At 39.7% G+C, this 70,507-nt stretch overlaps 6 protein-coding genes across 7 annotated transcripts; 1 reads left to right on the top strand and 5 right to left on the bottom strand.

Annotated features, from left to right (window-relative positions):
• Nucleotides 1-5,646: 5,646 nt before the first annotated feature.
• Nucleotides 5,647-8,103, bottom strand: LOC116181151 (scoloptoxin SSD14-like). Its single transcript, XM_031501430.1, has 11 exons — nt 7,921-8,103; nt 7,795-7,822; nt 7,627-7,746; nt 7,360-7,580; nt 7,118-7,310; nt 6,869-7,069; nt 6,584-6,821; nt 6,344-6,534; nt 6,059-6,299; nt 5,898-6,011; nt 5,647-5,854 (listed from the first exon to the last, which is right to left on the bottom strand). The coding sequence occupies exons 2-11, from the start codon at nt 7,797-7,799 to the stop codon at nt 5,705-5,707; spliced, it is 1,674 nt and encodes a 557-aa protein (XP_031357290.1). The 5' UTR covers nt 7,800-7,822; nt 7,921-8,103; the 3' UTR covers nt 5,647-5,704.
• A 4,936-nt stretch (nt 8,104-13,039) lies between these two features.
• Nucleotides 13,040-19,690, bottom strand: LOC116180584 (scoloptoxin SSD14-like). Its single transcript, XM_031500659.1, has 7 exons — nt 19,457-19,690; nt 14,906-15,049; nt 14,636-14,856; nt 14,397-14,589; nt 14,153-14,353; nt 13,328-14,111; nt 13,040-13,283 (listed from the first exon to the last, which is right to left on the bottom strand). Exons 1-7 carry the CDS (start codon nt 19,459-19,461, stop codon nt 13,092-13,094), a joined length of 1,740 nt encoding a protein of 579 aa, XP_031356519.1. The 5' UTR covers nt 19,462-19,690; the 3' UTR covers nt 13,040-13,091.
• Nucleotides 19,691-24,296: 4,606 nt separating this feature from the next.
• On the bottom strand, nt 24,297-32,150 carry LOC116181132 (short-chain dehydrogenase/reductase family 16C member 6-like). The gene is made up of 5 exons (XM_031501408.1): nt 31,759-32,150; nt 24,959-25,194; nt 24,749-24,910; nt 24,502-24,701; nt 24,297-24,456 (listed from the first exon to the last, which is right to left on the bottom strand). The coding sequence occupies exons 1-5, from the start codon at nt 32,009-32,011 to the stop codon at nt 24,354-24,356; spliced, it is 954 nt and encodes a 317-aa protein (XP_031357268.1). The 5' UTR covers nt 32,012-32,150; the 3' UTR covers nt 24,297-24,353.
• Nucleotides 32,151-33,566: 1,416 nt separating this feature from the next.
• On the top strand, nt 33,567-41,274 carry LOC116180948 (brefeldin A-inhibited guanine nucleotide-exchange protein 3). The gene is made up of 15 exons (XM_031501140.1): nt 33,567-33,915; nt 33,961-34,094; nt 34,140-34,259; nt 34,308-34,645; nt 34,692-34,898; nt 34,947-35,171; nt 35,220-35,679; nt 35,728-36,199; nt 36,281-36,576; nt 36,623-36,764; nt 37,010-37,229; nt 37,276-37,537; nt 37,583-37,948; nt 37,996-40,482; nt 40,530-41,274. Exons 1-15 carry the CDS (start codon nt 33,831-33,833, stop codon nt 40,749-40,751), a joined length of 6,036 nt encoding a protein of 2,011 aa, XP_031357000.1. The 5' UTR covers nt 33,567-33,830; the 3' UTR covers nt 40,752-41,274.
• A 6,361-nt stretch (nt 41,275-47,635) lies between these two features.
• On the bottom strand, nt 47,636-54,235 carry LOC116180506 (2-hydroxyacyl-CoA lyase 1). Of its 2 annotated transcripts, none has more exons than XM_031500519.1 (5): nt 53,634-54,235; nt 48,486-49,499; nt 48,253-48,438; nt 47,970-48,205; nt 47,636-47,921 (listed from the first exon to the last, which is right to left on the bottom strand). In XM_031500519.1, the coding sequence occupies exons 2-5, from the start codon at nt 49,446-49,448 to the stop codon at nt 47,702-47,704; spliced, it is 1,605 nt and encodes a 534-aa protein (XP_031356379.1). In that variant the 5' UTR covers nt 49,449-49,499; nt 53,634-54,235; the 3' UTR covers nt 47,636-47,701. The 2 variants fall into 2 exon arrangements, with proteins under 2 accessions (XP_031356379.1, XP_031356378.1); XM_031500518.1 differs by lacking the exon at nt 53,634-54,235 and adding an exon at nt 50,812-51,140.
• Nucleotides 54,236-57,744: 3,509 nt separating this feature from the next.
• Nucleotides 57,745-59,637, bottom strand: LOC116181186 (sialin-like). The gene is made up of 6 exons (XM_031501469.1): nt 59,411-59,637; nt 59,125-59,361; nt 58,769-59,074; nt 58,440-58,719; nt 58,149-58,390; nt 57,745-58,102 (listed from the first exon to the last, which is right to left on the bottom strand). The coding sequence occupies exons 1-6, from the start codon at nt 59,588-59,590 to the stop codon at nt 57,899-57,901; spliced, it is 1,449 nt and encodes a 482-aa protein (XP_031357329.1). The 5' UTR covers nt 59,591-59,637; the 3' UTR covers nt 57,745-57,898.
• Nucleotides 59,638-70,507: the final 10,870 nt, after the last annotated feature.

Raw genomic sequence — 70,507 nt, 5'->3', positions numbered from 1 at the left:
ATTCATCTGAATTTGTATACGAAATATGTCGTCATAATAAGATTTCGTTCAATTTAAACAAAAAGCTTCTCTTTTGTAAAACCTAGATGCGTGTGAGGTGCATCGCTACGTATTAATTAATATTATCGGGTGTTCGAACCTGGGCTGAGGTAAGAATTTTTCATCTGTGACAGAGATGGGAATTTCCTTAGATCAGTTTCGAGGATTTTGCCGGCTACTCCGAATTAGGTTTTCTTGCAGTTGCAGTTTTCCTAATTCGTAAGGTAAATTCCGGAGTAGTCTAGAACAACTTAAGACCTTCTGCAAGGGAGAATAAATAAATAAATATATTCAGTGACCATTTTAATAAGTCTATAATCGAAGAGCTCCTGGCGACCACACACAGAGTGAGCCAGAATGGTCAAAAATAGATGTTTCGAAATAGCCCATACGAACAGTTTACGTAAAAGAAAATCAATTAAAGATGAAACTAATCTTGGTGGCTTCACTCCAACAATGGGACAATGGTACGAAATTGATAGAAATGGATAGAAGACACCTTAATAACACGTTTTCAATTAAAAAATTTGCGGGAGAAGTCCTAAATTTTTGACAATCTTAATTAAAAGTTCAATTCATTTCGTAGAAAGTGAGCTTATATTACTCCAAATTTCATGATTGTTTTTCAGTTGATAGTGGTGTTGTTAACATCCCTGAATGTTATTTTTTCACGATTTAATAAACGTTAAACAAAGATATACAACTATTAACATATGGTTTTAATTATACCATAATAGCAATAAGTAGTGCTCTACATGAGATATTCCTTGCCCTCTCGACTGTATAAGGCGGTGGATGCTAAGCAGCGATTCATAAGGAAAAGGCGTTCCAGGTTAATCGATGATCGCTAACGTAGAGGCGATCCGTGGAAAATGCGAGAGATATTCCTTCCCTTCTCGACCGTATAAGGGGGTGGATCCTAATTGGTATATCAAACATGCAGGAAGTGCTCGGATTTCCCCTCTCAGTGATCGATACAGAGAAGTTGATCTTTGTCAAATGCTATATGTAACCGTCTCTACGACATTCCTCTCCCCTAATGCATTCAAGGGGTTACACTGTATAGGCTACAAAAAGTGGTGTTATTAAATTGTATCCACAAGTTATTTGGTGTCATCGAAGTCGAACAAAACCTACAATTGTATTGTATATTATACCTGTTATACTACTTTTATTGCATTAAGTGTTAGTATACACGTTAAACCAAGCATATTTCAATTTAGTAGACGAAGTTAACAAAACCTCCTACAAAAATTAATTGTCACCTTTGTATAAATTTAATAAAGAAAGCTGTCACATAACATTTTTCAGTTTCGCCAACTTACAAATGACGAAATAAACGTAAAATAACACCAGATTTCAAGAAAATGAAATGAACTTTTAATTAAGATTGTGGAAAATTTAGGGCTTCTTCCGCAAATTTTTTAGTTGAAAACGTGATATTAAGGTGCTCTTTATCCATTTCTATCAATTTCATGATACCATACCTGGGGGGCTTATTAGCGTCACTTATCAGGACAGATTTCATAGGCGCTAGGGAATGCTTAAACGAACTATGCAAATTAATCTTCTCTCAAGGATAATAATAATAATAATAATAATAATAATATATTTATCCAAAAGATCCTAAACGGATATAGGACAAGTCAAAGGCCAAACAAAATGATTATACATACAACTACAACAAAATTTAAGGTTCTAAATCAATATTAACATAAGACATAAATTCATTAACACTATAGAAACAATTTACAGTTAAAAATTTTTTGAGTGTTAAACTAAAACGCCTGAACGGAAAATTTCTAAGATTCAGCGGTAATTTGTTATATAAAACCACACCAGCATAATAGGGATTCATTTTAAATAGTTCTATTCGATGTTTCGTATACGACAATTCGATACCTCGTCTAGTATTATAGTTATGGTATGTATTTAAAGAGGGAAATTGGTTAATATTGCATTTAACAAATTTCAACAGTTCAAATATATAGATACACGGAAAAGTTAACAAAGCGTTAGATATAAAAGTACTACGGCATTATGTGTCCCTACTTAAATTAAACATGTATCTGATTGCTCTTTTCTGCATCACAAAGACTCGTTTGCTATGTATACTGTCACCCCAGAAAATGACACAGTAGCGCATGATAGACTCAACATTGGAGTGGTAAAAATTTTTAGCTACATTAACATTTGAAATATATGACAGACGTTTAAGAGCAAAGCAATTAGACGTTATTTTATTGCACACCATATCAACGTGCTCTCTCCAGCTTAGAGAACAATCAATGTTACAGCCTAGTAGTTTGTACAATGTTTCTTGCCTAATGGATCTTTGTTGTACTCTCATCAGAGTACTTGCAATATATTGCACTTTTTTAGGGTAGATTTGCATTACACGTGTTTTATCACTACTCAAGATTAGCTTGTTGGTAATTAAATATGACATTAACTTAGTAAGACAAGCATTTAGATTATTTAAAGCCACATTATGAGTATTGTCACAGGACAGTACCGTTAGATCATGGGCAAACAGACAAAAGTCACCGTTTATGTATTTTGTAATGTCATTAATATATAGAAGAAATAATAAGGGCCCCAACACGCTCCCTTGCGGTACCCCCATTTCTACATCTAAGCACTGCGAACTGCTATCTAAATAGTGAACATATTGTTTCCTATTACATAAGTAGGATTTAATTAAGTTAAAACAATTTCCCCTTAAACCTAACGTTAAAACTTTATTTAATAAAATCTGGTGATCGACTAAGTCGAAAGCTTTTTTTAAATCAACAAATAGAGCTAACACGATGTTACCCTTATCCAAGTTTGTGTACACTTTATTAAGTATGGATGCTACTGCTGTTGTCGTGGAGTGATTCCTTCTAAAGCCGTGTTGTTCATCAAGAAGTAACTTGTATCGCTCAAGAAAGGCAATTATTCGATCATATAATGATGCTGTCTGAAATGAACTATCAAACCGGAAATTCAGTAGAAATTGATACCGCCCTTGGCACCACGTATGGATGGGTTGTAGGAAGCAAACGTGCGATTTGTAAAAACCTACCGTACACAATCACTCACCAACTCAATTACTCTATTAGTCCAAATGTAATCGCCCTGTATGTGTTCTTAGTTCTGATCCGTCTGAACCCACCATTTTGACCCCAATGCATTTTTGAACCTTAGGCCATTGGACTCAATTTCCGGCACACGACTATAGTGTTATTAATATTAGTAGACTAGATCAGTTTCAACTCATCGATCGTATGAGATACGATTTTTGGAAAATATGGAAATTAGAATATATCTACAAGCACGATCGAATGAAATACCAATCGCAACCTCGTATAAATTGGAACCATTATTATTATTATCGGTGTTTCTTGTGAGAACTCAGGTCTAGCCTGGTTAACTAATCGCACGGATTAAAATCAAGTAACGATTAGTGTCTGTGTCTGTGTCTGGTGAAGTTATGTAGGGTTCTAAAGAAAAAAAAAAAAAATAAAATATATTCACACACTCGCATTGGAAATCTACGGATAGTATGTAATTCATACTTACCAACATAGCTATTAATGGCCACAATAGTCAACGCTATCAGGAAAGAAGAAAACAAAACAAAAATATCATTATAATAATTCCTGTAATTTTATTAAATAGAGTTTATTGTGTATTATTATGGTCGGTGTTTCTTGTGAGAACTCAGGTCTAGCCTGGTTAACTAATCGCACGGATTAAAATCAAGTAACGATCAGTTATTATTATTATTATTATTATTATGGTCGGTGTTTCTTGTGAGAACTCAGGTCTAGCCTGGTTAACTAATCGCACGGATTAAAATCAAGTAACGATTAGTGTCTGTGTCTGTGTCTGTTATGTAGGGTCCTTAAAAAAAAATCACACACGTACATTGGAAATCTAGGGATAGTATGTAATTCATACTTACCAACATACCTATTGATGGGCACAATAGCCAACGCTATCAGGAAAGAGGAAAACAAAACAAAAAAAAATCATTATAATAATTCCTGTAATTTTATTAAATGGAGTTTATTGTGTAAGTGTTTCTTTGGCTTTGCGTTTGGGTTGTATACGAGTGGGTTGTGATAACGTGGTGTGTTTATGTGAAGAAGGAGTTTTGTGTTTTTTAATTGTATTTATGGTGTTTCTTTGTTCTTGAGGTTGTATTTGTGTGGTTGCTTGGGTTTTTGGTGGAGATATTACATTATGTTGTGAGCATGTAGTTCTGTTAAGGTTTTCGCATTTCGGTTGAATACGAGTGGGTTGTGATAATGTGGTGTGTTTCTGTGAAGAAGGAGTTTTGTGTTTTTTTAACTGTGCTAGGACGTGTAACTTTATTGGGTGGACCTGTCTTTGTAGTGCAAGTTGCGTTACTTGTATTTATGGTGTTTCTTTGTTCTAGAGGTTGTGTTTGTGTTGTTGCTCGCATTATTGGTGGAGACATTACGGTATTTTGTGAGCCTCTAGTACTGTTAAGGTTGCTGCGTTTGCGTTGAGTACGAGTGGGTTGTGATAACGAGGTGTGTTTCTGAGAGGAAAGAGTATTGTGTTTTTTAGCTGTGCTAGGCCGTGTAACTTTATTATTATTATTATTACAACTGGGGCGTTCCTAACCGAGCTAGACTGCGTGCTCTGTAGAGCGTCGAAGAAGTTAGAAAATCTAAAGCGCCTGGGAGAACTTCTGACGTCGACCGTCCTGGAAAACCCTGGCTTTGCAAAAGGCTTAATAAAATCGAACACCTGGTCAAAGGCCTGCCCGACGTCTTCTGGCTCGAAGAACCGACGTCGCGATCCTTGAGTGCGGAGCTGGACGAGACTGGAAGTTCGTGGAAGATGAAGTGGTCGGGACTTTGTACGTGTCGTGTAATTAAGAACGGCTAGCCTCCCAGCCAAAGGTATCCCGCATATACCATCAGTGGGAGAATGTCGCTGCAGACGAGGATGCGTACGAGTTATAATGCAAATGTGCCATGTGACTCACTTGGAGTGCACGAAATGAGATGTCGAATTACACGAGAAGGTGGCGCGGCATTCCAGGAGGAATGGATGAGTTTGAATGATACAGATGAAGCTCCGGGGTTACCACGCAGACCGACCCGGCAAAGTCCTGATGGTTATCACCGACGCCCAGGTGTTCTGGAAGGGATCGGATTGTAAATATAGTTTGTTCCCACTTTCCATTTCGGCAACAATTTTATTTGTTCCTATTATTGTTGAAAAATATACCATTAGGCAGGTCAAAAATGTAGCCTTAAACACGGTGTACCATAAAGACTAATTGTGTCAAATAATTCATGCACTTTCGTGAAGAGTTTCCTTCTGTATCAAAAGAATGCATACGAGTAAACCAGAAGAGTCGTAGGTTAGTTGGATAAATTGTGGTAAAACCAAAGTTGTTCTTTGATTTCATTGGCAGATATTGCCTTTCTAAGAATGTAATGTTAATAAATTTCCCAAGAAAGGACATTGCAATGCAGCTAAGTGTTGACTTAGATTATTGGACTGTTAGGTAACTCAAGAATTACAACAAAATGTTATATTCCCCTTAACGTTTCAAAAGATTTCATCAATTAGACTACAATATTTGGTGATATACTAATATTTTTATTCGAAGCAACGTTTCATTTCACATCATGAGCATCTATATTAAGGAAACCTGTCCTCCACGTCTAGGATCAAAACTACCTTTCACTTTCCCGTTTCGTTTTCCAATTGCGGTTACCGCTGAGAACCCATCGGGTTTCGATTCTTTAATTATATGACCTAGAGCGGCTAGGCCTTCCAGAATGTCCTGAAAAAGAGCCTTAGATAGTATGAAATCACACAATCCCTACTTCATTGAATCCTGGTTCGGCCATTATGTGCATTGGGAAGAGTTGGTGTAGAAGACGTTTGGATGCAACGGCCTTAGGAACGGATTCTTTGAAAAATATATTTCTCAAGGTGACCTAAAGTGTTTCGTACAAAGATCCTGTGAAGATGATGTGCTACGTACAAGTGCTGTAGTAAGTGTGATCTTGGTACCGCCCGCAGCTCCGACAACCAGCGCGACTTCTCCATGTTTGTCTAATACAATTGAGGGAGCCATGGAAGATACCGGACGTTTACCTGGAGTAATGAAGTTTGCCTCGCAGGGAGGCATCCCGTAATAGTTTGTTACGTTAGGTGCAGAAAAATCGTCCATTTCGTCATTTAAGATTATTCCAGTACTTAGTGATACTCTTCCGGCTCCAAAGCTGCGTGGTACAAATATAAACCTGTTAGCGCGCTTGGTACTTACTTCTGGTTGATCGTACTCGTAACGGCTACCGCATCACCATTTGACCCCATGACGACCATATTCGCAGTACCGTGAATATTTACCTGCTGTACCTTTGCACCGTAATGAACCGGATTACCGAAGGTGGTATCATCGGAAATTTGACTTCGGAGAAACGCTGCGGTTTCCTTGGATGTTATATTGCTGATAAACTGAAAATGTAACCGGAAAATAGAGCAAAGTTATGAGTCGGATACTTACGCTCTTCATTGACGGCACAAAGTTAGGATCTCCCATTTCAGTACGCCTGCCGTACCCAAATTTGAAACTTTCGATAATTCTGTGCCAATTTTCTACGGTTTCGATGTTTTTTACGTCAAGCAAACCATTCAGCATATTGAGTATGAGAATTAAGATGGCCCCCGAACCAGGAGGCGCTACGCTGTACAATGTGTGCTGATTCGGTAAAGTAGTGGAGATGGGAGCGCCCCAAAGTGGTCTAAAATCATATAATTTCTCTGGGCTACCAGACAAAAGAGTGCGCACCTGTAACTCCTCATGTCTTCTTCTGTAATAATACCGCCTAAGTTCTGGATGTCTTCCACAAATGCTTTAGTAAGAACTCCGTCATACAAAGCACTTTCTCCCTGTTCGGCAACAATTTCTAGCGTTTCGGCCAATTTTTCGTTCCGTATAAATTGCCCAACCGTATACGGTTTGTTAGTTTTTGGGTTGATGAATATGTCTCTAAAATGTTGTTATGACAAAGCTGAAAAACTCGCGTTAATTGCTTACCGTAATCCAACGTCGCCTTGTAGTTGTGCCTCTTCCTGTTTAAAAACACTTGCCATGAAAGGAGTAACTTCATATCCGTGCCTCGCAAACTTAATTGATGGCTTAAATAATTCTGCCCATGGTAGTTTTCCATACCGTTGGTGAGCTTCCCAGTACCCACGAATTTCGCCGGGTACCGCAACGGACAAACCACCTATAAAGGAGACAACACAATCGAAGATAGTTTGTCGGCGTTTTACTACCCTTGGATGCCAACGCGGCGTTCCCTCCGAACATATTAACAGTTGCGGCTGCAGGTGCCGTCTCCCTGGCGTTTAGTGTATGCACCGTTTTCGTTTCGCGATCATAAACTGTCATCAAGAATCCTCCCCCGATTCCCATGCAATGCGGAATTGCGACTCCCTCGCACAGCAGCGTACCGATGGCTGCGTCGACGGCCGACCCACCCTGAGCCATTAGATCCCTAAGAATTTTTCATAAGATCTCGAAACCTATTAGCAGATTTTCACCTTCCAACTGCTCCACAGTGAGGAGCGTTACTCACGACACCGCCACATGGAAAACTGCATTCTCGCAAGCCGAAAGCTTCCGGGAGTGTTAGAAGAACAGGTAGCAACCACAGTTGAAAACTGAAAACAAGATTATAGCTACAGCGCAGTTCTACCCGCTTTACTTACCTCATCTTCACGTTCTTCGCGAATACGTCTACGGTCGGGGTATATAAATCCAAGCGTATCGATAGCGTGGGTTAAAGAAAGGTTAATTAATATTTAATAATCTAATCGGTATTTTGCTATACCTACCGTAATCATACCCCAGTCAATTTGCGGTTAATCGCAAATTGGACTGTCCACTCTGAGAAGCTTAATGATCCATCAGATAAGAGCCCGAACAGTCTGAAGGTGTGGGTGGAATTTCAATTTGCGGTTCAGAAATGTGAGAAGTTTAGCTCTGCTCCAATAGTATATTATGCAATGAGCATTTAATGACGGCTATTAAGATACTATGAGAATTACGAAACGAGCCTTGGCGATACGTTGCCATTAAATGCGAATTTCATACACTATGACTATCATGATCTATAAAGAGGTGATGCTACGATGACTTCAAAAGCGGTCCAAAATTTAAGATTTTTGGTAGCAGAGTTAGTGACCTCAAAGCATGCGCACTGGAATCGTATGATTAATTCATAACAAGACGAACCACCAAGAAGAAGAAGGAAAGTTATGGATTTTGGAAAATTTAAGTTCGCCCTGCGCACCAAGGCAAAAATAATTCTATTATAGAGTAGTCGCAGATAAAAATCTCACTCTGATTAGTAGATGTAAATTAAAAAATTGGCTGTGGCTAGCACAGATATCACCCACACACATGTGTATCGGCGATTCTGCCCTTGTATGTCTATGAATATGTGTACCAAAGTTTGTTCCAATCAGTTCAGCTCTTTAGTCGGAAATGAGATACACTTGCGAATGCGCGATTCTGTCCAAAAGCTTTTCAGCTCTTCCCTTTATGTCTAAGAATATGTTTACCAGATTTGGTTGCAATTGGTTCAGCCGTTAAGCCGGAAATGAGAGTACGGATGAACCGACAGAAGGACATCATCGATATTTTATTTGATTAGGACACCTGGTGCTTCAAAACGTGTATTTCCATCAAAAAGTGAGGGGGGGGGGTATTTTTGTTACCCTAATACCTCCCTTACTGACGTGCGGATCGTATAAACGTACGAAACTGCAGCTTTAGGCCAGTAGAATAAATAGGATTTAAATCTTACAAAAGGTTTTGTTGTTGCCCAATATATCTATCCTAGCCCCTCTCCCCCTTGCGACACTCACAACCACCTGCACACCCCTTGTTGCACTTGTGGAAAGAAGAAACTGTGGAGCTGGTTTCTTGAAGGTAGAAACGGGGTTAAGACCAAACTTTGAAGTCTGCCTTCCCCAGAGGAGTGGATCCATTTGATGTCCGAATCACATTTGTAGGTAAATTCTCAAGCAATGTTAGCGAGCTGCTTCGGATGTTGGTGGTAGGAATGGGGATTTTACGACGGCTTTGGAAAACAGGCCAAATCTCATTTTATCTAAATTATTTCCTGCCTTACCTCCGTAGACGGTTGTAAAAAACCGTAAGTCAGCTTCGATAATAGCTCATGCTCGGAAAAAGGTTTAATTTCATGACATTTACATTAATCAATACCTTGCCCACCTTTGTCTTACCCTGCCAGAATAGGGCTGAAGTAGTGTCGTATCCACTTATGGTGTAGATAAGTATGAGTGGCCTTCTGGTGTTGTCTCCCAGTTTGAAGCTGTTAGGATCAAATTTTGATGGCGTGGTTCCCTTTCCACCTCTTGGTGAGCAGGTCTTCTTGGTAACCATTAAACAACACTTTGGTTATATTGTCTTTTTTATTTGATTCTTCCACACAACTCGTGGAAAAGAAATCCGCCATCGATAACAAAAGCTGATCTTCCTAAGTTTACCTCATGCAGTCGTGTAAAGAAGCCATATAACACTGACTTGGTTATCTTCCTCATTCCGACTGCATCGGACAGCGAGAGAGAATAGGGTACCAATGGAAGAATTCTTGAAACTGTTCATCGGATTTCTTGAGGATGACATGCGCGAGAGCCAAAGTGCAAAGGAAATATGCACGAATTGCCCTTGAATAAGCACCACCAGCCTCTTCAACAAGATGGTGCACCCGCTCACAACGCCCTTATGGTGCGAAAATACGTATCGGACAAATTTTCCAGTTCCCCATAAATGAAAATACATGAAACTCAAATGCACCAAGAAAGAATAACAGTTCAGGGTATTTGAAGACAATTACAACCGATAGATATTTTCATCTGAAATCTCAGTTACCGTTTTGTAGGTACGCAATGCGTGGGATCCATTGTAATCGCGCAACGTAACCATTGTTCTCGTTGTCGATAGCCCACAATCGTGCGATAATAATTTAGATAACCAATTGGTTGAGTAAATAAGTATTAATTTTGCAATTCTGACACATATAAGGTAAAAATCGTCAGCAATTTTTTTCGAGGCCGTTTATAGTTTTGTCTGTCTGATCTCGAAGATCATTCGGTGTTCAGTAGTATCGGATTTTTTATTAACAAAATAGTCTAGTTCTAGTTTGACTAGAATTTTCGCCCCTACTAGCCTGGAAATTGCTACAATAAATTTAAGTTCAGAATAGTTCGACCCTAGCGGATGTACCTAAATTTTTAAGCATTCTGCTTCTAGATAAATTCACGATCAAGGTAGTCGCCTCCGGAATATATTCTCCATAAACCTACGCACTTGATAGTCGAGGAACTTGCTCCACGAAACTCATATATACAAGAATTTATGACCATGCCAAGAAGAAACGCGCCCTGGAAATAAGTGGTATGCCTCGGTAAATTCACCCTTAAAAGGTAAATTATCTTCGAGAAAATTTGCCGTCCAAAAATTCGCCCGCATATTTTTCGCCTCCACTGCACTACCCATTGACTAGGAACTTCCTACAAAGGGCATTCACGTTTAGAAGAGCTCTACACAAAAAAATGATGACAAATAACAAGAGGACAGATGAGGGATGCCTATGGCTGGACAGACTGGATGGTTGCTACAGCTCTATAGAGATGATTCTTGGTTTTCGGTATAATTTTCGTTCTTATAGGTGTCTCCGCGAAAACGATTCGCTTACAAATGCACAGTTCGCAAGATGTCTACCGCAGATTCGGGGTCTGATGTTACCCGTGGAATCATTTAACTTTTCATACGAATTCACTTATATTTATATCCCCTCTCTCAGTATCTCCTGTAATTATGTTTACCTTATCTCACTACAACGGAGCGTTTATAAGTTTGGCGTAGATCTTTTACCAGAATATATAATATATTTCAACCCCCATTTCGAGGAACGATGGATCCAACTCAAAAAAAAAATCATTTAATTACCTCCTTCCGAATATACATCTATACGTAAAGCAGTATTTATGATCCTATTCTATTTAGATTGCATTTCTAACCACGACCATTACTACAGATTGCTAATTCCCTTTTAGCTTCCTCAAGGTTAAATAATATACCAACTTGGGTAGCTTAATTTTATTGAAACAGATATTTCCTTGCAATGCAAAAACACACGATTACATTTATACCTAAATTTAGCTTACGTATCCTTATCAATTTAAAAATTCCCATACAAGTTTCCGTGCATACGGAAGTCTCGTTACAATTGGAACTATATTTTTGGTTAAGTTGGCACAGGAGAAATCGATTTCCTTTTCCCGAAAGCTAGCGTGACAGTCATCAAATCTTCATTTCCAAAAGAGTATTCTTCCCAGTGCTACGTTTCCCCCAAAATGTTGAAAGTACTCAGGATTCTCGTAATAGTTTTCCCTGGAAGGGTATTCGATCCCCCAAGACCTTCCTGTACTACGTTTTCTTCCAGAAAATTAAGCCCTTAGAATTCACGTGCATTGAATATATCCCAAGGAAGAAAAACTTGACGGGAGTCCACATCATAAGCATGATGAATGCGGGAACTATTTTAGGGGAACTTAGCACCGAGGGGTCTAGCACGGGAGAAACCTTTTCCCTAAAGGTAGTGTACTTATTTCCTAAGGACGATTCACCCTGGTGCTACGTCTGCTTCCAAAACGTTAGACCCTTGCCTGGAATATGTAACAAAAAAGAAAATTTGACGGCACTCTCCCGAAAATAATCATAAGCATGATCATTGCCGTAAATACTTTAGGGGTACGTACCACCTGGGGATATGGGGCGTATGAAATCCCCCTCCAACATCACCACAGGATAAATCGTTTACTTTTTCTCGGAAGTAAGTGTTACAGAGTCATCAAATCTTCATTTCCTGAGGAGTATTCCCCACAGTTTTCAAGATATTTAGTCCGTTCCTTTTGTATTCGGTACTCTGGCACCATAAGCAAGAAAAATCTTGGCGAGTGAGTAAGGCATGCGTACACTGCGCAAAGTCAATTTTCTTACTTTTAGATATTTTTTTCAAATTCGAACCAAAGATTCTTCTAGTAAAGGCAAACATATCGCTTATTTTAAACATACTTTGTATGTACATATAAATAGCCTGCTATATAACCTTTCGGCGAGTACTGATCAATTCAAGGAAAATTGGTTAAATATACGCACCTTAAGGTGCAGTTACTTTCTCTGTCCGTCTGTCTGCGCGTCCGTCCGTCCGAGGCCTTAACTACTCCCACAGTTTTTAAGATATTTAGTTCGTTCTTTTTGAATTCGGTACCTTATAGCTCGGGCACCTGAGTCAGGAAAAAACTCGACGCAAGCGGCGGCGCAATATCAACATTTAGTAAAAGAAAATATAGCCATAGCTTTTGGGAAGTACTGATAAATGCACGGAAAATGCGCTAAAGTTACTCGCTTTCATTTTTACCACCCGCACGTTAGTAAGGGAGATATTTCATTGGGACAAAGACCGACCCCCCACTTTTTTACGTAAATACACGTTTTAGAGCACCAGGAAACAGGATTAAACAAAGTTTCGATGATGTCGGTCGGTCTGTCGATCTGTCGATTAAAAAGCTGAGCCGATTGGAACCGAATTTGGTACACATATTCTTAGACATAAAAGGGCAGAATCGCCCATGCGCAGGTCTGCGGATGGAATCTATGCTGGCCACAACAAATACATGGTTGCCGTTATTTACAAACTACTTGTACTGCAGATACGTTTTGTTATTCTTTTTCTTGCTGCCCATCAGTTAAATGACCAATTGCTGTCATTTTAATTGGTATTCTTTTGCAATGCTTCTTTTGCAAATAAACCAAAAAATATTGTATATACCACGGAACGTCACAAGTTACTCTTTGATTCTAACAAATCTTTCCCTTCCCCACATGGCTGTTCTAAACACTAAAATAAAAGTCGAAGAGTGAAAGTGTTAAAATATTTTAATAAGACAAAACCGGCTAATGTTAAGAGTGACTAAATTTGGTTCGGAAAGGTAGATATTTTGGTTGTCGTACTCATCAAAGACACGCTGCCCCCTCGTCGCGGGTCTATGCTACCATTCAACACCTTACCGTTTGTTGAAATGGCGGTGACCGAAGCAAATCCCGATGCCGAGGGTACCTCATTAGTCTTATGGCCGATGTCTCTCAAACTGTGTAGCAAACCCTGCAGAGACATTAATGACTGCGTGTGGTGGTGCGTCTACTCACCTCGTCAAACGTCGATTCGTGATCGATGTGCATTGGCATCAGTTGGTGATGTAGCCTAGACGCCGCGATGGCGGGAGATAGAGCCTCTCCAAACCACAAATGGCGCATAATCGTCAACGCGACGGCTGTCGTAATTTTGGTTCCTCCAGCAGCACCAATCGCCAAAACAACATCGCCGTCTCTATTAACTATGATGCTAGGGCACATGGACGATAGTGGATGTTTCTTTGGGCGAATAAAGTTAGCTGGTGACGGAGGTACGCCAAATTGGTTTGTAATCCCGGGCGATGCGAAGTCGTCCATTTCATCGTTTAATATTATACCTGTACTTTTTGACAATATTCCAGCACCGAAGACTTGATTAATTGTTCCCGTGACCGATACGGCATCGCCGTTAGGTGCCAAAATTACCATATTAGCTGTACCATGATCCTCTTTTGAGGCCGTGAAGCTTGCGCCATAATGGTCTGGAGTATAGAAAGTTCTGTCGACGGTTATTTTCTCTCGGATAGCTTTCGCGTATTCCTGAGACGTTAGATTGCGCATCAGCTCCCTTACATCTACAAAATCGGTGTCTCCCATTTCCGATCTTTTCGCGTACGCGTATTTAAAGGTTTCAACTATCTTTTGCCAGTTTTCCACCTTGTTTATGTCCGTTTCGTCGAGATAGCCATTTAAAACATTTAATATAAAGGTCAAAATTGGTCCCGAGCCTGGTATTGGCGTTGTGTACAGCGTTTGCTCACCAGAAAGTTTCGAAACCAACGGCTCCATCCAAATGGGCCTGGAATGTTAATGAAATATTGAAAGTGTGAGTTAGGCTACCTGTAAGTCCTTAAATCTTCTTCGGTTATTATTCCGTTTGCTTCCCTGATATCTTCCAGGAGCGGTTGGGTTAAAACACCGTCATATAAAGCGTTAGCTCCATCTCTTGCGATAATTTCTAGAGTTTCAGCCAACTTCAAACGTTTGATATAGTCACCCTCCTTGTAGGTTGAGTTAGTTTCAGGATTTATGAAGACCGCCCTAGGATGATTCATTACGTGAGTAAATTTTCAAGTTGACTCACCTTAATCCTGGATCTTTTCGAATTTGCCATTCGTTATTCTTGTACGTCCTTTCCATATATGGAGTAACTCGATTTCCTTGCTTACACAAATCTATGACCGGTTCTAGGATCTCCTTCCACGGCAACACCCCAAATCGCTTATGGGCATACCAATATCCTCGTAGTTCTCCAGGAACCGCAACCGCCAGTCCTCCTACAAGCGAATCATTCGGATACCAAAACACTCCACTGGGTGTTACCTTTGTAAGATAATTCGGGGTTACTGTTATACATGTTTTCAGAAGCGTGCAATGGGGCGACTTCCCTTGCATTTAGGGTCACCGAACTCTGATTTTCCCTAATGTAAATCGTCATCAAGAATCCGCCGCCGATACCTGTACTTGCAGGCATAGCAACCCCCTCACACGCCATCGTCGCAATAGCCGAATCAACAGCTGAACCTCCTTTTTTAAGAATATTGCTGAAATTAAATGGTATGAAGATAAAGTGCGAATAAAGTGTACGGTTACCTTCCAATTTCCGCACACTCGAATCCATTACTCGCAACTCCTCCATAGGAATTATCATATTTCACCCTTCTGTACACGCTAAAGGTAAATGCCACATTTGCCCAAAAAATAGCAAGCAGGCTGATAAGGACCACGTCGTTTATTCTGTAATAAAACACTGTTAGTGACGATCTTTGTCTAAAGTTTTTATGATGGTGCAAATACGAATAAAAGGTTGATGCTCGATTGCCCTAATAGCCCTTCATCATTCATCATTTACCATTTTTGTAATACTTGACTTACAAGTGTAGAAGACAAAAGGTAAACTCAGATCAAACAATCTTCCAGCATGCCAAAAAATACGACCAAAGTTATTAGAGGTGGGCGCGCTGAGAAAAAGAGGCAAAGGTCGGATGACTCAACACCAACCCAACCGCGGACAAAGAAGAACAGACCAAAGCCCCAACTACATGAAACACTGCGCAATCGTAGCTTGGATACCAATGGATATCTCTGGGTAGGTTAATAGCTAACCAGTTATACATATATGGTACAAAAGCGCCGTGCCAAGATTCTTGACCAGCATCTGTTCGCCCTAAAAGGCGCTACACTAGCACCCACGTTTAGAGGTTGGAGGTACTCGGGCGAGATCCTAAGAATATCGTGCAAGAACAACCATTCGTTTGAGTGGGAAGCTGCACACCTAAAGGTATTGCAGGAAGACTGCCGCAAGGTTGCCATCTGGGTCCCGAGGGAACTTCACGGGAGGCTGATAGTTTTCGGCATTGAGGAAGAGGACCAGGCTAACCTAATCGCCAGGGGGTGAAGGCTTCTGACGTGGGTGAATGCGTCAGTACAACCATCACAAAAACATCACCAGATACTGCAAGAAGCGATGGAACCATCACCGTCCATTGTGCCAAGGCAACATGTGGTCAGTGCTTGCTTCAGCATTTGTAACACACCCGGGCCGATTTTGGGCTGGGATGAGTTTGTGAATATTGAGGCACTGCTTGAGTTGTTAGACCAAAGGTTTCTGGTCTTGGGGACATAAAGGAACCGTTTTCTTACACGGCAAGACAAACCTATAACATGTATTTGTGCTCCTAGTCACTTTACAGCTCTTCTGCTGCAACACTTGCGTGACTGTGATATCACGAAGCCAGACTGTAATTAATCTCAGCTTAGCACCATGGAGTATCTCTGACAGGGGCAGATCCAAGGAAGGGGCAAATGGAAATTTTCCCCCTCCAAGAGCCTAGATTGTAGTTCTCATAGAATCCGCCCGAAACAAATTGTCGTGCGATTGTTTTCAAGAATACGAAGTTCGCTGCATCTCATTCGGTTGAGAGGGAGCGGTATATGTACAATTGTACAGGGTGAGTCAACGATTGCGCGGAGTAACTTCATGTCTTGAAGATGAGATTTTTCGATAGAGTGCTTTTGTATTATGATATGGTTGAATATTCTCCACATTTTAAAAATATTTGGAATTATACAGAGTACGCCCACAAAGTAGGGCGCCAAAATGGTACATTTTTTAAATAGAACCCCCTGTATTTGAATGCATTTTTGAATTCTACGCGTAATTGTACGCCCTTTTTATTATATGGTTAATATTCGAAAAACGAGTAGTTTTAAAGATAATTCCATTTGTAAAAAAAATTGGGCATTTGCAAGCGTCAGTATATTGTCAAAATTATTACGTAAATGTTGATTCCAGGTTTTATATCTTTTATCCTGGTTTAAGTAAAAGTCAAATAAATACATCTACTATGAAACATTAAAAAAATAGCCCAAGATGTTATCCTGAAGCTCCCCTGATCTCTGACCACATAACGAACTGGTAAATCGCTCCAGAAGCGTATGTTAGATCAAAGAATAAATCAACTTGAAATTGGAGAAAAACTTGCCGACTTACAGGACAAAGTAAATCTTCTTACCAACTTCAAGTCATTTGAAGATATGAGGACTGCCAAGACGCCCCATAGGCTGTAACCATCTTTGGTGGGTTGCAGCGCGGCGCCCGAAAACTCAGTTTGACGAACTGTTCAATAAGGCAAAGCTATAGCCGGTTGGGAGGCTCAAAATGTACCTAAATCCTAAGGCGTTATACGAAGGGTATTAGGAGGCGTCAGAGAGGGTGAAGAGCTTTGGCAGCTCTATTGAATCCGCCTCCTTTGCATCCCGCCTAAATAAAACTCTAACAAACTTTCCCGGATCTACCACAACGCCACACACCAACTGATCAGAGGTAACCCGACTCTATTCCCACGGAGAATTGGGTGGTTGCCTGTCAGATGGTGGATATGACGAGGGTGACCTGGGCGGGAAGTCGTTCTCAGCATATAACTCACCAGGACTGGATGTTATTGTCATCTACCTTTGTCAAAGATATGTTGGCCGCAAAAAATACATATGGATCAATTTTTTGGGCAATAAGCAGTTGAGTTTTCCAAGAAAATTGATGCATAAATAACAATTTTGACCGATTACACGTGACGAATGCCAAAGTTAATTTTTGTTAGTTGCACACCTGGAATGCATAAGCTTTCATATAACAGAAACCCGAAGTCGACGAGGTCTGGGGACAGAGCTATAGCACGGAACGACAGAGAAACGGATGGAAATGTGAAGACATATGCGCTCCACTTTCGTTGGTCGCGCTAAAAACGAATTTCTTCAGTGGGACACAGCAAATTAGTAATATATTGCCCGCCCGCCCTGTAGAGAATGGTCTATCAGCCCGACAAAATCGGGACTAGTTCTTTTCACAAGAAAAAGAAAGGTAAATGGCCTTCGAACTACCCTGCTATTCTAAAACACCTCCAATTACACTTGACAAAAAACTGAATTGGAGCAAACATACTTATTATAGCTCAAAGTCGAAAATGCAAGTAGGGCTTTCTGCCAAAGTCGCCGCGCGATTGGGAGACTTTGGGGACTATCCCCGAAAGCTGTACACTGCCTTGATAAGACCTATGCTCTGCAATGGAGCAACTGTCTGGTGGCCCAGAACCACAACCGTACAATGACCCTCAATTAGGGAAAAACGATCACATCTTTCTTGATGGAGGATGTTGCATCCCAACGGGGCATATTCATCTTCACGGATAGATCTAAAAGCAATGGAAGGAACAGGCAATTCAGTAACTTCCATATCCTCCAACCACTAGGGAAACTTCCTACTGTATTTCAATCAGAGTTGGTTAACGCTTAGTGCAAAAATGCACAATTAAGAAAAAGGCTCAGTATCAGAATCTCCAGTGACAACAGGGTGCTCTGCAGGCACTGTAAAATGACCTCTAGGTAGGTACATGGCTACGTTTAGAGCCGCCTTCCTTGACAGCATCTTTAGGTTCGTCACAGGAGTGGGATTTACGTTGGGGGGTGAGATGACTCTATAGTCAGGGAGTGAGTACAAAGGGCCCGAATTTGAGGCCTAAGTACGCATAGAATCTTTCCACCCTTTTATCATAATCCAGAATCCAGTTATTCGCTGTGGATGTCGTATATGGTTTCTCCCAGGCTAATGGTAATTAGCGAATTTTAACATCCTGTGATAAGATTATGCGCTAGCGGATAATTATTTTTATTGGGTGCAGGGAGCTTGGGAAACAGATAACGTAAGTCTATAAACGTCAAGTATACACAGAGATAAAAAAAATAGACAAACAATATCTACAATTAAATCAACAGCCCCAACTATCGACATCGATTTTAGTCGAGAATCGAGGAGGAGGATTCTTAGGGCATATTAGGGATAACTTTCCTGTGTATTGGTGCGACACGTAAAGATTTAAGAATCCTATAGATTTAGAATATGATTTGTTGGCTAGATAAAAACTCATCCTAGGTTGTTAAGGCGCGCTTCCGGAAGGATGGCCGTTTCTTTAATTAGATCGGAACGAAGAACAACCCCAGCGAGTTCTGTGGGACTCACGCCAGATTGTTCGCAATATGCATGGAATATCAGCGTGGGGAAGTCTCAAAAATGGGGCAGTTGCTCAAAACACAAAAAGCATAACCCTCTAGTCATGAGTGTTTAGAAAGAACGCGTATGGTTGGCCACTTTAGTTAAGGAAGAAGTGGAAGCTATTGATTTTCATAGTGTCTGAAACGCTTTCACTCAGCAAAACGCTGGTTAGTGATACATAATTATCTGCACGGCTTGGATTATTATTAATAATATTATTATTAACTAAGTAGTTCTTCAAACCCTAATATATGTGTATGTATAATTTAAAAACTTCCAATTGCAACAATCTTCATTAAAATGAAAACAATTCAAAAATGCAAATCTCCCAAATTACCCTACTTTCATTAACATTGAAAGGATGCAATACTGCTCATTACTACCTGTACCATTTAACTTCATTTGAAGCAGCATGAACTAACGTAATTGGCCTTTTTAACATGAAACCTATTTCTCTTGTTCTGGTGAAGAAATGTAAAACCAAAAGTGTAGTAAGCGTAACGCTAATTAGTACAAATTCGTTCTACCCCCATCCCCGTAACATATCGAAAAAAACTAAAAAGCGTAAAAACACGCAAGTAAATAACTGAACTCACCTCATCTTGGAAGTTACAGCTTCCCGAAAATGGGCACTTGTGCAAACGACCAAATTCTTGAACAGTGAGCTGTTTTTGGGGGTCGCAGTCTATAGATATGCAGCTTATCACCGGAAGATTTCGTTACTGGGAGGTGCGTGGTTTACTTATATCAGCCTACTATTTATGTGAAAAATTATCCGGCACACACAGTAGATTGTTTGGTATCAAATTCTCACGCCTTTTCTTTGTTGCGCACCGTTAACCTCTGAGTGGCTAGTTTATATCGCCAAGTGCTCATAGATAAGGTTTTGCAATATAAAGGTATCTGAATAAATAATTTCAAAATCTTTGTTTACGTAAAAGCCGTATTTTTTTATCTCGTGCCATCTCAGAGTTCGCCCCAAAACGCCTATGGCCTGTTTTTGAAAAACTGATCATATTAGATCTATAGCCGCATCGCTACATGCCGGCAGCAGAACTCCTTTATTCCGCACATTCGTGACCACAAGGTTCCAATAAATCGTGAACTCCGTTGGTAACTTCTTATTCTTTGCTAATCCGAAGTTATCTTTTTGAGTCAGCAGTGTATCAATTTAAAAATAATCTCAAAAGATGTCAATTTAGGAGAGGGAGCAGGAAATGAACACTACACATTGGTACTATATATCCTCATCAGTCATCATTTTCCATTTATTTAATCTTAAATGGTAAAACGGCAGAGAAAATCGTCAGTTGCAGATTTTATAACTAAAACTTGAAGCAGTTGAAAAGTGTTGCCGTAAAAAAATGGTTTTCTGATAAAAATATTAGTTTTAACAGGTGTATAATAATTAATAAATTTAAATAGAGGTTGACGAAAAATCTATTTACCCAGGCAATATACATTTAATTACAACACTAGCGCGTTTTGGAGATAAAAAGATAATTATTACTCAAATTTACGTTTTTATTCCCAAAACGAAATTGCGTACACATTTCATATAGTTTATAACAGGGTGGTTACAAAACTGGACAAACACACGTGAGAAGGGGGACCAGCGTACTTTGTTTTTATTATATCTAGGCCGACCCCTTTTCTTCTCTGTCAGAGGGTCTGTCTGTGACAAATACCCTGAATTCTGTTTTTCCCTCCGAAGTGACAATATTGTCCACTACGTTCAGTACGTCTGTAACTCTGTACTCATAATATGCAAAGTAATAAGCAAAGATAGGTAACTAGCCTATGAGTTAGCTTTTCAAGACATAAACCTTAGTAGGGAAAGTACGTTTATGGGTGCGATTCTTGTTATGTAATTATATTAATGTGCCGCGGCTGTTCGTCGGTTAATAATCCTCTTCTGGCCTCGAGGGTGAATGAGAAGTCATAATATTTATTAAAATGTGAGATTGTCAACATAAAGTGGCAAAACTACAACGCGAAAGGACAAATGTTTATAAATACCTACCTTTATTGTTTATGTACTAGGAGATCTCAGGATTTTCATGTTGCTTTTTCGATCTAGAATGATCTGGTCCACCCCCAGGACTTGGATATGGTTTGGAACGCACAGACCGGTCTTCTGAGCGTGGCTTCCCGATGATTCGCTTTGGAATTGAAATTGGCCTCCTGTGTACCCTGAGAGTATCGCCGATGACCTATACCAAGAACAGACGCCAGGACCGATAAAATCCTCTGATATGCCAGTGCGAGTATCAACACTGCACAAATCCGGTACCACGTCAACGAAGAAGAGTGCCTCGCCGTAGTCTAGGTGGTCAAACGTTTTCGACTGTACCTGGACGACCGCCACTTTACGCTGACAGTTGAGCACTTCTATGACTTGACAAGGCGAAAGAACAGCGGAGTCAATTGACTCGCTGGGCACTCCGTTTGACGTGGTACACTGCCCGGAAAAAACCAAAGAGCTCCCCGACTACATTTCTCGCAACCCCTTCCGGCACCGCAGCCGAAGAACAAGGTTCTATGAGAAGTCGAATTGGGAATTGCAGTGTAAAACTATATTATTGGATTGTTGACACTTTAAAGAACTTTATTTATCCTGTTTAGATCGACCGGCTGCGTACGGGGTATATGTCTTGAGTGCCTTTCTTTACAGCCGTATTGTTTTTGTTTATTATTAAATAAATTTGTGTTTTGTGTAAGAGAACAGTTTCGTACTAGAATGAGCCCAAGTTACGACCCAGGATCATGTTAATTGTTTTTGAGAGTGAGTGTTTAATTGAGCTAGCTCGACAGGTATATGGTGGGTGGCTTGATGACCGTTTGTCAAATAAAACCCAGTTTCTTAGGAAGAGATTTTGTGTGCGAAATATTTAACAAGTGAACTCCAAACGGAAGACAATTAAACTGAAATAAGGTATCCCTAAAAGAGAATCTTAAATATGTAGGGGTCCGATTTAAAATGCTGAGTTTCTATAAACTGATTAAGCTCTTTCAAGTTTAGGATTCACCTGTAAACCATCAAGCTTTGGGACTAATATTGTAGCGAATATTCTAGAAGGGGCCATCAAGTCTGCTGACATTACTTACCAGTAATAAGGAACGCAAGCGGATGTGAAGTGTTTTTTTCGGGAAATGCAATCTACTTATTCAGGAACTTTCTAGAAATTATTAATTTACTATATAATCAAATTGAATCGTGTTTAACAGAAGTTCCAACATCGATGCCGAATTGATGAGTAGTGATAAATAATAATTATCTGTTATAAATCAATCTATTTAAGGACTGTTGCAAATTCTTTGTTAATAAATTGTAAATAAATAATCCACGTAGTTAACTTTACGTTTAAATATATTTAAAATGAATTTGCTCTTGGAAGACTTACATTTCGAAATACTCATCTTACTCATGTCTGTACGATAGTGTTTTTTTACCAAAAAATTCAGTCTGGAATACTTGAAGATGTCTCGGAAGATTAATTACCTTCAACGATGTCGTGTTTGGGCTGATTCTGTCGGGTTCTCTCGAGAAATGGTGTCTTGATTTTGTCAGTATATTCTTCGGTCGCTCCGCCCAGCCCTGTTAGATGGTCGAGACAGACCCCCCCCTCCCCCACGTTTTGCTACTTGTTGGGGACGTTTTTGGGATCAAAGTTCGGTTTAAATTATTCTGTAAATGAGCGCTCAAGAGTCTAATTATTAAGTCGTTGGCCACTTGCCGATCCAAGCCCGCCTCCAAAGTTTCCCAACCAGAGGCCAGGTCCTGGTTGATATCATTAGACGACTCGGTTTGCCCTAGTCTCGCCAAATATTATATATACTACAATCTCTGACGGTAAATATAATTGTAGCTACAAGACTAGTTTATTTATCTCCTTAAACTTTTGGGATATCGAAGAAGTCAGGGGTTTATCTCGAAATTCGTCGTTGATAAATTTCCCCCGCTTAGCTCATGGAGTTACCAGAGAACAAAAAGTAGCGTATGTACCACATTACTAGAGTGGGTTCTGGATTAAATCACACACTTTGTCCCTTGGTACACGAATACAATATACTAGACCTTCTTTAAACCGAAATCAACCACCATCCTCCAGTAATGGATATCTTGAGGCTGATTATCGTCCTCCTCTTCGATGATGATAAGAGCAGCGCTCTGGCAAGTGTCCCCAGAGCATGTAGGACACATCACAGAACATTTTAGCCCTGCTTTCAGGCAAGCCACCACTGTATTCCTTCTTTCATTTGCAAGAAAGGAGTTTTAAGAGCTCTGGGGGAGGGGGGGGCTTGCCAACTGGTAATGGGGATGAGTCCAGCGAAGTTCAATTTCTAACCCCAGTCGGCGACGTCTTTCTCCACTTCGAACCACTTTTGCACATGATGGAATGTGCAATAGTGATGATATGACACAGCCTCTGTGGTTGGGGGCAAATGAGCCAGATTCGCTTCGCCGTTGACTGCTGTCTCAACTACGGAAGCGTATATCTTTGCGGGTGTCTGTCGTCTCGTCTTCCTCTAGGTAGGGTACTTGTACCCGGCTGCTGCGACTTGTGTGTGGCATCTGGGTGGAGAAATACCCTTGCTTGGTTCACTAGGGCTTGATTCTGTCGGAAGCGACCCAACATTTTCATCTTCCCCTGCTAGAAAGGGACAAAGGCTGTGTCGCACCCAGTAAATGCGTGGATGAACAGTTCAAATCTTCTAGTTCTCCTTGGTTAAACGAGCTGGTGGAGAACTGGATGCAAACCGCCCTCGAAACCGCCTCATCTCTGCCACTCTACTGGAAGCCAATCCCCTCGGCGGAACAGAGATGCTCAATGAGAACATCTCTTGGGAGCTGATACTGGAGAATACCGCCGTGATCGCTCTGCAAATTTTGTGCTCTTTTGGGTGGCATCCTCAAGATACCCACCAAAAACTAAACACACATGTCTCCCACGACAACAAGAAGCTTGAACACAAACTTACAAAGTGAAATAGGAGTAACTCACAAGGGAGGAATAAACACTGTGAGCTCGGAGCTTGGAAAGAAGAAACCGGATGGTATGGGGCGGAACTAGAGATGGAGAAGACGAAGAACACCTGCCAATCCAACGGGACTACGTACAACGAAGAATCGCTACGATCCTCAAGGCCACTACCATTTCTGCACACATTAGCTCGTTGACTAATAACTAATAACCTACAATTTATTCAACTTCAACTTGGATTTCTGCCTTCAATTAAATCTATGAATTTGTTGCATGTTAATAATAACCACTTGCCTTCGTCGAAAAATCCATAGTTTAGGAGATATAGAGCAAAATCTGAAAAAAGTCGCGGTTTTTCGTGTAGGTACGCGTTTTCCACAACTTTAGAAAGTTGCAAACTCTTATACTGAATAAATGACGAGTGTTAAAGAACTTAATTAGAAACATCGCCAGGATTTGGGTTATATAAATTAAAACTATAGTAGGTACATGACTGTGCTCTAATTCTTCAAGCAGCTGTTGTATCTTGGCGACCGACCAAACCCATCATACTTTGCGGACCCTGTATAACACGGTACATAACCGCCCAACATAGTTTTGAAGGTACGTAACTAAAATGAGAATTGAAGTATAGTGCAAACTAGTCGAAAACTTACAATTTGATCGGTATGATAAACCTGTAACTTGCGGGCATCGTAAGAAATGTTTCTTCCCTTCTAATGGCTGTAATAATGCGAGTGGCGACGTTTTTAGGCTCCAGCATGGATAGCGTACGCGGTTTGCATCCTGCAAACATTCCAGTGTTGATGAAGAACGGACTGACTAATGTTAGGTGAATGTTGTCGTATCCATGAGTCTGAAACGGGACTTTTAATGGGAAATTTTTATAGGAAACGGCGAAACCTTCAATTCGGTTAGGAGACTCTCATGCAGACCGTGCAAGGCGTACTTGGTCGCGCTATAGTCTGTACATTTATAAGTACCGAGCATACCCGTTAGACTTCCGACAGACACGACATGGCCCTTGCCTCTCTTCAGCATATCGCTCAAAAACGCCTTGATGGTCTGAAATGGTCAATCGTAACTTTGGACTTGGAAAACTAAGGCTGTTACCCAGTAATGCGAAATGACGTTCACTTGGAAGGTTTTCTCAACCATGTCGTCCGGTATGTCTAGAAAGGTGCGTCCGGTTACAATGCCGGCATTGTTGATGAGAATGTCAACCGGGCCGAGATCGCTTTTCACCAAATTTGCGTGCTTGTAGACGCTATGTCGGTCGGTGACGTCCACAATATACGACTGGAGTTCCATTCCCTCATTGTAAAATCGCAATCGCAGTGCTTCAACCGCTGAAAATAAAAGTCAAAGATAAAATGAAAGGATGGCGGAATCTTCTACCAAAATTTCAGATCAGTAGTAAGTTCCTACTAAAAAATAGTTTGAGAAACAGAGTGTTTTTAGTAACTATTTTTAGATTTAAATTAGGTACAGGTCATTGTGAGGAATCTTTGTCTTCGACTTTTATGTCATTCTACTATTCATGTCCGATATAATTACTCTAATTAAGTACCATTTTCCATATAGTCATATAATCGTATAATGTTTATAGTGCACCTAATTATATTCGGTGATTGCGCCAAGAAATTCAAAGCCTAAACCAAACAAGTTAAAAAGTAATCGTAAACGATTTACATAAAGCGCATTTCCACTTGCATTCATTTCCCATTTGTAAGATGCAACTTCTGTTAAAATCGTAAAATCCGGCCACAAATATGAAAGATAGCGTTGCACATGGGCAATCCATTGTTGACGTGCTACTTCAATTTCAGTTTATGAGAAGAATTTCATTTCCATGCTTTTCTAAATAAGAAGGTTGGAACTGCGCATGCGCAAACCTAAATTGTAAAACTAATTTACTATAACTAACTAATAAACTAAGATTTTCCTTTGTTCCAAGCGCCTAAGTATCAAATTTCACTTAAATAGTTCCATAGATAAAAAGGTTGGCACGGCGCATGCGCAAAATAAAATTTTGAAACTGGCGCTAGATTTTCCTTTATTCCAAGTGCCTATGTATCACATTTCATTTAAATTCTTCCATAAATAAAAAAGGTGGCACTGCGCATGCGCAAAGCCAAATTTTGAAACTGGCGTTTGATTTTCCTTTATCCCAAGTGCCTATGTATCAAATTTCGTTTAAATTCTTCCATAAATAAAAAATTTGGCACTGCGCATGCGCAAAACCAAATTTTGAAATTGGCGTTTGATTTTCCTTTATCCCAAGTGCCTATGGATAAATTTCGTTTAAATTCTTCCATAAATAAAAAAAGTTGGCACTGCGCATGCGCAAAACCAAATTTTGAAATTGGCGTTTGATTTTCCTTTATCCCAAGTGCCTCTGTATCAAATTTCGTTTAAATTCTTCCATAAATAAAAAAGTTGGCACTGCGCATGCGCAAAACCAAATTTTGAAATTTGCGTTTGATTTTTCTTTATTCCAAGTGCCTATGTATCAAATTTCATTCAAATACTTTTATAAGTAAAAAAGTTTGCAATTCGGTTTATAAATGGTCGAGATGCAAAAAGGGCACTGTGAATTTTGAATCGATTCGATTCAACTTTTGGCATTGCGTATTATATGGCTAAAGCTATGCCCATATGGAATTTCATGCAATTCAGTTCATAACTAACGGAGATGTAAAAGCGATCGAACATTTCTAAACAAAGTTATCGTTCACACGGACAGATAGATGGACAGACAGACAAAGGAACAGACGGACAGACAAACCGGCAGGCGACAGATAGCAATGCAAAATTATAAACGATCTCTAGGATCGTTAATAAACGGCAAAAGTGTAAAATTATGGAACATGTAAAAAACGGTTTTTTGTGTTTTTTACAATAACTTTTTTTGTAAGCGGTACAGAAAAAATTCCTTCCTTGGTACAAGACTCGACACCATAACGAAATAACAAATAGCGAAAAAAGTAGAACAATAGCTCTTAAGATAAAAAACTAGTAGCGTCGCAAAGTTAGCGGACGGACGGACAAAGTGGCCACAATAGCGCATTTTTTTTTATTTTTGTGGAAATGCGCTAAAAACCACCAACTTCTTGGTGTTCCGTGTCTGTAGTTACCTTAGTAAATCATAATATATTGACATATATGATCTAAGCTAGTTACGGTCGCTAAGGACTTTATTAGTGCGCTACGAGTTGTTGAATCCCTATGGTAATTAAGCGGAAAGCTAAAACCTTGGATGCCATGCAAGAGACAAGTGGCAAAAGAAGAAAGCATTTTGGTGCAAGAGACCCGTTGAGAAAGATTGAATTTGATGTTTTATATGATTGGGTAAGTAAACAACTAGACGAGATAAACAGGCACTCGGAAACTTCAAGATCATCCCCTGAAATTTAAGGCAAGAGGTAAACGAGTTGTTGCTGTACCATTTTCAGTAGTTCCTAAAAATAGTTACCGTCTTTCACTGAAATTCTATGTAGATGCAAATGAGGACAAACGACATACTCCCCAATTACCTTTACCATCGGGGATTGTGCAAGCCGAGTTGTCCACTAATATCCACCAGGAGCTGACTTCTCGTTGGGGAGCTATTCTACGGTCAGGCTTGGATAGATAAGTGATCAACGACTTACTACCAACAGAAAAGAGTAAGGTCATTGGCGTACCAAAATTAAATCCGGATGTTGTGGCATAAATGACGGAACAGCACAAACGTTTAGTCGAAACGCACAGCTGCCATAGCCCGAGTGGAGGAAAGGACGGTCAATGTCCTCGTCTAAGTGCTGATGGTCGCTTTAGGACTTAATGAACACCTAGATATACTTTCAGATGACCAGTAAGGAAATGGCTATTTGGAAGAAATCTGTCGGAGAGGATGAACGATGCGAAGAGTCTTGGGCGGTCATCCACAGAATTTAAACCACGGAAATAAAGTTTGAATACAAAGAACATCTGAAACGAGCAAGGAAATGTGAGGGGCTGTCTCGGCCATAGAAGAAAGCTTTTTAGACAAACTAGCCGTGCAAACATTCAGCGATGCTGTACGAGGTACTGATGTCCAGCAAGCATTAAGGTTAGCAAGGCACGAGAGGATCGCGAAGGCCCCTTGCTCGCGCGTTGGAATTCGAAACAGAAAAGAAGGTGTCACACGGTACTGGGCAATCCGTGGAATCCAGCACCAAAGAAGAGAAATCCAGTGAACTGGTTCGAAAATTAGTAGATAGAGTAGACCATCTTGATGAGCGTTTATCCAAGATGAAGAAATTACGTTGCTGGCCACGTAACAAGGCTGGGCATCTAAGAATAAATTGCCCTCAGACAGACGGGCAGTTTATATGTGGATGGAGCGAGCCGTCATGGGAGAAAGTTATTCATTGTTGGTAGATACTGGTGCGACCTGATCTTGTGAAGAATAAAAAACTGATGCCATCCATCCTTAAACTCAAGACTGCAACCGATCTTGGAGAGATCGTGGTGGACGTTATTATTGGATACCGGTAAGCAGCAAGTGCTGGTGGCTGATACCGGGGATGAGATGATCTTTGGATTTTCTATGGACTTGAAGAATAGAGTGCGTCACGTCGGTAATGAAGAGCTAGTTCACCAAGAAGCTGATGAAAAGGTCTTTCTTTAGAAAAAGGGCTAATCGGTAAAAGCTATCATCGCCAAGAATCGATGACACTTAGAGGCGTAGCTAGGGCACAAAAGGGGGCGCTAAAATCGCCAATTATTAAATTTAAAAATCAAAATAAACCACAATAAACATCATATCAAGCATCCCATGGAATGAGGGGTGCCGATGACCGATGCACTTACGCGGTGTAGTTCATTTTTGCGGGATTAAAGTCGCCTACACAACGGCCCTGTAGTCAGGGTTGTTGAAGGAATTAAACACGATGACCATAAAAATTCAGTCGACTTCTTTTCTTCATAGTTAAGAAGACTCTGTCTGGTTCTACTGTTCTCCATAGCGTAAGTGCACCAGATGCTATTGTTCACCCATAGCGTAGGACTACAACCAAAGAGTAAATTATGGTTACTCTTTGCTACAACACCTATTGTTAACCCATAGCGTAGGTTCCTCCGGTCCTATTGGTACTCATAGTGTAGGATTACTCACAGTGAATTGAATAACTATAGTTTGGATGTTTTGTTTTTATTGTATTTTCCCATTATTTTCTTTTTGGACGAGTGTAAGTACATTGTTTACATTTCCATGAAATATACATTAATATTATGGTCGGTGTTTCTTGTGAGAACTCAGGTCTAGCCTGGTTAACTAATCGCACGGATTAAAATCAAGTAACGATTAGTGTCTGTGTCTGTGTCTGGTGAAGTTATGTAGGGTTAAAATATATATATATATATAAATATAATTATTATTATTATTATTATTACTCCCCAGCCATGTTACAGCTGCATTTGACATCTAGGGCTGTCACTGACTAAATAAGCCCCTTAAGAGCATCTAAAAAAGGGACAGCGCACCTCGGTGTGACCCTACGGGACCATTGATTTGACCCATTTTCAATTGGTTTGTTACATGTGGTATATATGTTAACTGTGCAAAGTTTGAACCGAATAGGTTCAAGCGTTTGCTAAAGACCGAGAGGCGTGATCCTACGGGGTCATTGGATTTGACCCATTTTCAATGTTGTTACATGTGGCATATGAGTCTACTGTGCAAAGTTTCAACCGAATAGGTTCAAGCGTTTGGCAGGGACAGAGAAGCGTGACCCCACGGGGTCATTGGATTTGACCCATTTTCAATAGGCTTATTACATGTGGCATATATGTCAACTGTGCAAAGTTTGAACCAAATCGGTCCAAGCGTTTGACAGTTATCATGTTCACGGACAGACGGACACCTCGCTTTGCTCTGCCGCTTAATAACGTGACAGTTCTATCATTAAAGTCGCTCACCGGCGGCGTTACCAGAAACGTCGGAGCGTCATCTCATAGTTAATACAAGCTCCAAAAGTGTATCTGCTTTTTAGGGGAAATCCCTTTATGTGATGGTTTTGTCCGTCCATCCGTCGGTTCCTTGTCTAATTCAAGAAGGAAAAGAGACGGCAATATCAAACCTTCGTTAATCGATTTGTACGAGTTCAAGGATCGTTGCTATTAAACATGAGCCGAATTAAAAGTTGTGTTTCCGCATGCGAGCCGATTTAATTAGGTACAAGCAGTGCACGAAAAACTCCCCTACTGAAAATTGTATGCGATTCTTCGATTCGTTTTATATCAGGCGCTGGAACCAGAACCGAAAAGAACCGGTACTGGAACCGGCATCGATTTCATTTATAAGCTTCTGACTTGGAACCGGAACCGTTATTTCAAAAGTTATGATAATCGGAACCGATACCGGTACCGTTATTATTAGTGCCAAGGAACCGGTATTTTTCGGTTCCCTCTCTTTTGTAGGTAGAGTTGCGGTTTGCGAGAGGGAAATGCGTGTTATATTGTTGCTCTTAAAATTTGTTTTTTATATAGGAACAAACGAAAAGTATCTAGAGAATCCTAGAGTCAGCATATCACACTTTCTGGAAACTACACATCATATCCGATTTCATTTCTTATCACCAATGACTGATCCTTTATCGACTGGATGGCCAAGAATAAAATCTTGCCTTCTGAACTACGTTTTGTGTTGTAGAATTTGCAAGAAATTTCAAAATCCAAAAATCCAAATTCTCACTTTTATTCAGAACTGCTCACTAACTTCTACCAACTTAACCTTAATACTAAACAAATATAAAATATTTTAGAGTGACTAATACCTATAAAATGAATCAAAAACAGTAAGAATGTTGAAGAATGTATAAGGAAAGCAATAGTTGAAACTACTGCTCCAGAAAAGCAAAGTAGAAAAAAACAGGCAGTTGAGGTGAAACGAGCGCGGAAGCCAAAAATATAAGTGTCAATCAAATTTTAAAAAATTTGTTTATATAAAAGAACAATGTACTTTAATTGTGTGTAGGTATTATTTATGATATATAATTATTAATCATTTATATTTTTTAATAATAATTTTATTTATTTATGTTGCAACCCTTAAAAACCGAAAAAAACTGGAACCGGAACCGGTACCGGAACCCTTAAAAATGGTTTTACCTAAATAACGCGCAACCGATACCTATATTTCATATGGGTTCCAACCCCTGTTTTATATTAAGGTAATTTACAAAGGGGCGCAATTTTAAAGCTTGCCCTAGGCGCCGTTTGGTCATGCTACGCTACCGATGGCACTTTAGATACTCTTACGAGAACTAAATGATTTCCAACGTCGGACATGCAGGGTGATTACTGGCAGGTTGGACTCGGCCCTTAATATCGAGAAAAGATTGCGTTCAGCGTTGGTTCTGGTTTATGGAAGTTGCTAAAAAGAGCCCGTTAGAAGTTCGTTGGTTTCGTTTATTTAATTTATTTAATTAATTTAATTAATTTAATTAATTTAATTAATTTAATTAATTTAATTAATTTAATTAATTTAATTAATTTAATTAATTTAATTAATTTAATTAATTTAATTTAATTTATTTATTTTATTTATTTTATTTATTTTATTTATTTTATTTATTTTATTTATTTGATTTATTTTATTTATTTGATTTATTTTATTTATTTTATTTATTTCATTTTATTGAGGGGGAATTTCAGTCTTGGCTGTTCTACCAACCTAACCCACTATACATTTATAAATATCCATGGCCGAACCCGGATTCGAACCATCAAGGACCCTTTGTACCGCAGGCCAGCTTAAACTGAACTGCGCCACATGGCATTAACGTGATGGGTATCATCAAGAGACTACACTGGATGAGGAAAAATTGTTTGGAGCTGAAGTAATTTGCAATGGGATATTGTACAGTTCCCTAAGTACATAACCATACCTCTTTCATTGGTGTCCCATACAACCACCTTCGCCTGCAGTCGGCCTAATTGAAGCGCCAACTCCTGACCAACACCTCCAGCTCCTCCAGTAATCACAATTCTCTTCCCTTTCAAACTTTTTTGCCATCTCAAAAATGACGGTGTTATCGTCAACAGGACCGTTTCCATACAGTAATAGACGCAGAGTGCACATATTACTAAAAACTCCCAAGTCCCACCAACAACTCGAAGTACCAATTCTTTAAACCACATCACATACGCTAATTATGTCACCCCGCTTCAAACGTAACTAGAATACAAAACTGGATCTTTCCGCTTTTGGTCTAAGAGTATTTTTGTGACAATTCGGTCGGCGAAAGTATTACGCCGAAATCCCTCCTATAACTCGTATTTTTAGTGAAAGTGTTTAGATTCTGTTAATTTCTTACGTTTATTGCAGGTATATGTATGTAATTCAATGTACATCTACAGGTTGTTGGATGGAAAGTCAAGATGCAGTATGTCATCGGTTTCAAGTGCACAAAGAAAGTTTCCGTGCGTTTAATTACCGTTTTTGACGTATTTAAAGAGCCACGGACAATGCATAAAATTTCATTCTTTATGCTAAAATTAATAGCTTTAAGAAAGTCTTCTAGGATGCGCATTGGTTTGGATAACTGGAGAAAGTGCATTGACTTATTCATATAGGTCTCACTCTTTTTACCTTTAGAAACTTTCTTCATTAAGAGGTTTAGTTAGATCCTAATTATTATTGGCTTAAATTGGCAAAGAAAAAAAAAGCCGAAGGAGCAAGTCAACGATTTTCGCAAGTATATTTTTGGGAATGATCTGAGCCGTTAGAAAGTTGTAAACAATTTGTTTAAAAACAAGTTGTAAATCAGCATAATGAATGATGAAAGCACATTTTTGGTGTTATAGATCAGTATTTTATTAGCAAAGGTTAAAATAAATCGATCTCACGAGTAACCTAACTCAAAATAGACTAGAGCTTGCACATCTACACTATAGCAGAAAGTGAAAATTTGAAGTCTCCGTCTATTGTAACTGCTGAAATCTCAGCCAAACAGCCAGACAGCCAGCCATAACGAATATAATAGCTCCTAACGATACTTCATTGCCAGTGTAATTACATACACAGTGCTATTTATTGAGAAGTAGACATAGGGATTTAGGTACATTTATATTGTTTTTCCCTATGTCTACTTTTAAATGACAAAATCTTTTCTGAAGGGTGCTTAATTTTATGGACTTCTGTATTTTTCATTTTGTTCGTGTGCGATGTATTCAGCTGAAGAAAAGGTTGATATTTTCCTTTGGTCTAGTGCCGCTAACAGTTTAAGGAACGTAAGAGATTTATTTTCCGTGAAGTATGTTAAAACAATATTCCAATTAAATATGACAGTCAGATCTTTATTTCTTTGAAGAAGTTATTATTGTGGATGCATATGATTAGCCTACCTTCAGAAGAGATTTTGTCATTTAAAAGTACACATAGGGAAAAGCAATACACGTAAATCCCTATGTCCACTTTTAAATAAATAGCACTGTAGAACCAGACTGACAAAGCCACCCTACCCATTATTGTAGCCTTTAGTTATATTTAGCTGTGTCTGATTAGTCAACCTTTATTTTTTTATGTCGTGATTACATTATTATAATCAACTTACAATTCCGGTAACAGTTTTTATCAACTTTGGTGGTTAAACAATGTTATTGTGAACATACTTTCCAGTTTAGTGAACGTGGTTCAATTTAAAACCAATCGAAAAAGTGCACAAATATTTCACGACTAATATCTTAGGGTCATTATGCAGATAGTGGACATCAAACCAATCGGAATCCGATCCAATCCATCATCTAGCAAACTATGTGCTTGAAAGCATAGCTTAACAAATGTTTAAGCAACAGCAAACAGAGCAATCTCGAATAAATTCAAAATTAAAGCGGCAAATGACCGCGCATTTCGGTATTGATTATTCTGGGGCATGCCTATGAGTAATTCAGAAAGCGGCATAATACGTATCGCGTATGGTGTGGGTCATTAGTAAATTTTAAACTGCATCAATAACAAATGGAGGATTTGTTATTAAATTTGATAAAGGAAGCAACTGGACCAAAACTTTCGTCATTAAGGCAGAGCGCACAAGAAGCCCATGGTAAGTTAGTATCTTACTAACATATTTTCTCAAGAGAACTTTCAGATTTATTATGCTCTCAAAATAATTTACTAAGGAATTCTTCCCATGAATTAAGAACTTCGACTTTTACACCGTTAAAGTTGGCTTTGGACACCAAAAAAAGTAAACTAGTCACCTTGGCCCTCTCAGGCTTGAACGTAAGTTGGCAAATTGCTATCGGTCCTTTCAGCCTTGCCTTTCAGAAAATCGTACGGGATGAAAGATTTCAAGCAGGATCCGAGCCAGAGGATGACTCCTTGTGGCTACCGGCGCAGCTGCTCCATGCGACCTCCTCGATGCTATCGCAGTGCGAAGATACGCAGGTGGGATACTTTTTGGAGACTGAGTAGCTTAATTGACTGTTCGAATAGGTACACATTTTAAGGGTGGTCTTAAATCTAGCCTGCAGCGCCAGTTGGACCTTAAATGGCCGATTGGTAATGTTGCTAATTAGCAGATGCGGCGAAGCTTATGAAACCGGCACGCAGCCGATCAGAGCGGCAGCACAGGCGGCTGCAAGTCAAACACTAACGGCTTTTTGCACATTTTTGGACGAAGAGCATCATGAGATACTACAGCAGCAGCAAAAACACAAAAATTCGGGCACAACCGCTGAAATGGTTTATAACAAAACTTCCGCTGTCGCTTGCTTCAATGAGGCCATTCCCGTTATGCAATACATTTGTAGTAGACTTGAAGAAACCAAAACGTATGCCACTAATTGAATGCCAAAATAATTTACCATGGGATTTTAGGTTTACCAAATCAAGCGATATCACTGTGTTTCTTTTGGAGTGCTTGTTGACGTTAGTGAATACTTTACCGAATACAGTCCATTCCAACGCGCATTTTGCCACCTTCTTATGGCAAAAATTCTGCCCGGCCCTTTTGGCATTGTTAGGCACACCGGGTGATCCGGAGCGACAAGGGCTGACAACGCACCAGTCAAAAATCGTTTACAGGTATTGGAACTGTAGTCTAGTCAGTTAGTGAGATTCTCACTTTTGTAGCATTGGAATTCAAGTGGTACGCTTGGTAGGGAGAGAGCGTGCCTTGCGACCGGTCCTTGAGGCGTTATTCCATAGAATGTTGCTTTTGCCGTGCCCGGGTAAAAGACTGGAGCCGCTGCGCGTCGCGAAGGAACTGTTGAGATCTCCTGCTCGTTTGGCCGATTTGCTCTTGCTGAGTGGACCCTTGCATCGGCATGCCGGCGACGACATGGCGATCATTCGTTTGTAAGTGGCTCCGACCATTCGACTACCATATTAGTGAGTTTCGTTCAGAATTGTAGATTCCATCGAGGAATCCTCCCAATGCAACGATCCCAGTATCATACTTGCAAGCGTCGAATGTGTTGGAGCACTTCTAGGTTCATTGGAGGCGTTATGCAATGGGGAAGGCCTCGACCAAGAAGGTTCCGAAATTGCAAACGTCCGCTATCCGACATTAGAGCAAGCCGATTACACAGGGCCGCTTACTTACCAGTCTTTAGCCAGGTTACCCAAACCGTACAGAGATGTAGTCGCCAATTTGAGGTACCAAAGCGATTCTGATAGCAGCGGCATCGACGGTGGCGGACAGAATGTTGAAGGTGAATCCGATTCGGAATGCTCAGGAGCGACCGAAGGCCCCGAAGAGTTTGTTGAACCCGACCCATCGGATGATAGCATTATGGACGATGAAAGCTTTTTAACAAGCCAACAACTGCAGCAGTTACACAATTTGCCAAAGTCGTTGCAATTGGTGCGTGTGTTCTTGAGCAAAGTAAATAAATAATACTGTTTGTCTTAGGGACGCACGGGCATCGATGAATGCAACGTCGATTTAGAACGCCACAACGCGCGCCACTTTGTAAAAACCCTGCACAATATTTTATTGCCCAACTTGCTTACGCTCAGATCTTCCATACAGATTGACGAATACCTCCAAGAGTTTGCCTCAAAGTGTTGCCAACACAATGCCGCCCAAAACTACGAAATCACTACTATAATGAACGCCGACGGTATTTATTTAGCCACGTACTCCGCCCTTTTGCTCAATTTAAAGCTAATCCAATCGTCACACTATGAAGGAGGTACTTCAGAGGTGTGCATTACAGAAGCTCAATTTGTAGAGGAAATACATGGTAGCGGGATATTGGTTTACGTCTCGGCTACTTGGTTGTGTGAATTGTACCAAAACGTCTTGGCCAAGTCGCTGTTGCAGTTAGCCGGATATGATCCTAAAGGGTTGCAACAACCGGCCCTAATCAATTTGTTAGTTGGTAGGTTTCGTCCTGTAAAAAATGCGTTCGCCCCTCTCTCAAATTCGTGTACCCTTTTGAATGTATTGTCACTCTTTACAGACGTCGGAGGTCTTTGTCCCACGCAGCTACTGACCGATTGGCAAAAATTACAAAGAGTTCGGGGAGTACCCGATATCAGTGCAGAAGTGGAAGCGGGCATTAAGCTGTCGCGCCGAGTGTTAACTTGCTGCTGGACGTCGGTGGTGTCGGTCTTGGGTTTGGCGTTAGGTGAAAAATCTTTGAGTAGCGGAGGCGCTTCTGCACTTAGTAGGCTAGTGGCACGAAGATCAAAGCAGAAATTTCGGCAACGAATTAAAGACGATGTAATCACTGCATGTCTGGAAGGATTGCATAAGGTATATTCTCTGTTGTATCAGATGTATTTTTCATGTTTCGTTACAGGCAGCGAGTTTGAGCAACACTCTGAAACTGCAAGCCAGAAGTAGTAGCATTTTGGGGTTGCTGTCTGCGTCTTCTTGCAAGATTCAGGGACCCAAACTTCCAGCTTCACACGCCCTTTCTTTAGATGTTATTTTGTCAAAAGGTAAACACCCACGGAAATGTACTACCTACCCATCAAAGCACTTTCACTATCTAACTCCTTAATTTACTGTGAAATGCTACTTTCCATTTCTCTAATGCCATGTTGTGTGGTGGTTTCGACAGAGGGTTTGAAAACCATAATTTTTCACGTTCATTTTTAAATTAGTTTCTAATTCCGTTTGGTTTCCAAAAATATAAAAAATTGTGATCAAAATGTTGAATTTCATTTCCAATGTAATATTGTAGGTTTGTCCCTTGGATCCCACAGCGCCGCTTGCTGGCCGCACGTATTCAATGCGTGTATTGCCATATCAAGTCTTGAACATGCGCTCTTCAGCAAAGCAGGTTCAACACAGCTGCTGATGGTCGCTCAGAACCAAAACAACGCCGTTACATCGACAACTGCAGTCAACACGTCTGATCGACTAAGTTTAAGCTTCAATTCGAGCAGCGACGATGAAACTTGGTAATAATTTTCCAAGTACAGTCTCGTACTGACTTTTGCCTTGCAGTGTGGACGTTTACAGTTTTTTGCAAAATTCGTCTTACTCCTCAAATTCCAATTCTCACGACGGGAACATTGCCGAAATTGTCGAAAGAAGCGGTGTCCACAACGGACAAGGACAAGGTATCCTGACAGGTGTATATGCCGCGAAAGTCTGTTGCGTTCTGTCAGTGAGAGTGGATGAATTATTCCACTCGGCCGCTCTCAGATTGCCTTTGCCTGGTTTTTGCAGTTTTCTAACGGAACTGTGTAAAGCATCATATGCTCAGGTGAGCTCTTCCAATTGAAAGTAACATTTAACAACTCCATTCCAGCTTTTTGCCAAAACCGATGAGTTGCCCAGCACTAAGAAATGGTGGAAAAAGGAATTGGAGGCAAGACAAAAACCACCAGCTACATTACTCCTACACAGAATTGGAGAAGTTACATTAAAATGCATACGATCTGGTAGACCCTTAATTCACACCATGAAAGTGTGGTCAATCGTCGGTCCACACTTCATGCAGGCGGCATGTCACAAGGACCCCAGCGTATCAAAAAAAGCAATTACGTGTATACACGACTCTGTAACCGCTTTACTCAATGAGCAGACGGAATTACCGCACTTCCACTTTAACGAGGCCCTATTTAAGCCATTCGAAAATCTGCTTTGCCTAGAAATGTGCGACGCGGACGTTCAGGTTGGTAAAATGTCGCTCGAATTCCAACAGTCTTGGTGTATTTCTAGGACCAAATCGTTTCCTGCCTGTGCGAATTTGTGGAAGGCAATCGAATCGAAATTTGTTCGGGGTGGCGTCCTCTGTTTGGTACTTTACGTGTTGCTAACGGCAGAAACAATTCGGCAGCTATCCTGGAGGTTTTTAAGGTGTTCCTATCCACGGACAACACCTTGGTGTTTGCAAACGCCGCTCTCGACTACATCATGTGCCTACTTTCGCATATCAGACACGCAGAGGGAGAAAAGTTCTCTGAATGCATATCAAATGTAAGTGATAAGAATGTACAAAAGAACATATTTTTGGACACTGTGGATGAAAGGAAGAAAAAAGAAGGGTCACGTGAAATTTTATGCGAGCAAGTTAATTTATGCTTGGAGTCCCTTAAGCTATTAGAAAATTGCGCGACCATTCTCTCAATGATGTACTACATGCCGAAATGCCCCACCTTCAACCTGAATCACAGAGTGAAGACGGACACGTCCCCACAGCTCGTCGATTCTGCTATACCCAACCCAGAAGTTGTAAGTCTTCCCACTTATTTCGAACAAGGCGACAACATGTCGTACGAGATACTCTCACCCAAAATCGACCTAGACAACTGCATGCGAAATAACATGATGCTACCCCAAATGGACAAGCCTAGCGGCGTAGTGAAAATATGGTTCGCGTTACTAGAAGGTTTGGCAACAACGGCCGTACTTGCCGAAGAGAGGAACCAGCCTTACGTCCTGGAAACCCTGTTCAAGCTGCTGAGAGATTTAATCGTAAATCCGGGAATAAATTTCGGCTTATATTGTATTAATCACCTACTTTTGCCTATGGTTCAAAGTTGGTTGAGGCAAAATATGAAAATCCCAAAAGTGGGCGACAATGGGCAACATTTTAAGCACTATTGCGGTATGGCCACTGAGTTAGTCGTTGAATACCTTCACACGTTGCAAGAGGGAGAGGAAGATGACAACAAACCTAACAACGTTGAAAATCCAGGTGCATCACTCGCATTGAAGCAGTTGCTTTTAATTTTGAATGAATGCGTAGCCCAACCACTGGAGAGTATAGCTAGACTGGGCGCATCATGCATGAGGCATCTAATAATAAACGTAGGACAAATCCTTACCACGAATCAGTGGGAGATATTGATAACAGCTATCCATAGATCATGCGCAATTAGTCTAAATCCGCTTCAACAGATTACATCCGCTTTTAAACCAAACTCGGATAGCTTTTATGGAGATTTAGCAACGGTGAAGGTTGCAGCTCGACGTGACAGTACTCCCGAAGAGAACGAACGCTTATACGAACTTGCTCAACAAGTCCTACTAATGCATTCCCAAAAGAACTGCAACAAGTGTTTCGGCAAACAGTGCGACTGTGAGAAACTCTCCACTAACATTACCGTTGACGATCGCAGCTACGTTTTTTTGCTCTTCCCACTAGAGGCAGCCAGCTCGTTCAACCCCGATCTGTTTACCATTCGAGTACCGTTCCGGAACTTAGTTCTGGGAATTTTGGCGCATCAAATGCTCATTCAGACCATTTCCAGCGCGTTACTGCAAAATTTAAATCACGTAACTCCAATTTTAAAGATTCTACAAATTAACTCCTGCAGCTTGCGCGGAATACTAACGCATGTGAACGCAAAACATGTTAATATACTCTTAAGATGTCTCGAGATGTCCAACGAGCGCGCCAAGGAGTTTGATAGCAGGCCTGGTTTGAAATTCTTAATGCAGAAAGTGGGTAATTTGAGTAAATCTGCTAATCTGTACACGCAAGCCAACACCTCGGAGGTGGTTGAAATAATCGTTTTGATCGAGCTCTGTTTGGACGGAATAGATAAATATTCGATAACTCCTAATCAGCTTAAAGAAATTTTGAGCAGGGAAGACAAGGAGAAATGCTGTAATGATGTTGACTACGTCGAACAGTTTTTGCGTAAGTTGCAGGCCAAATGGGAATTTATGTGCGACTCGTATGTCAACCTTTCAATTAACATACCGAATGCCAAAGAGGAATATGCTGAACAGTTTCATCCCAGTGAGCAAGTGAAGGTGATCGAACTTAAACGGAGCGAGAGTTTCTGTTCGTCCGACTCGGAGAGTTACCTTGATAAAAACTTTTTACCAAATTTAAACAATGAAGAAATTCTTCACGATACCAAGCGAAAGGAGAAGGAAAGGGACAGAGATAGCAGCAACGGAACTGATGACGAGGCGAGCGAGGATAACTCCCAAGTCCACTACAAGGTGAAGTATGACACTAACACGCTTATACAGATTCAGTCGTCGACCTCGTCCGAAAGCCTAAATCAGAAGTTAATGAGAACAAACAAGGAAATTGAGGAGAAAGTGGGTGCCTTAATGGAACAATACAGAAAACACAAAACGAGCCACGTCTTGGAGCCGAATCTTTCCAAAATTCATCCCAACCTTATTCCGCCCCCGCAGCCGATACCTCCCGAAATTCAGCAGCAAAGGGCCATAAGCATTTTTAAGGTAAGTAGACGTTCGACGTTCTGATCTTCAATTCGAACACCTTATAGGATTCGGAAGCCTATAAAAGTGCGAGAATTGAAACCGTTGAGGCGTGCATGGAATTGTTAAGTAGCCTATCATCAGAAAAACTATCACCTTTAGCGACAATACTAAAGGAAGGTGCTGTGATGCTGGTTGGGGCCCAAGATGAAAAAGTTAAACTTTCTGCAGAGAAACTCCTACACAGAATGAACATCTCGTATGTGGAAGATGACAATATTGACGTTTAAATTTTCAGTTTCCTAGTTTTTTGTTCAAATTGTGCGTAATTGATCAATGTTTACTTTTCTCTGACCATGTGTAAAAGCGGACGAGATTTCCAGGGGGAGGTTGTTTACGTATTAATTTGAGGGTTTCCATTGTTTTAATTTGTTCGTTTTCTGACAAGTGGTAATACGTTTCTTTAGACTAGAACGAATTAGTAGTTACTGATGGTGCCTCCAGAAATCGAAACTAAAGAAACATTTTGAAAGAACCATTGATGATAAACCTGAAGTCCAATTTTCGTGGATCAAACTGTGATATTTGGAATGTGTGTGGCAAGAGTATAGAATGTCCCAATTATTGATGAACTTGAACGATTTGTTAACTTTCTCAATTACGCAAAATTTGAACTTTTTCCTGTAAGCTATTTTCTGTGACGATTTTTAAATGTGAAAACTAGGCATAGAGTATAATGTACGATATGTATTTTGTGATTCGATGTACAAAAATATGCTATCACTATATTATTATACAAGAAAGAAAAGCAAAGGTCGTTTCGCTTAACTTTTCTCTGGAAAAGGTCTCACTGCTTCATGTTTGGTTTTAGATTCACTATCTGTAACTGAAACAAGTATTTACCTACATTCTAGTCATAAAATGGCGACGATAAACCTTGCCAAAGTAGTCGCTCTTCATATTCAATTGGATACAACTTCGCTCCTAGTGAGGGTATCGGGGGTGCCATCATATTCTTCTCCCTCTGCACATCTTCACCCATGGGTTTTGCTTATTAGGACTACTTTAACGTTAAAGTCCACTTAAGATCCATGGCACCTACGGTCTATGTTGTACTGTTTGAAGTTACAGGAGCATAGACCGTGCCGTGCCTATTCGATATTGACCTACAATAGTGCGGGAGTTATAGGTTTCAACCTTGCATTTTGTGATAACTTTATGAAACTTTCAGAGGATGTTCTAGACACCCTAAGGTTCAATTTCAGCTATGCCGCCACCCCCGCAACCCCGGACGGCCCTTGCTATAGCGGGTTTCTTAAGTGCAAGGTAGCATTTCAGTACCCGCACATAAAATGAGTCAAAAATGTATATCCAGAGTTTGTTTTGTACTTTCTTACATCTAGGAAGGTTGAAGATTATTGTCAAATACCCAGGGAGAATTTATGTAGGGTATTTTACGTGGTTTACCTATTTTTAAGGCGCTTTTAACAGTGCGGGCAGTAAAATCGTGACGGAGACCTCTTTTGGCTGCTCTATCGAATATTATATATTTAACTATGCTCTAAAGTATTTATTGAGACTTTACAATGCTGAAAGGAAAGTTAACGATAACTACGGCACTAAAATTATTGAACCCTATCTTGAGAACACTCGCCTCCGCAGTCGCACAATTCGGTGCAGGGCATGTCGGACTTGGCACAGCTGCATCTTTGTGTGCAACCTTTCTTAAGAGAGGCGGTAAGTAGGCGAATAGATGAATTTACAATTGAATCCATATTCAACAAACAAACTTAATCTACATACATTCGCAGGACATGTATGGGGACATTGCCTCCTGGCGCAACAGCAACTTCCGGATCCATGTGATTGGGGTTGGAGAAACTCGAGTGAAGATCAAGAATGGGAGCCTGTCTGGACTTTAAAACCTCCAGTTCCAGAAGCTTTTGTAATCTTAGTAAAATGTGGATGTAAGAAAGGTTGCACACAAAGATGCAGCTTTGTCAAGTCCGATGTGACCTGCACCGAATTGTGCGACTGCGGAGGCGAGTGTTCTCAAGATAGGGCTCAATAATTTTAGTGCCGTAGATATTGTTAACTTTCCTTTCAGCATTGTAATGTCTCAATAAATACTTTAGAGCATAGTATAATATTCAATAGAGCAGCCAAAAGAGTTCCCCGTCACTCCGCACTAGGGAACGCAATACCGGGATTGCAGGATCCCGAAATACCGGGATCCCGCAGCATTTTTGCAAGATTAATCCCGCACATAAATGGAGTGGGATCCCGCGGGATTTGCGGGACTGAGGAATTTGTTGACCAAGGGGACGACTCTGTTTACTTTGTTAATGAAACTGATAACGGCGAATTATTTTTTAAATAATTGTTAAACTTTTTTTGTTAAAAATGTACTATGATTTTTGAGGCACTTTAGAAGAATTTTTGTGCTTTACAGGTAAGGTTTTTTTGAGTTCTAAGTTAGGCCGAAGGTACTTTTTTGTTAAATATTGTGATAATTAGCGATTTATTTTAATAGAGAAGTTAACCGCACAGAATTGCTTATTTGCCAATTTATTTAAAGTTTTGCAAGATCCCGCAAATTCCGGGATCCCGTGGGATTAACATCTAACAATCCCGCAAATACCGGGATTGAGATTTTGCTGCGGGATTGCATTCCCTAGTCCGCACTGTTAAAAGCGCCTTAAAAATAGGCAAACCACGTAAAATACCCTAAATAAATTCTCCCTGGGTATTTGACAATTCCCTTCAACCTTCCTAGATGTAAGAAAATACAAAACAAACCCTGGACATACATTTTTGACCCCTTTTATGGGCGGGTATTGAAATGCTACCTTGCGCTTAGAAACCCGCTATAGCAAGTGCCGTCCGGGGATGCGGGGGTGGCGGCATAGCTGAAAGTTTCATAAAGTTATCACAAAATGCAAGGTTGAAACCTATTTTGGCTTTTAACCCCTGCGCTACAAAGGCGATTCTGGAATGTAGAACCCAAATCGCCCAGAAAATTGAAAATCGGACTAGTTGATCAAATGTTATAGAGCTTTCTTAGTTACAGGCGGATTTTTCCAAAATTTTAACAATCAGGTGCTTGGCTTGTCGTCATTTGGGTTAACTATCTGAAAACGAATTTATCCGGAGTAACTAATTTTTTCGGGAAAGGTCTGGAGTTGAGTTATGTAGGCTGTTGCACCGTATCATGTCAAGGCTACGATACGGAGACACGATACGAAGATACGATGATCTTGTTACTCCATGGGGGTTAGAAGGGTATGCGTTTGCTCTTGGAGCGATGCGCTTTCCGATTCCAGACACTCCGGTCACAGGTTGAGTTTTTTAAGCAAGGAATCCAACCGACGGCGTCACCCAGGATAACGCGGTTGGTGAAACTGAAGTGGATGCATTTACGGAGTTGTCAAGCTTCTCTGACACCTTCTCAGCCAGCGAGCGGATGTGGTCGGCTATTGTGAATGTTTTCAGGAGCTGCCGGATGTCTTCGTTCCTTACGAACCTATCTGCCCTGAAAATAGTTCGTAAAGCGATGGACTGCATCGTTTCCATCTTTTGGGCGTCGGTTTCACCGACGTCCGACTTCCAGCCTGCGGAAGCGTACGTCATGAGTGTTCGGACGCGACGTCCTGTAGGGAGGGAGATTCGGTTTGTTGACCCGCGACACTTAACTGCTGGTAGAATTATTATTAAGCGGCAGAGCAGAGCGATGCAAGCTTTATAGGGGAGTAGATGGTGTTCGTCTGTCCATGAACACAATAATTGTCAAACGCTTGGACCGATTTGGTTTAAACTTTGCACAGCTGACCTAATTGCCACAAGTAATAAGCCTATTGAAAATGGCTCAAATCTAATGACCCCTTGGGGTCACGCCTCTCTGTTTCTGCCAAACGCTTGAACTTATTTAGTTCAAACTTTGCACAGTTGACCTATATGCCACATGTAATAAGCCTATTCAAAATGGGTCAAATCCAATGACCTCGTGGGGTCACGCTTCTCTGTTCCTGCCAAACGCTTGAACCTATTCGGTTGAAACTTTTCACAGTAGACTTATATGCCACATGTAACTAGTCCATTGAAAATGGGTCAAATGCAATGACCCCGTAGGGTCACACCGAGGTGCTCTGCCGCTTTTTTAAACGCTCTTTATGGGTTTATTTGTCTGTAAATATCACCACAGCCTTTGGCTTTATGTGGGTTGCGGCTAGCCCATTTGAATATGTTATCGATGGATGCCTGCATCCTTCGTATGTCAATGTTTGAAAGCCTGTCATTGCCTTGGATCAGGAGGTCGTCGGCGTACAACACTATTTTGAAGTCAGGTTCGGCTGGAACATCGTTGATAAAGATGTTGGAAAGTGATCGGGGACAGGCAGTTATCCTGCGTTACTCCTCTCTCTGGATGGTCTGATAGCTTCGTACTTACTCTGTCTTTGAAGGTACGGTCAGTTGGGTAGTGGTCGATCAGTTGAATTAAATCCCAATGATATGTTGGGTCGTGGAGTGATTTTTCGAAACTCAAACTGCTCAAGTCGGATGTTAAGTTGAGGCTGCAGCGAACTAGAAGTAGGTATCCTCTCGATTATTTTGTCCAGGACAGAAAGCAGGGAGGTGGGGTGGTAGTTGCTTGGATGGATGAGGATATTCTTTGGATTTTGCTTCTATACGAACGGAAAATGCTTCAGTATGATGACGGAGTCGAATAAGCGGGTCATGCAGGCTAGATATTTTGCAGAGCCTTGTAGGTGATATCATCGTGTCCCGGGACCTTACACGGGTTCTGTCCGGGAATTATATCCCTAATTTCGGCCGGAGATGTTAACCGTATAGGCAGCGTTATGATTCTACGGCGTTCTGTTTTTACCGATCGAATGTGGTGGACGTCCGTCCCTGGATGCGGTGTAAAGTTTTTGTGTAGCGCGTTAGCTAATATTCCGGCGTTTCCTGGTTGTCGTATTTTCGGCCGTCGCGCCTTGAGCGGACTTTGAACTCATCAAGAAGATAGGTCGAAAGTTTTCTTCTGCTTCTGTCAGAGAGTTCTCTGGTAGCTGTGGTGATGGCGTTCTGGAGAGCATTAGTTATGAGTTGGACGCAGTCGTCCAGCTCTGCAATATTGCGTATGCTGGGGTTCTTCCAGTTTACAGGGCGATTATGTTTGTCGTGTTGCCGCCTAGTTTAATTTGTACGCCGGTGGCTTCGATCTAGGTAGTGGGAGATAGGTTAACTTGTGCTGGCACTATTCAGCAGTGCACTAATAGCCCCGTCCCTCCAGACGGCGGCGGGCGCTCAACTTGCAGATCAGTACGGTAAGTGTGGTGGTTTAGGAGCGTCAACTCTTTGGGACCGACTGGATGGGTTTCGCCAATATCCGCGGTGTTGATGACGTGTTGTGCTAACAGATGTTTGAGGGTGACTAGCTTATTACATACACCATCGGCATTCCAATGCAAGACGGTGAAGTTGGGTCTTGGGTGCTGTACGTGGGTCTATTGTCCATCGAAGGTTACAATGTCTCCGTATGCCACTATCAGTAGCGGGATAATGATCCTTCCGGCCTGGAAGGCTTCTTAAATCTTCACAATCAACCCAACCACACGATCTAGGTGGATTTGGTAGGCCGAGACGTTCAAGACGTGCTGCTCATTGTCGTACATCTGCGATAAGGGTGCTTGTAGAGGCTGCGGCGGGTGGATAACGGGACGATACGTCTTCTGTTTCCAACTCTGGGTGGAGGGACACTTCTCGGAGCATATCCACAGTTGAGGCTGGAGTGACCGAATCGTTGGCAGTCGAAACACTGCACTACCGGATGGCTGCTACGGAATTCTGTTACTTTAGCTGATGGTATAGATGGCTGAGATGTTGCAGGCGAAGCTGATGAGTACGGATAAAGATAAGAGGTAGTGAATGCGATTCGGTCATATCGAGTTTGGCTGGCATTTGGTGGATGGATGAAGGGAGTGATTTTATGGTGTCGGAGGCTTCCATCGGTGTGGCGCCTGCGGTGGCCACGAGGGTGCCTGCTCTTCCTGCTATGAAACCGCCGGGGGTACGTCTCCTCTTAATGGCTGCGTTGCGATCAAGCACCGTACACATCGCTCCGGCGCGACGGGGCTAACCTAATTACGATCTGGGGTGGAAAATGGAAGTGGTTTTTGAAGTTGCTGTGCCCAGAAAGGCTGCTCGAAGCACGATTCGCTCGATTTAGCGCTGAGTTACGTATTTATACCATTCAGCACACTATAGAAAGTGTTTATAGTCTAAACATCCAATAAGATGTTTCCGGAAGAACGAAAATTAATCTTAGAGAGAATATCATCTCCAACCAGCTATGTACCTCCGGGTCGCAGACGCAATTTTCAATGATATTTTTCAATAGTACGACTTGATTCACAAGCTCAACAAAGACAACTTCCGTGTTATCGGAGAACCCTCTAACAAATAGCGCATCTATCCCCCAACTGGAATTACACCGGAATTCCTCAGCGAAGCCGAAAAGGCATTCTAAGTTCGAGTCAAACACCAGGAGCAGACAGATAGGGGCCTACTGCAACTATACGCCTCGAGTTCTTGCACGTTCTGCGATTAAGCACGTGAGTGAAACCTTCGCCAAGGTACGAAGAATCTACCCATTTTGACCATGTTTAAAAAAACGCGAAGATATCTCCAATCCGGCTGGGATTAAATTTAAATTTAAATGAAATATGAATAATTATTTTGTTGTAGAGTTGTGCTTCTTTTTTCTTTTTATAAAATTAATAAGGCAACATCAACCCCTCAGGCGGTCATAATGACCATGAGTACGTCTCATACATTAATTTTCATTTCTATTGTATACTTATGTTGTAGTTTATTTTAATAAAGACTATTATTATTATTATCCATCTCCATCCTACCTTTGTGAAATGTCAAGGTTTTTCCATTCGTACTTGCCCTGGGGAGTTCTTCTCCCATAGTATGGAATGCTTTGCTCCGTTTAAATAGTAACTAAATCGACCTGAGCTTCCAGAATAAATCAACTAGCGGCAAGTTGGTAGTCAGTTTTCCGACTCTAGACAATCTAACCAAATTCAAGACGCCCTTCAGGCAAACGAAATCATGAAACTAGTAGATACGCTAACGCGATAAGGTTGTAACTTGATTCTTGACTCACTCCGTTCACAGAATACATATTAAGTCATAATAATAATTACAAAAATAGTTTACAAAGCTTTGGAAATTACAATTTTGAGCTCGTAAGCCAATTAAATTGCTGCGGTTTGCGATCAGCTGAAGGGCTAATAATAACATTTACAATGCTAGGGCCATCGGTAACATTGAAAGACTCCTTAACGGCGTTTTGCATCTCGGGAATCGTTTGACAGAAATAACCGTTCCTGCCAAAAAGGCACATCATATTTTCATATTTGGTAGCAAAAGAGAGGCTGGTAGGTGGAAGCCTGGAAGAATAAGTTTAGATTAAGTGTTCGCGACCGGGAAGAATTTACGATTGCGTAGCGGGGTTAACATCTCGCAGGTCCTTGTACGTGTCCTGATCGAGACCGCTATAAATTCCGGAATTGTTAACGATGACTATAAGAACAGGCAGTCGGTATCTGACCATCGTTTCAATTTCCATTCCTGAAAAGCCGAAAGCAGAGTCGCCTTCTACGCAAACTACTCGCTTGTCAGGTGCGTGCTGGCGACACCACAAAGCGGCAGCAATTGCAAACCCAGGTCCTACCTAAAAATTACTGCGTCAAACGGTGCAAACTGCGAAAAATAACAAACCCCCATAGTTCCAAAAGTTCCCGCATCAAGCCTATGGCGTGGTAGTGCATTTGGAAGCATGGATCGACCAATATCCATAGTATTGGCACCTTCACTTACGATTATACAGTCTGGTGGTAAGATCTCTTGCAAGTGGTGAAAGACAGTGTAGTAATTTAATGGAGCTGACGTGTCTTGTACAAGTGCCTAAATAACAACTTGACAATAAAGTCGTAAATGTCAATAACACTTACTTTTACACCTGTTTCGTTCTGCAAACATTTCTTTTTTAATGTCGCCCACCACTCAGATGTATTGTGAAACTGATAACCGTTCTGCCTTAACGCGGCAGTTAATTGGCGTACTGCTGGTTTTAAGTCGCTTTGTATTGCTACCGCCGATTTAACGCTATTGTGCAACTCTTCAGCGCACACGTCGATTTGAATAACTTTAACGTTGGACGCATACCGTGGGGATCTTCCGAAGTGTAATATCCAGTTAAGTCGTGCACCCAACAACAGTACAACGTCTGCTTGCGATAGTGCCAAAGAGCGAGCGGGTGCCACGCTGTTGGGTGAAAGATCTGATACGACGCCCTTTCCCATTGGAGTTGCCAAAATCGGAAGGTTAGTGACGGAGATTAACTCTTGAACGTCACCTTCAGCTCTAGCATACGCAGCTCCTTTACCGATTATTACTAGCGGCCTTTTCGCATTTGAAATTAATTTAGCGGCGTCGTGAATGTCTTTCGGATCGGGAAACGTAAGCGGATAGTTGTCGACCACGTATTGCTTCGGAATTGTCTCTTCCAAAACTGTTTTTTGAAGTAAATTTGCTGGAAAATCTAAGTAGGAAACACCGGGTCGGCCACATTTTGCCAAACGTACGGCGCTCTCTACGTGCTGGGGAATTAAGTCAACGCTGGCCGGCTGAGCGGAATATTTACAATAAGGGCGTGATAGTTCGACCTGGTTGCACTCTTGAAAACCTCCAATTCCGACATGGTCTTGCGCCGTTGAACCGCCGATTACCAAGAGAGGCCAGCAGTTAATTTGCGCATTTGCCATTCCGGCCGTGCAGTGTAAGAGGCCCGGTCCAGAAACGACCATACAGGCAGCAGGTTTGCCCGTTAGATAGCCCATTGCTTGTGCGGCGTAGCACGCCGCTTGTTCGTTGCGCATGCCGATATAATGAATTCCATGCACTTGAAATGCCATACTCAGTTCGATTACTGGAAAACCGGTAATGCCAAAAACGTACTCCACTCCCTGTCAGGATAAAAATTGAAATTATCATAGATTGAGTATTGTCAACCCGAAGATCTACCGCGTGCTAAATTATTGTATAAATCGAGGTATAAATGAAGGGTGGAGCATTGGAAACGAACAGATCTATCTTTTTTATTATACCTGAATCACAATCTCCGTTTTAAACACTCAAATGCGTGCGAAAAAGGGCCTTTAAAACACACGTGCTTTAAAGTTGCTAAGTAACGATACTTCAAGTATGACTTTTGAAACTGTCATCTGGATGAAATAAAAAATCCTCTTAGGTCGCTTTCTGTAAATGCAGAACATTTCTTTGGCTTTTGTACCTATCCTTTGGTTGAAACTTTCACAACCGTTCGTAATTTAGGGTATGCTTCCAAATCTGTTCCACTTTTTAATCGCAGCATTGCTTTAAAGTTTTGAGTGAATGCACCAAAATATAGGAGATTTAAATACCTTTGACATTTCCTTCATATATGCCAGCATTATGGATGCATTTAAGACTGTATTCGTAAGTAACTTCCTATTCATCCATGGAAACAACTATTCATATTCTTTATAATAGGCTTTACTGTAGTTGGATTTTACACCTACCAACGTTTGTTTAGATTTTACAACAATCGATTTAATGGACGGTGTATTATCTTTTTCAACGGAAATCGTTTAATTCACAAAGACGATGATTTTTATAGCAAACGTCAAGTGACATTTCCATGGCAATCGTGAAATTACGAACACCCAGCCCACTTAATTAGACATGTATTCGAGTATAACGTCAATATTACTTCATTGTATTTCCTATTTTTAAATTATACTGCAGGTATAATAAAAAATACTATAAGATACACGTGTATAATTGGTCTTTAAAGCACTTGCAACGTTAAAGGCACTCCGCTTTGCGTCGTGTCCTTAAACTCGTTGCGCGTGCTTTAAAGACTTGATTATACACTTGTATCTTAATATACTATTTAAAATTGTTAAATATTTATTTGAAAATATTTTTGCAACAATTTAAATAATAACACTGAATAATAAATAACATTAGTTATTGAGTAAGTCTTCTTCGCAATTTGCACACAATATACTATTTTAAATGAACACTCAGTACGGTTCTGTCTCAAGTGTTTGAGTTTAGATAAAACAGAGATCTACTAAAGTACTTAAAAAAACATGGCAACAGAATTGTAACCTTTAGACTGCCACTTTAAATACTCGAATAGTCGTATGTGATAATCCTATTCACTTATAAATAAGTGTGCAAAATGAGAAAGAGAAAAAAATATTATTAAAAATAAGTGTAAATTATGCTTACTTGTTCTTTTAGGCTTCGCACCAATACATTATTCCCATCAATTTCAGCCATTTTGCTTTTATTTTCACACTAATCGTCAATTGTCTAAATCAATGAATAAGTCTAAATTGATGTAGGTACTTGTGTAATTGTTACACTGAATTGAAAAATAACATAACAGGATCGGCTTTACCGCTATAAACTCGCAACGTTCATGGGGTTATCAGTGATTAATAATGATTAAGATTAAAGGGCATAATTCAAATTCATTAGTACTATTACCATAGAGTAAACACCTCCTTTGCTCTATGCTATTACATACAGAGACGAATTAAGTGCTTAAAATGATCGAAATTTCGTCCACCCTATACACTTAATTGCTATGTAAGTCACATAACTCATTCATTCATTTTTCAATCGATCTAAGACGAACTTATTTTCTATTAATTTTGGAAGTAAGACTGTAATCTGTACTATATTTTGTGGTAATTTTCCACTGTAGCTCTTAATATATCAAAGTTGCGTAGTTTTTCTCACTTACATCAGTCGATTTTCTATGAATTTTAGAGGCAAGACCATAGTCTTGTAATATTTCTTGATAGTTTGTATATTGTACTTACCTATCTCTTAAAATAATTAAAGTAGCGTAATTTTACCAGGGAATATGACAAATACCATTACATATTCGGCTATTGCAGCCACTCCGTCGTTAATTCCTCGCCCGTACAGTCTACTTTCTATCAAAACTGCTCAGTTACGGATGTATCCACGATCTCTATTACTGAAGAAGAAATTGTTAATTACAAAACAGTATATTACATACTGTATAATAACACAAGTCCAGCCCAGAACCGATTGCGCAACTCAAAACAAAAATCAAAACTCCCACCAAAACCAACTGAAACTCAAGGCACGTGATCGTCATAGTTGTCTTGTAAAACGAGTTGCTCGACGATGCGGGGGTTTTGAAATTTAATTAAATACAAATCAGGGTTGCCCTTCTTAATCACGCTAGATAGCTCTAGGGCCTTTTCTTGTCCAATTTGAAGTTAAATGATTTTCAACTCGGCTTTCCGAACCACATGCCAATATTGAAGCATTCTATCTCCCTCGGGAGTTTCATTTCTCTCGTAATTATAATTTTACACCGATATTTAAAATATTGTGCCACCGTCTTTCACGGAAATTAATGTTTATTACTATTGTTATGTAACGGACATCAAGGACTCACGTTACGAAGAATATGACTAGAGCTCAGGTGTCTGCCATTTTGGCCAGGATTGTTTCCCTGTGATAATATAGAAGAATGTTCAGTATTTCAATATAATATAAAAATTTAAATATTCAGGAGTCATGAACAGTAGTGAGGGGGTTATAGGTTTCAACCTTGCATTTTGTGATAACTTTATGAAACTTTCAGACACCTAGACACCTTAAGGATCAATTTCAGCTACGCCGCCAGCCCCGCAAACCCGGACGGCACTTGCTATAGCGGGTTTCTTAAGTGCAAGGTAGCATTTCAATACCCGCCCATAAAATGGGTCAAAAATGTATATCCCTTGCATTTTTGCCAGATTAATCCCGCACATAAATCGAGGGATTTGCGGGACTGAGGAATTTGTCGGCCAAGGGGACCACTCTGTTTACTTTGATAATGAAACTGATAACGGCGAATTATTTTTTTAATAATTGTTAAACATTTTTCGTTAAAAATGTACTATGATTTTTGAGGCACTTTAGAAGACTTTTTGTGCTTTACAGGTAAGGTTTTTTTGAGTTCTAAGTTAGGCCGAAGGTACTTTTTTGTTAAATATTGTGATAATTAGCGATTTATTTTAATACAGAAGTTAACCGCACAGAATTGTTTATTTGCCAATTTATTTAAAGTTTTGCGAGATCCCGCAAATACCGGGATCCCGCGGGATTAACAACCAACAATCCCGCAAATACCGGGATTGAGATTTTGCTGCGGGATTGCATTCCCTAGTCCGCACTGTTAAAAGCGCCTTAAAAATAGGCAAACCACGTAAAATACCCTAAATAAATTCTCCCTGGTTATTTGACAATTTTCTTGAACCTTCCTAGATGTAAGAAAATACAAAACAAACGCTGGACATACATTTTTGACCCATTTTATGGGCGGGTATTGAAATGCTACCCTGCGCTTAAGAAACTCACTATAGCAAGTGCCGTCCGTGGTTGCGGGGGTGGCGGCATAGCTGAAATTGAACCTTAGGGTGTCTAGAACATCCTCTGAAAGTTTCATAAAGTTTATCACAAAATGCAAGGTTGAAACCTATTTTGGCTCTTAACCCCTGCACTACAGTATCAGTACATGTTCAAACGAGTGTTCAAAATAAGATGGCAGCGAAATACCACTGCAAACGCCCCCACATAAAATAAACAAAAACCTCCGAACCATAGTATATAACAAACATCTAACTGACTTTTAAAAATCGTACTTGAATTTTGAAATTACCTTCACCAAAATTTCTCAAAGACCCTAAACTATCTAACTAGTAACCACTCTGTATATGAATCTCAATTGAAAATCACCCACACCTATGGAAAATTCCCCTATAACGCAACTATAATACGCCCTAAATTGTATTAACACCCTGTACTAATCCTAAACTTCCCCTTAACATGGAGATATGCTAACATTAGGTAAGCTACATGGAAATTTCCCACAGCATTAATGCAATTGCACAATTCCTATAGAAACGTAATTTATGCGAGCTACAAAATCTATTAAATCTACAGGCAAGTAATGCAAAACAACAACACTTACATCCTATGCTAATTACAACAAATACAAAGTAGAAAATAAAGGATACATTTACCTAGATTTACGAAACAAACGCACACTCTGCATACCACACTTATTCTGCCGCCTCCACAAATACATCGCTATCACAAACCATCAACGGATCGCTATTCGCTACTCTGATAAGCACGACGCGCGCGCGCGCTCGCTCCAAACTTCGCGGTAAAATTTTGCCATTGGCGTAACTTGTGTTTTTCTCCATAAATGAAATGCATGCACTTTTAGACGTGGATGTGTTCTATACGTGCCATAGCGAACGCTACTCTAAATTGTCAATCGACGTAGGTAAATTCGGACGTCACATAGTCGTTTTGGGACTCTGGGTTTTTCCTCAATTATGCTTGATATCTTTTTGGTAGAATTTCTCCAAAAAGACGAATTTAAAACTGTCCCGTAAAAAAGAACCCAAGGCGGGTAAAAATAAAGCGCTGGATTATTCAAATGTTCATTTCCCAACGTCCGAAGTGCTTTTTCTTTATTACCACGTTACTATTTTTGGGCGAAGTATATTGGCACTGAATTTCTTTTCTTTCACTCACTTTTATAATTCATTAACCCTTAACTATCAGACCAACCAGTTTTTAAAATAGCGCTAATTGCTATATAAAGCGCTATAATCGCACGCTACTAACGTACGTGGCTGCTTTCAGAGGGCGAATGCATAATGCTTTCTTTATATTATCAACGTCATGAGTCGTAATTGTCGAATCTTTTGCTTATTATACTAAACTAATCTTACGCATAATACATGCAGGACATTTTCCTTAAATGTATACATACGGGCTATGTATACTTTAAAAAAATTATCAAAGTCCTCGTGTGACGAAGGGACTTCAGCGCATTTTTGTGTGGCAGATCAGTATTCAATTAGCCACTTTTGACTCAACCATCAATAAAAGATCTTGTCCAAGGCTACTACATTCACTTTGTCGGCACCCGCTTCCCACTTTCCGCGTGCACCCGCAATTAGCGTTTAAAGTTTTGACTCCACCATCAGTAAAATCTTGTCGGGGGCTACCATATTCCCTTTGTCGGTATCCACTTCCGATGTCCCGTTCCCTTCCAATGCGCGTTTGAAGATTTGACTCCACCATCAGTAAGATCGTGTCGGGGGCTACCACATTCCCTTTGACGGTACCCACTTCCGACGTCCCGTTCACCCGCAATTCGCGTTTGAAGATTTGACTCCACTATCAGGAAGATCGTGTCGGGGGCTACCACATTCCCTTTGACGGTACCCACTTCCGACGTCCCGTTCACCCGCAATTCGCGTTTGAAGATTGACTCCACTATCAGGAAGATCGTGTCCGGGGCTACCACATTCCCTTTGACGGTACCCACATCCGACGCCCCGTTCACCCCAAATTCGCGTTTGAAGTTTTCACTCCACCATCACTTAGATTTTGTCGGAGGCTATCACATTACCTCTTTCGGTGCATACTTATATTACACCCACATTTTGGTGAATTTCGCTAAAAACCTTCCACAAGATAGTAGGTACTTAATTTTTGGGGCACTTCTTATTACTCGAGCTTCTATTGGCGACACGAGAAAGAGAGACAGCGATTCGAGATTTACAAAACGTTAAACCGCGTGACAAAATTCGCAACGGAAGGTAAAAGGCGCCCGAAGTTTACTACCTCTCGAAGACGCGCGCGCGCGCCTTGAAAAAGGTCGTTAATTTCGCCCCTAGGACAAACCAGTTTTCAAGCGGCGTTAGTTATTTCGCAAATTCTAATTAAACGCAACCACTACGGGCTTAATGAATGTCCATTGCGCCAATAACTCGACAAGACGGAGGTAATGCAAAAAACCGGACCTCTCTACGATGTCTAGATCAAAAGTTTTTCAATCCGCCCAGCCAGCCAGCCAGCCAGCCAGCCGGACAAAGTGAAATGATAAGCTCCTTTTTGTTACCAAAAATGCGCTAAAAACGGATCAAATGCATGAGGAATCTTGATACATAGTAGCACGGCATGTAATAGATGGGTGTAGGCAACCAACATTACACGCGATAAACTGGAGTGTAGAGTTGGTCTATTCCACGCATTTGATCCGTTTTTTTAGTATACTGTATACAAGCCCATATGTATACATTAAAAAATTCCCTGTATACTGTTAACTAAATTTATCAAATTCAAATTCTACCCTACTATAGAAGATCGAAAGAAATTAATTAATTGTTTAGAAACTGTAGGCCATTTATACAGTATGGCAACTATTGGAAAAGCCTGGGTGACAGACGTATTCAGGTTGCCAGTAGGATTTTAATACAATAAAGGACCAATGGAGATCGGGACGATATGATGTACCTTCCACGGGTAATCAAACCCCTTCAACACCTTTTTCCTAGGTTTCCGCTGAAGTCGAGGGTGATGAATGAATATTTGGGTGTAGACAGTCGGCCTTCGTTCAAAGATTGAAAAAGTTAATATATCCTCCCAATTCCCATGATAGTCCCCACTATAATTTCATGATAGACGGTAATAGCTTATAGGATCCACCACCAAACGGGGGTGACACAAAATTTGATTCACCTTATCGGCAAGCTTCTTAACATCTAAGGGGGAGGTGCAAACTATTATTTCAGAAAGTTTCTCTTTTTTGACTGCAGAGGACCATTATTGTTCTGAACTGATGATCCATTGCTATTTATGGAGGTTTTATCAGACAAAGAAAAACGAAGCGCCAACGAATAGTTTAGAGATGTTGAAAAGGAGGACTCAATTCGATGTCTGCTGGCTGACATACCATCCGCAATGACATTCCATCAACATACTAATTGGCTACAAAACCCCCATATTTGTAAACAATATCATTTCCCCCGGTTCGGGGATAGAATTGACACAGTCCCGTCTTGAAGATCGTAAAACGCGATCAATGGGCAGTAAAGGCCTTACCTACCCATTTATTTATCCTGCTCCAAATTATCAAGCGGCTGCTCGGATTCGATGGTAGGTGACCAGGCTTCGGCGCATGAAATAAACACTGGCAGAGTCAAGGTAGGTAAGAAAAGGAGGTTCCTTGGCCCCGGTTCTTGCTTATTAAGATTCAAAAAATTTTGTTTGGTGTTCTTGGTGACCTTAAAAGGGTAAGAGGTTCTTTATTAGTTGAATGTAAATCAAAATCTCACTCTAATAGACGACTCAATATAAAGAGAATGACAGATGTGGAGGTAAAAGTGACATCTCATCCTTGTAAAGGAGTTGCGTACTGTCCAGATTTTTTGAATTGCACATTACAAGAAATCCAAGAGGGTCTTGAACATAAATTTGTTACAGAAATCAGGCGAATTAAATCTAAAAGGGGTGTAATGAGGATAGATGCAGCTAGCCATGTTTTGACTTTTGAAAGAGATATTATCTGTAAAACAATAACAACAATGTACCTATCCCCTTACCGTAAGACCATACATTCCAGCTCCAATGACGTGTTTTAACTGCCATAGATTTGGGCATTCCGCGTCAAATTGTAATACGTGTCTGTGGGAAAAATCCACACCTTGGTACTCCAAAAAGCTGTCCAAATTGCAAAGAAGACCCTTCAGCAATATACATAGGATGTTCCGTATATACCATTGTATATACACCTACAATGGTAATACGTTAATAAAATAAGATCCTTGCCCTGCGATAATGCTTTCTCTTCACGATCTACAATCTCAAGACCGGTAAAATCCAGATATCTAGAATATATATCTAAAGAAAATATCCATCTAGATTATAGTATGTTCACATATACCATGTCCAAGTAGCTGAAACTAAAACAACATTAAACAATTTTTGAGCTCATACCTTGACCTGCCCACTTCAGGGACGTTTTTGTATCGGATTTTTATTATTTGCAATCATGCGAATAAAAACACTAATTTTGGCTACACTCAATTGTTGTTAATTAAGAAATTACTTAATTACATCCCATACTGTGTAGGTGGCAGGATATTAGAGTGGCGATAGTAACCGGCAATAAACAATCCTCGCCTAGTAATTTAAAGCTACTTAATACAAATGAGGCATTAAATGTAATTTTGATTGAATGACTTGTATAATCTGTGAAAATAACACTTTTTACCTGCGCTATATTGATGGTTGTTTAAAATAATCCCTCTGTCAATAAAAAAACCAAGGTTGCTTACAAAATAGGTATTTATTGTGATTTTTACATAAAGTAGGTACTATACAATCTTAGAAATGCGACTATAAAATAATTATGTTTCGTTTAAAATATTACAATTAAATAAATTAGGCTCAGTCAAAACCTTAAAAATTATCATCACAGATACTAAACCTTAGTGTTTTCTGTTGTCTGAGTTTCTTTCGACGCTCCGCCGTCGAATGCGGCATTGTCGACGCCTTCAACTTGTTTGGTATCAATTTGATTCCACGGTTGTTGGTCACCCGAACCAAATATGCAGAACACAATTCCGGTGGAAATGTATACAGATGCCCCTATTGCGAATATGATGTGCCATTCTTTAAGGCCATTCTGAAATTACAATTTTAGGCTAGGAATTCGAAAACTTGCCACGTACGTGATCAGCGGTCAGATAACCGGTGATCATGGGTGTAAAGAAACCCGTAGTACCCCCGATGCAGTTGATTATCCCGTAAATGGTACCCGCAAAGTTGGGGGATAAATCCTGATTATTTTGTATATTTGTAATACTGGACGAGCCGTTAAATCCCAGCGAAAGTGTGATTAGAGCTATACACAATGTGATGTTACATCCGGCGCATAGAATTGTAAGTAAGAGTACTCCTGGCAGGAAGTGTGCTATAAGAAGGCAATATTAGATGGTACTCAAATAATACGTACGCCTTACACGTTGTCACAAAGAGCTTTCTAATAGTTGTTACTGATAAGCACTGATGTTTCCTGAGCACATCCCCGACGAACCCAAAGACAAATCCAGAAATCGCACGTGCCAGATAAGGTAAGGCAGCTAATAGGCCAGAATGGCCTAAATTAAAACCGAGAACCTCCGACATATATTTCGGGCCGGCCGTCAGCAGCAAGTACAGTCCCCAAAGGTTTCCGAAATGCAAAATTGCTAACGCCCAAAACGGTATTGAAGCAAAGATTTTGAGATATGGTGGAGTTGCCTGCAATTCATTTCTGTTTACATTCACCTCTCGATCATTTCCGGCTTACCTTCACTTTCCCAACGCCCTCCCCTAAACATTTATTTATATAAAACTTTTCCTCCTTTGAAATCCGTGGGTGCGTATCGGGAGAATCGGCAACAGCAATCAGCCATACGCAAGAAAATGCCAGTACCAAACCCCCTTGTATATAAAAGGCCCAGCTCCAACCTAAATGTTCTATAATCGATCCGCTCAGTGGCCACGTGACCACCGTTCCAATTGTGCCTCCTAGAAGAGCGCCTCCAAATTTCCCTTTCTCGTCGGGCGGGACCCACCGCGACACCATACAATGGAGAGCCGGGTAACAGACCCCCTTCAGAAAATTGCAATTAAAGCACAAATTACGCGTTAATTTAGAATTACCGCCATCAATCCCAGTATAAAACGAAACGCAATAACCGCAATCCAACTCCAATCAGCGACAAACGGCGTCAGAAATGTAACCAGCGCCGAAACAATATTCGAAATGGCTATAGTTTTCGTCGGGCCAAACCTCTCCGCCAGGTATCCGCCCGGTATCGACGTCAGAATTGATCCCCAAAAATACGCCGCCAATATCAGCCCTTGCTGCTTTGAGGTCCACGTGTACCGTACACCGTACTGAAACTGATCTCTTAGCCTTTCCTAACATCGATGGCACGTCACTTACGTCTGGTACAACGGACAATTGAGAGAAGTCGTCAGATTGATTCATCTTTCCATTTATTATCAGACATTCGGCTATGTGCGTTTTGTTGTTGTTGGTAATGGGCTGGACCATTGCGATTAGGTTTATGGACATGTTGACTCTCAGCATATAGTTGAAGAAACATACCATGAAAATTGCCATACCGATCACCGCACGGGTCGGTGGAATCCCTGAAATGAACGTTAACTAATCAAGTTTTGGCTTTTCAATTTTGTATACATGACATGTAGTTTTCGTTTTTTCAACCCTATGGGGGAACAGGGAAAGAACATTTTCACTGCAGAAACGCACCCTTTATCTTTACCGATTGTTGAATGTTGTTGCCGATGTGTTATTTTGGTTTTATTGAGACCGACTTCGATCGGCCCAAGGGACAGCTGCTGTCCTTAGCCCTCCGGCCTGTGCAAGGAGGTTGAGTGTGGCTACCACGTGCAAGGAAAAAAGGATATCAGAAAAACGTGGAAGATTTGGGAATCGCAGAAAGTCATATAAGAATGGACCTCGTTTAATCATTTGTACAATTACATGACTTGTGTCTTTTTTTACAATTTATAAATTAACGGTGTAGATACTACGTAAAGTAACAACCCCCGACTTAAGAAATTTCGCAAACCTAAAGTAGACGGAAATTTATTAATAAAGGGTTGTTTAAGGGTTGGTTACAGATTATTTAAACATAATCTATCCAGGAAACAAAAATGTTCGGTATACTATGTAAAGTAACAACCCCCGCAATATGAGAGTGCTTTACATGCTGGTATGAATGACTTAAAAATTTTCTCAAACTTAAAGCAGACTGAAATTTATTATTAAAGGTTTGTATAAGGGTTGGTTACAGATGATTTAAACAACTACACGTATACTATGTAAAGTAACAACCCCCGTAGTATAAGAGTGCTTTACATGCTGATATGAATGACAAAAAATTTCGCAAACTTAAAGTAGACGGAAATTTATTATTAAAGGGTTGTATAAGGGTTGGTTACAGATGATTTAAACATAATCTATCAAAGAAACAAAAATGTTCGGTGTACTACGTAAAGTAACAACCCCCGCAGTATAAGAGTGCTTTACATGCTGATATGAATGACTTAAAAAATTTCGTAAACCTAAAGTGGACTGAAATTTATTAGCAAGGGGTTGTTTAAGGGTTGGTTACAGATTATTTAAACATAATCTATCAAAGAAACAAAAATGTTCGGTGTACTACGTAAAGGAACAACCCCCGCAATATAAGAGTGTTTTACAAGCAGGTATGAATGACTTAAAAAATTTCGAAAACCTAAAGCAGACGGAGATTTATTAATAAAGGGTTGTTTAAGGGTTGGTTACAGATTATTTAAACATAATCTATCAAAGAAACAAAAATGTTCGTTGTACTACGTAAAGTTACAACTCCCGCAATATAAGAGTGCTTTACATGCTGGTATGAATGACTTAAAAAAATTCGCAAACCTAAAGTAGACGGAAATTTATTAATAAAGGGTTGTTTAAGGGTTGGTTACAGATTATTTAAACATAATCTATGAAATAAACAAAAATGTTCGGTGTATTACGTAAAGTAACCACCCCCGTAGTATAAGAGTGCTTTACATGCTGGTATGAATGAGAAAAAATTCGCAAACCTAAAGTAGACGGAAATTTATTAATAAAGGGTTGTTTAAGGGTTGGTTACAGATTATTTAAACATAATCTATCAAATAAACAAAAATGTTCGGTGTACTACGTAAAGTAACAATCCCCGCAGTATAAGAGTGCTTTACATGCTGATATGAATGACTTAAAAAATTCGCAAACCTAAAGTAGACGGAAATTTATTAATAAAGGGTTGTTTAAGGGTTGGTTACAGATTATTTAAACATAATCTATCAAATAAACAAAAATGTTCGGTGTATTACGTAAAGTAACCACCCCCGTAGTATAAGAGTGCTTTACATGCTGGTATGAATGACTTAAAAAATTTCGCAAACCTAAAGTGGACGGAAATTTATTAATAAAGGGGTGTTTAAGGGTTGGTTACAGATTATTTAAACATAATCTATCAAATAAACAAAAATGTTCGGTGTATTACGTAAAGTAACAATCCCCGCAGTATAAGAGTGCTTTACATGCTGGTATGAATGAGAAAAAATTTCGCAAACCTAAAGTAGACGGAAATTTATTAATAAAGGGTTGTTTAAGGGTTGGTTACAGATTATTTAAACATAATCTATGAAATAAACAAAAATGTTCGGTGTATTACGTAAAGTAACCACCCCCGTAGCATAAGAGTGCTTTACATGCTGGTATGAATGAGAAAAAATTTCGCAAACCTAAAGTAGACGGAAATTTATTAATAAAGGGTTGTTTAAGGGTTGGTTACAGATTATTTAAACATAATCTATCAAAAACACACAAATGTTCGGTGTACTACGTAAAGGAACAACCCCCGCAATACAAGAATGCTTTACATGCAGGTATGAATGAATTAAAAAATTTGGCAAACCTAAAGTAGACGGAAATTTATTAATAAAGGGTTGTTTAAGGGTTGGTTACAGATTATTTAAACATAATCTATCAAAAAAACAAAAATGTTCGGTATACTACGTAAAGGAACAACCCCCGCAAAATAAGAGTGCTTTACATGCAGGTATGAATGACTTAAAAAATTTCGCAAACCTAAAGTAGACGGAAATTTATTAATAAAGGGTTGTTTAAGGGTTGGTTACAGAATATTTACACATAATCTATCAAAAAAACAAATGTTCGGTGTACTACGTAAAGGAACAACCCCCGCAAAGAAAGAGTGCTTTACATGCAGGTATGAATGACTCAAAAAATTTCGCAAACCTAAAGTAGACGGAAATTTATTAATAAAGGGTTGTTTAAGGGTTGGTTACAGATTATTTAAACATAGTCTATCAAAAAAACAAAAATGTTCGGTGTACTACGTAAAGGAACAACCCCCGCAAAATAAGAGTGCTTTACATGCAGGTATGAATGACTTAGAAAATTTCGCAAACCTAAAGTAGACGGAAATTTATTAATAAAGGGTTGTTTAAGGGTTGGTTACAGATTATTTAAACATAATCCATCAAAAAAACCAAAATGTTCGTTTTACTACGTAAACGAACAGCCCCCGCAATATAAGTGTGCTTTACATGCAGGTACGGGGCTAAAAGAGCACATAATCTCGGAAGGAGGCTTTTTGCGGCGTCAGTAGGGGTCCCGTAAAGGAGTGGACGCAATCAGAGACTCTGCGTGTGGCAGTCTCGGCAAGGCATCCAGGAGAAGCGAAAAAAGAGCTTTGCGCGTTAATCGGAACGCCTTCAACTCCCTGAGATGGAAGGGTATTTCGCGGTCTTACGGCGGATGCTGCGCATTCCTCAGTACCTACGGCTACGGGCAATCGTTCAGCTCTACCAGAATGGACGGCAGTTATTGTATGATACAGAAGACTGGACCTCGAGCGAACAGATGACAATAGGCGCTCCATAAGGATCCTCATTGTCGCCGTTGCTCTGGAACATCATCTATGATGCCCTTCTCGATTCCGAGGGACCAGAAGGATTACATCTAGTAGGATTCCTGGAAACTCTGAAATCGATCTCAAAAACGAAGTAAAAAAACATAGCGTCAAAATGGCATACAAGGTGGATGATGTAAAGGGGCGATGGACACTCAGGCTCATCGAGAAGTTCGTCGATGTTGTAGTGCAGTATACGGCAGTGCTTTTAAGGTAACCTTGAGCCAGAAGACGACTTATAACAGGAATCCAAGAGGGGACAGAATAGCAGCCGAGTAACTGAAGAGCCCTAACTGTTTTAGATGTTATGTCGAAAGGTAGTTCCTGAGACAGCCAAGGGGCGGCCGTGAGAGATATGGTTTTAGTGGGTAAGGGCGAAATGGCTCAGTTCCACATACTCCCTATCGGGGGAATCTAAAAAAGAATTCTTCGCACTCTACAAAAAAAAATTATAACGAACATTTTATCACTTACCACTTGGGTGCAAGGCAAATACTCTGCAAACGGTGACGGATTACCAGCTTGTGCATTAAGAGAATGACCAAATGGCCACCTCATGGAGCATCGAGGAAGTGCAAGCCACCATGCTGAAAATTCAACACTGAGCCTTCTCAGTTTTTGTTTTCGTAAATCTTATTTATTCTGTATCTAACATAACACAAATAACTTGAGTGATGAGCAGGAGATTTTACCGTTTGTAAAGACAGCCCCCGTAGCTGGTTTCGGTTCGCGTTCACGTTTTTCATCTCGTGTAATTTTATACCATTAAACCACTATTAGGCACTGGTAAATATACATATTAGCAATCAAGTAATCACATTCAATTACATAAAAATTACATCCTACATTACCATTCAATTAGTTTGTGAGCATGAGAACGAATGAAAATATCCCTTCCTCATTGAATTCTATCAAAACGTTCAATAATGAAATGGAAGCGTTTTCTTATGTCGTCCTTCGTATTTAGGTAGGTACTATATTTACCACTTCAGCTGTTGAATGTTCCACACCTTGTCCGACGCAGGTGCGGCCGAAAACCGTGTAATTTCCACTGGTCATAATTACAGGATAGATGCTTTACATTATGTCCATTAGATGAATGATAAATGAAGAAATCTGATTCTCCTTTTCGCTAATAATAGTCGTATGTACGAGGAACATGTTTGCATTATTAAATCCGCAAGTAAAGCGCAGCAAGTTCGATGTATCATTGAAGGTTGCCTCGTGGTTTAATAAGCAATTGCGTTTGCAGTCATAAATTTATTGAAATGCATATGGCATAACGCCTGTTTGCTTACACTACTGGTAACAAGGTTATCTGCGTTTTATCAAAAGGAATTCCATTTTGCGCCCTAACGTAACAGGACGTGTTGTAAATATTTTAATTCTGACAATATAGGTGGATGCACTCGGCCATTTTATACAAATATTTCCAAAGAAAATTGTGAAGTTGATTAATCTAACTCCTATTCTTAGCATGAAAAGTGTTTACTTACGGAGATGTACGACATGAACTGCTAATAAGCTGCTACCTTTTATAGCTATTGAATAGCTGTAACAGTTTCAAATCTACATAATAAGACTGGATATAAAAGTCAGAAATTTTATGGGCAACCGTCGACTGGAGACCACCTAGTGAAGCAAAAGCAGGGTACAGGGAATTAATAACGTTCGTGCACAAGAGGCCCATTTACCATTGCGTTTTTATTTTCTACTCACATATTCTTCGTAATAACTAACACGTTTCATGATGCTAATGACATGCCAACCTTTTCAATTACACATTACTGGAAATTATTTTTATTTCCTCGAGTCTCATATAATTAATTAAATTAAACGTCACCGAGGCTTTGATAAATTTCAAAACGTGGCCATTCATCCCGATCCCTCTCTAGTATAGACATTGTACAACAGATAATCACGTATTTTTTTTATTTCCACAATTTGTAATTTGTTTAAAATTATTAATTATTATCTTAGGTCATAATATGTGTAGTAATTGAGAAGAATAATTACTGAAAAGGTCAGGGATCACGATTTTATTAATATGTCTGCGGTTCATTGTTTTCAAAATTAATTGGGTGTTACATATTCGAAGAAGAATCTGTTGCAGATGATTATTAATTGTGGTATGTATACTATAGACTTTTTTGTGGATCGTTTCATAATTGGTCGAATAATCAGTTGACAATTGCATTTGTTCCACGAGCATTCTGGTAAATAAAACCCCACTACCCCAACGTTTGATTGGTAAGAAAATTCACTCGATTCCAGAATAATTGCTCCAAAACATGTTTGCACAGGGTATATTCACATGTCCGTGATGTTAGCCCTCAAATTCAGAATTTATATTCAATTTGCCGCTTACTAATTAGTAAGTTATTAGTAAGAACTTGTAAGCCAAGAATCTAAATTTCTAAATTAATTTTTGAATTTGTATTAAAAAAAACAATTTTGCGGGTAAATTCTCGGCAACCCCATTATCTTCCAATATACATTAATTAGTAAGTCCTTGTAAGCCACTTTATTAGTACCTACTTACAGTCCAAATTACGCTCTGGGGGCTAACTTCACGATTCTCCCAGGCTTTGCAAGTGAATTTCCCAATTCTGGGGCACTCCATCTACATTGGAATATGAACATTTTGGTTGAATAATTAGTGTGAAAGAAATGGTTAAATCTGATGTACTTCTAAATAGGAATTAGTAAGTCGTATGTACTTACTAATTTGTAAGTTACTTTATTACTATTCAGAGCCTATAATGCGTTCTTCTGGGGCTAACTTCACGATTGTCTTATGTATTTCTAAGCAATAATTAATAAGTCGAAATTTGTACTTGTAATTTAATATTGGTAACCCAATAACTATGCCGCAATCTAAACTAAAAAGTTACAGTGTGTTCATGAAATACCTACTAAATGCAGACAGATTTTAAATTCCCCTTTAATTTGTTATTTAAGAATGAGTATACCATTAGAAATTATTAATGAACGAAAAATTCAATTATGCAAGTGGATTTCCCAATTTATGTAAAAATGAAGTTGTTGCAAGGAAGTTTTGTATTAATAGTAATAGGTGGTCGTTGCAAAATAAATGCTTATAAAATAAAAATATATACAGCATGAGTTTTTTTCGATGTTTAGTATGGGGATCTCGTAAACCGTAAGAGATACAAAGTTGTTTAATGGACAAGGAATTGCAGAATTTTATTAATTATTATTAATTTTCCCTTTCAGAGTTTCTTGTAGAGCTACAAATAACGAAGTTATGGCCAAGAAACCAAAAAAGGTCTGTTCGAAATTGCGCTGGCGTTCATTTATGACATTGCGCATTCGCACAATAAACTGTTGTTGGATTTGTCTTTATTCAAAATGCCTATGTATAAAATTTCATTTAAATACTTTCGTAAATAACGAAGGTGGCATTGCGCATGCGCAAAACAATAATTTTACTTATATTCGTACTGTTTACATATTATGCAGTTTCATTAAATATCTTAATAAATTAATGACCTGAGAAGTTGATGCCCTCTAAACAAAAAAAAAAAAGTTAGCATTGCACGAGTGAAATGTACATTTACTTCGACTAGTGGACCAGTCTTGGGAGTACGTGTGACGGACGGACCTACGACAAAGTGCAGCCAATAGCGGTTTTTCACTTTGAAGAAAATACGCTAAAAATTTCAAAATCAGTGATACTAAACACATTTTTTTTTGGGAATCAATCTTGAATTTTTGTTTACAATGTATTTCTTACGGCAATAATTCCATGGCTTGCTTAAAATGATTTTATTGTCTTGCATAGTCACCAACAACACGGCCATGGAATTGTTTCCATAAGGAATACATTGTAAATTTCAAGGCCAAAAATCAATATTGATTACCAAATAAAATACTAAGTCATCACTGGTTTTGTAATTTGTTTCTCTATCGAGTAACTTAAAAATTCAATATGCCATCCATAAGAAATAAGAAAGTTGGTATCATTTATTCCAAACCCACGGGCCATAAAAATTTAATTTTAGCACAATTAGAAAGACGAGAAAAAATTTTAAAGGTTTGCTAAAATTATTTTTTAATATCTTTGAAAATAAATGAACGCCAGTACAATTAACTTTTTCGGTTTTTTGGCCATAACTTCATTATTTGTAGTGCTGCAAGAAACTCTGAAAGGGAAAATTAATAAAATTCTGCAATTATTTTCCCATTTAACCAACTTTTACAGTTTACGAGATCTCCATACTAAAATCGGAAAAAAACTCACCCTGTGTTATTTTTATTCACCCTATTACTATTACCTACGCACTATGTAGTACGAATTATGTATTACACACATAAATTAAAAATATTTTGATCTATGCATCTTTTTTCATTGAACAACAGAATCCTAATTTATAAATTGTGCACAACTCTTGTGCAGTTACAGCTTTTTTTTTAAACCGAAATAACTTAGTAAATGGTTGTGTTACACGTAGTATCGATGCTATCGATGTTTATTTTAATTGTTGATTAATGGGAGGAAACTGTTTACACATAAACATTTATAGGCCGCCTGGCATACATTCAAAATCCTCTGACACTCCATTCTGCAGATATTTGCACTGAAAGCTTAGACATCACCAATAGATATGTCTCGTCCTGACCTTCCACTTACCTTTTATGAGTACCCTCTTCCGACACTTCGACACACGACATGTCCAGTAGATTCATTTTCCTCCGACAAACCGTTTTCGAGCTATTCGATTTTTATATCACCAATGAATATATTTCTTCCAGACGTCCCAATCGCCCTTTGCGAGTAGCCTCTTCCGATAATCCATTCAGGAGATGTAAGGGAATATATCCGATCACGATAAGGGGTCGAGAAGGAGGACTATGGTTGGTAGAAATTAATGTCCACTTTCCACTTGCATAATTAAATTTTTCGTTCAATAATAATTTCTCATTCATTCTTAAACAACAAATTAAAGGGGAACTTGAAGCCTGTGTACATTCAGTATTTCATGGACACATTAGTTTATAGCCCAGTCAAATGGTGATTTTTCCAAAACAAAATTGCGGAAGTATTTTTCTCAACGGTTTTATATGTTTTCGAGGGTGCTGAATCTAAATTTATGGTTTGCTGCCTTATAGGAGATCGGCTTCATAGCCAAAAACGTAAAAAATCGGAATTTTTCAGCACTTTTTTAGTTGTTTGCTTATATCTTAAAAACTACACGTTTTTTGAAGATGCGCGTTCTACACAAAATTAAAACAAACAAAATTTCCTACAAAATGCACTTTTTGATTTTGTGTTAAGCGGTCTTCGCCCTAGAGCTCAGTGAAACGAAATGATTGTGCACAGGATCATCATTCCTTTGAGTGACCTGACGTCATAGTCATAGCCACAGTTCATTTGTACGTTTCCGTTTTGTTTTGCGTCGTCCACTAGAAGGCCCAGGTAAAGGGTCTTGGGCGATCGAAAGTCCATCAAAGAGTCAGGAGCTGTGGAAGGTCTAGACCGAATTACTAATTTGTGACTGTTCAATGTTACATTGAAAAGTCTAACACTAGAAAAAACTAAGTAAAAATGCGTAATAATGATGCAAAATCTTATATAAATTGATACCTTCTGTCTCTTCAGCCGCTTCAGGCGGTAAGACTGGAATTGGCTCATCCAGATCGCCTTCGCATTCTGCATCGTATCTATCGTCGATGTTGGAGCACGACCCTTCACACTGCTGGCACAGTTTTGTGCAAAAATTAAGTTTTTTGTTGATTACTTGTTTATTCCTCGACTTGAAAGAGGTGGTAGGTACTGGGCGCTTTTGTGAAAATTCAAAAAATCGTCGTTTTTTAGCGAACTCTAGCGCGGGTACCGCTTATCGCAAAATAAAAGCTAAATAATGTATTTTGTAGAAAATAGAAAACGGGTGTTTTTGGGATATAAGCAAAAAACTGAAAAAAGTACTGAAAAATTGCAATTTTTTGCGTATTTCGGTATGAAGCCGACTTCCTACAAGGCAGCAAACAATAAATTCGGATGCAGCACATTCGATAACATATAAAACCGTTGATAAAAGAACTTCCGCAATTTTGTTCCGAAAACGGTAGTTTTAAACACGCATTTACTGGACTTTTAGGCGACATAGTGATTGAGTAGTAACCCCATTATTATTATTAGTAAATATGAAACTATAATTACAAATTTAAACTTACTAATTATTGCTTAGAAATACAAATAAAAATAGATTTCGCCACATCTCTATGTGTTGAGACGTTCGTGAGATTGGAACCATCATCAGAACGCATTTTGGAGTACAGTGAATTACAAATTATGAAATCATACTTAGAAATTAGTAAATTCGACTTAAGTACAACTATTATACACAGCTTGTAAACTCCTAAATAACTTCAGAGTAATTTATCGAAATAATAATAATAATAATAATAATAGCTTTTATTGAATATTGAAGGCTCCTACACCATATTCAATTGGAATGCACAGGGTCAGATAAACTGAAAACAGTTATCTGTTCTTCCCCCTGTAACCACAATAAAATCTAGGTATAAAATAAAATTGCAATGACAACCATATATACATAATTAACATAAACATATACTATCCTATGCTTGTAACTAAATATCTAGCATAAAACTTAAAAAAAAAAAAAAATTTTCCGGTAAGCAGTATATAAGTATTACAATAGGTACGACAAGTAACTAAAGAATCACGACCTACTTGTAAGTATTGTCCTTTTCATCGCCCTCTTAAATGAAACCTTTGATAAACTCAGAAATTTAAGATTTTCTTTCTGATTACCAAATTTGCAGATGTTGTAACTGAAGGATCTTTGAAATACTGACGTAGAGAAAGATGGAGTAGATAACAAACCTCGATATCGCAAATTTAGGTGGTGAATATCTGTTCTAAATGTTATCCTATTATATAAATAAGGAGGTGTTCTATCATTAATAATTCTGTGATAAAAGCACGAGGAGTGTAACTGCCGTGTTTCCTTCATATTCAGCCATCCTATTATGGGAAGTGTATGGGAAATCTTTTCATATTTTCGTATGCCAAACACAAAACGTAAGCAAGAATTTTGAACTCTCTGAATTCTATCACGATCTCTAGCCAATAGACATGGTCCATAGACAACGTCAGAGAAATTAAAGTGTGACAAAACCAGAGCATCACATAGTACAGCTTTGTGTTTGGTGCTAAGAATACGACGGCTGCTATACAAGAGACGCAAATGGCCGTACGCCTTGGCAATCAGATGATCGACATGCTTCCTAAATCTAAGTTTGTCATCAATGTAGAGACCGAGGCTTTTTACACATTGAGAATTTTGGAGAATTTGATCTCCGATTTGAATCCTTATTCTATCTATGGCTGCATCTCTCAGTTTATCCTTTCCGAAGACAATTATAGAAGATTTATCGGCATTAATTTTAAGCGAGTGTGCTGTTGAACTTCGTAGCACGCGTAAAAGGTCTTCATTAACGTTAGAGACAGCAATGTCTAAGTCTTTGATATCGAACGAGAGGTATATTTGGGTGTCGTCAGC

This window comes from Photinus pyralis, unplaced genomic scaffold (genome assembly GCF_008802855.1).
Source record: "Photinus pyralis isolate 1611_PpyrPB1 unplaced genomic scaffold, Ppyr1.3 Ppyr1.4_LG9, whole genome shotgun sequence".
In the NCBI taxonomy this organism is placed as follows: Eukaryota; Metazoa; Arthropoda; class Insecta; order Coleoptera; family Lampyridae; genus Photinus; species Photinus pyralis.
The sequence above is the reverse complement of the archived record's forward strand: the minus strand, read 5'-3'. Positions and strand labels throughout refer to the sequence as shown.

Excerpts from the sequence above, each read along its gene's own strand:
- LOC116181151 (XM_031501430.1), bottom strand. Across the intron at positions 7,070-7,117 it reads CAAGGCGACGTTGGATTACG|AGACATATTCATCAACCCAA; the intron begins GTAAGCAATTAA and ends ACAACATTTTAG. Across the intron at positions 6,535-6,583 it reads TTGTGCCGTCAATGAAGAGC|TTTATCAGCAATATAACATC; the intron begins GTAAGTATCCGA and ends TTACATTTTCAG.
- LOC116180584 (XM_031500659.1), bottom strand. Across the intron at positions 14,590-14,635 it reads CCCCGAATTATCTTACAAAG|GAGGACTGGCGGTTGCGGTT; the intron begins GTAACACCCAGT and ends ATTCGCTTGTAG. Across the intron at positions 14,112-14,152 it reads GAAGATTTAAGGACTTACAG|GCCCATTTGGATGGAGCCGT; the intron begins GTAGCCTAACTC and ends TTAACATTCCAG.
- LOC116181132 (XM_031501408.1), bottom strand. The coding sequence starts at position 32,011 with ATGTGGTTTAAAGAATTGGTACTTCGAGTTGTTGGTGGGACTTGGGAG. Across the intron at positions 25,195-31,758 it reads ATGGGACACCAATGAAAGAG|CGGTTGAAGCACTGCGATTG; the intron begins GTATGGTTATGT and ends TTTTATTTTCAG. Across the intron at positions 24,702-24,748 it reads GTCTCCTAACCGAATTGAAG|ACTCATGGATACGACAACAT; the intron begins GTTTCGCCGTTT and ends GTCCCGTTTCAG.
- LOC116180948 (XM_031501140.1), top strand. The coding sequence starts at position 33,831 with ATGGAGGATTTGTTATTAAATTTGATAAAGGAAGCAACTGGACCAAAA. Across the intron at positions 37,230-37,275 it reads AGCAGCGACGATGAAACTTG|TGTGGACGTTTACAGTTTTT; the intron begins GTAATAATTTTC and ends TTTGCCTTGCAG. Across the intron at positions 37,538-37,582 it reads GTAAAGCATCATATGCTCAG|CTTTTTGCCAAAACCGATGA; the intron begins GTGAGCTCTTCC and ends ACTCCATTCCAG.
- LOC116180506 (XM_031500518.1), bottom strand. The coding sequence starts at position 50,862 with ATGGCTGAAATTGATGGGAATAATGTATTGGTGCGAAGCCTAAAAGAA. Across the intron at positions 49,500-50,811 it reads TGCGAAGCCTAAAAGAACAA|GGAGTGGAGTACGTTTTTGG; the intron begins GTAAGCATAATT and ends TTATCCTGACAG. Across the intron at positions 47,922-47,969 it reads GTTAACCCCGCTACGCAATC|GCTTCCACCTACCAGCCTCT; the intron begins GTAAATTCTTCC and ends TTATTCTTCCAG.
- LOC116181186 (XM_031501469.1), bottom strand. The coding sequence starts at position 59,590 with ATGGCAATTTTCATGGTATGTTTCTTCAACTATATGCTGAGAGTCAAC. Across the intron at positions 59,075-59,124 it reads TTATACTGGGATTGATGGCG|GGGGTCTGTTACCCGGCTCT; the intron begins GTAATTCTAAAT and ends AATTTTCTGAAG. Across the intron at positions 58,391-58,439 it reads AAAGCTCTTTGTGACAACGT|CACACTTCCTGCCAGGAGTA; the intron begins GTAAGGCGTACG and ends GCCTTCTTATAG.